Here is a 72,089-nt window from a genome sequence, read left to right as displayed (position 1 = left end):
GTTCGTCATTCTTGAATTGTCATATTAAGAGGAAATAAACTTTTCAACATGTAATTAACCACATATTCCTAATCTGACACGGTTGAGTAGGTACAATGATCGTTTTTTTACTATTCTGACAGGCTGTCCTAGATCCAAGACAATTCTCCCTATATACAGGTTTAATTTTTGGCAGAGGTACCTACAGGGTCCAAGGTATCTCCCCTTACATTAATCTGACACGCTAGTGTATATAACTACATAAGACAAGTCATATTATATAGACAATATAAATTATGAATATTCAAAAAAATATGAAGTAAAATGAAACAATTCCACAAAAGAAAAATATATACATATAGACATTGGTATATAAAGACAACAGATAAAAAGATAAAAAATAGATTTGACACCAAAATAAAAATGACATTAAATTCATTGCGAGTCGTTCAAAGTGGTATTAGAATCGCTTCATATTATTTACCTACAGAAATTTTTGATCAATAATAACTTTCAGTTTGTAAATTAATTTGGCGTGTTTATTTGGGACACTCTATGTCTTCGTCCACACTAAATCAACAACATACTTCATTCATACGATATAAAACCGAACAAAGTGTACGAAACTCGCTGAAGTGAAGACCTAAATGAAATCTCATCCGTTGAAAAAGTTATTTTATCGAGTTGAAGAACTTCACTCGGTTGTATCTCATCTTGAAGTTCATCTCCGGAGTTTTGGATAGATAGTAAGGGGATGGGTAGTTACACCTCGCTGTTGACCTGATTTATGGCAAAGTTGAGGATTCGGACACAAACTCCGCAGTGTTGATGCGGATTTGATATTATCTGACAGCTTGTGGAAACTACGTTCGAAATGTTTGTTTCAAAAAACTTTGTCGTGTTCTTTTCAACAAATAAAGGATTAGAGCGGGTTATGCAGGGAAGGTAATTCCATCAAATTTTATAATGGCTCTTTTAAAAGTTTTCAGAAGATCGATAAAATTTCGAAATTATTCAAAAACCCATGTTTCACAATCTGGCTTGAATTGAACAAAGGTCAATAATTCATTCTGATAATTTACTCTTCCAAGCCAAAGTTCAAAAGCTTAAGCAACTTCAAAAGAATGTGGCATTTTATCCACATTTCTTGTTCCAAAAATTGTAAGAAAATTGCATATCATTGTGCTCCTACATCAAGCAAAAAATCTTTCTTATGACGATGATAAGTCTCAAGGGACAATCAATTCATTTGCATTTTAACATACAAATAATCAACAGTGTGTTAATTCCCCAATTGAATGCATTATTATAAATATAGCCCATAAGAATCAAGGTCAAACATCTCAGATAAACAATAATCCAAACAAAATACTTAATCGCACTGCACATACATAATGGATATCGAATATCTTGTTTGTGTTCTACTTTCGACGTTGATCCTGGTGAAGTGCGAAAATGAAGAAAAACAAAACTTGAGTGTGTGCCTATACAAATCCACCAACAACAAATTGTGCTCGGAGAAGGTTTCCATTAATGACATAAGGAAAAATGTAACAGATGGAAAATATCTGCTCCTCGAGATCTCGAATAACAATCTTGGCGAACTGCAAAAGGGATTTCTGACGGATTTCAGCGGAATTCAAGAGATATGGCTGGTGAAAAGCAACATCTCAATAATACGACCAGGAGCATTCAGGAATTTATCCTACGTTTCGCTGTCCCTGAACGAGAATAAAATCAGAAGAATTGAATATGGCGTATTCACGAATATGAGCGGAGTAATCTCGATCACTCTGGCGCATAATTTGATTGAATACATCCACAAAGAAGCCTTCGCAAACATGACGAATCTGAGGGAGATTAATCTGTCTCATAACCGTTTGAAAAATTGGGAGGCCGACTGGTTCAACGGGTCCTCTCTGCTCCATCTGGATGCCTCTTATAACCTCATTGAGAAACTGCCTAATGCTTCTTTCAAATTCGGGAAGATACACGGTAAGAACGTCCACAAAATCAACATGAGGAACAACCGTTTGAAGGTTCTTCCGAATGAGATTTTTCTCGATTTACCAAAGGTTAGTTATTTGTACTTTTCCTCGAACGAGATTAAGGAAGTTGAAGAGAATATAATGAAGTATACGGATGCCACTTACTTCGACATTAGCAAGAATAAAATCGAATGTTTGCCGGAAAGATTGGAGAATATCTTCAGAGCCCAATGTACCTCAATCAAATACAATCCAATTAGTTGTGTTTGTTTTGGAGGGATATCCAAATACCAACGAGATAAAAATGTATGTATATATCAGAATTTCAATAAGTATTGTGAGTCTGGAGGTGATTGAAATATATAGGTACATGAATATGCAGGGTCATTTTTTTAAACCTCTCCCACCACATTCATGAAATTCTGTTTCAATGTGTTATCCGGTATGGATATGACGAGAAAATCTGAAATATTTTCCAGATTTTGTCATTCAGTATCTATCAACTACGTTTTTTCAATTGGCATGCCTAAAAAAATTATCAAATTTTTTAATTCCCCATCGAATTTGGAAGTGATTTCGATCATGAACTCTACAGAAATTTGAAATGTTAGACAGATATTGCCCATTTTGGGATGATCACAAAGATTATCATAGATATTTTCCCTTCAACGGTAGATGAAATTTTTAAGAACTACATATTATTTTTCGTTGAATTATCATTGAACTCCTGAAAACAAAAAAAAAGCATCAACCTTGAGTATAAAATTGACAATTTTCGAGATATTCAAGCAATAACATGTTTCTAAGGTGAGTAACGCATTCAGTTCTTAAGTAATATTTATCTTTTTGCCAAAATGTCAAATAATTCAATAAATGGGTAAACTCAGGAATTCACATTGTGGAATTTATTTTCATTCAGTTACCGTTTATTAATTAGAATTTCGAAAAGATGGTTGATTTCACTAAAGCAGATTACGTTATTATCATTCTTATTCATAGCGAGTGTAATCGAGTTATTGATAGATCAATTGAACTCTTCATTAAGAGATTTCCTGACCGAACTCGATCAACAAAAGACACCATCAATAGAACAGTAAATACGAAGATGTATGATATCTAGTTAGCCTAGACCAGTTCCATGCATAAAAAAAATATTGCGTTGCCATAGCAACGAAAAATAACTCATTAGAAGTGTCAGTGTGAAGTTTGAGGTCAAAAAAGTAAACTAGAGTTACGTAATAAATTAAAAGAAATTATATGGCCACCGAAATTGTGAAAATAGAAAAATTGGAGTATCAAGCCATCTTTAAGTTCCTGCATTTGACAGGATTAAGCAGATTCACGAAGATATGCTTAATACCCTTGGTGATCAATGTCCTTCGTATGCGACCCTGAAGCATTGGACTGCAAGCTTCAAAAAAGATAAATTTTCCTTTGAAGATGATGACCGATCGGGAAGGCCAGTTTCTGTGGCAGTCCCCGAAAATATCGATGCTGTTCATGATTTTATCAGACCGTCAAATTGGGCTAAAACGGATATCTGAAGCACTGAATATTTCATACGAACGCGTTCATCATATAGTTCACGTCAATTTGGATATGAAAAAAATTGCCGCAAAATGGATCCCCAACTGTTTGAATGTTGACCAAAAGCGTGCAAGGGTAGAAGCATCGCGTTCGATCTGTGCTCGATTTGAAAACGATGTAGACTTCTTAAACCGAATTGTTACTATGGATGAGACTTGCGTATATTTCTACGATCCAGAAACAGAGCAACAATCGATGGAATGGCGGCACTCTGGTTCTCCAAGACCTAAGAAGTTTCGTGTCCAAAAATTTGCTGGAAAAGTTCTTGCTTCAGTTTTTTGGGATTGCCATGTAGTAATCATGATTGATTATTTGGATAAGGGTAGAACAATAACCGGAGATTACTATTCGACTTTACTGACCACTCTATGGAAAAAAATTAAAGGGAAAAGACGCGGAAAGCTATCCAAAGGGGTTTTGTTTTTGCAGGACAACGCACACAAATCTCATGTTGGCATGCAAAAAATTTTTGATTTAGGGGTTGAATTACTAGAACACCCCTCTTAGTCACCAGATTTGGCTACATCCGACTATCATCTCTTTACTCAACTGAAAAAAAGTTCAAAAGGTCGTAAATTTTCTTCCAACGAGGAGATAATAGAAGCTGTGGAGGTCTAGTTTGCAGAGCAAGAAGAAACATTTTTTTGAAAGGTCTAGAGACGTTGCAGGTTTGCTCTGATAAATATATCCAACTAAGCCCGTTTGTAACAGCCGAGAATTCTCTGGAGAATTCTCTAACAAATTTTGGTAAGAATAAGCCAGAGATTATTTTGTATGCAACTGAACAGAGAATTCTACCAAAAGTGCGTATGTAACGGTAAAGAATTCACGGCGCATGAAATCTCGAGTAAATTTTCTAGAGAATTCTCGGCTGTTGCAAACGGGCTTTAGAGGAGAATATGTTGAGTAACAAAATATTTTGACATTGAAATTTTGTTTGATTCTATAGTAGACTAAGAATTTTTAAATATATCCTCGTAACATGAGACATTTTGGTTTTTCTAAAGAAGCGGTCAGGTGACAGAGAAATGTTATGAATGACGAAAATAACAAAATTACCGTTTTTGTAGTATTTTCATTCGAACCCAGAAATCACTCTAAATGACTCTGAAAAGATCTAGGATCACGTTGTTTTAGCGTCAGGAGAATTCTAAAGAAAACATAAACACAAATTTAAAATAGAAAAACATTTTGAAGACACTTATTTCATGAAGTGGATACAGTTTTTTGAAGCAATGCTAATTCGAGTTCAAGAAGCTTTTCAGACTGTCATTTATACAAAATTTACCAAGAAATATTTGAAAATAGACTTTATAGCCATTACCTCAAAAATTTTAAGCATATGGTTGACGGGACTTTTTTCTTGAATTTCATTATTCATATCGATAAAATTAATGGTTTTGAGAACCTGAATCCAAATTCTACATTTATGATGAATACAATGTGAAATCTTTCATCTCAATAAGGGTGGAACAGGTACATACGACATGGATATAATTCTCTTGATCTTGCATCACAAAGCATTTTCGAAGCTCTACTTCATCTTCTTTGTCATCATACGGTATATCTTTCCAAGCATTCCTGTTCATATAGACAAGTTCAAATTTAGCTCTCCTCCCAAGTGCATTAAATATTTCGAGTTTCTAAAATGTCGGTATTTCTGCTGCACCATTCCGGCAGCCGGAAGTTTCCTTTTGCTTTATTATTTCTAAAGTTAGAATTGTAAATTAATTTGGGCTTGCTTATTTCGGCATTAGGATCTCAGCCTTCTGGAAATATATGGGCGGGTGTTTGTGAAACGAGAACTTAGGGATTTATATACCTTGTCTGTTCCAGAGGGAACTGTGATAGCCTAATTAAACATCTGAAGGGGTGAGTAAAATCGAACATGTATTAGCTCTGATTGAGGTCGGGGAAGGAGCGATGGAAATTGATTCAATAAAAGATTATTGATTGACAGTTGGTCGATGATTTGAGTAAGAGCACGTTGGAGTAGTGGAGCCTGAAGTGTTCTTGGAGTAACTGTAATCCAATAAATCTAAAGGGTCTATCATACACAGGGTGTTCCTTAGAGAGAGCTGAAGGTAGAACAGGTCAAAATGAAGCGTTTAATAGACAATCAGGTCGATTCTGTTTGGAAATAGTAATATGGTTATAGAAAAGATATTGCTATCACAGCAAAGTTTGAAAAACTGGTATTCTTATCATTGATTTTGAGCAATATGATCTGTCAATTTCTAGAAGATCTTGTTATTTCAGTTTGCTATATCAGCAATATCATTTAAGTACTTGCTATTTCATAAAAAAAGTTGGAAATGGCAGTGAATCTCTTGTTTTTACATTTCTTCCAAGCGTTAGAAATTTAGAAAATAGGCAAGTTATTCAGGTCGATTCTGTTTGGAAATAGTAATATGGTTATAGAAAACATATTGCTATCACAGCAAAGTTTGAAAAACTGGTATTCTAATCATTGATTTTGAGCAATATGATCTGTCAATTTCTAGAAGATCTTGTTATTTCAGTTTGCTATATCAGCAACATCATTTAAGTACTTGCTATTTCATAACAAAGTTGAAAATGGCAGTGAATCTCTTGTTTTTACATTTCTTCCAAGCGTTAGAAATTTAGAAAATAGGCAAGTTATTCAGGTCGATTCTGTTTGGAAATAGTAATATGGTTATAGAAAACATATTGCTATCACAGCAAAGTTTGAAAAACTGGTATTCTAATCATTGATTTTGAGCAATATGATCTGTCAATTTCTAGAAGATCTTGTTATTTCAGTTTGCTATATCAGCAACATCATTTAAGTACTTGCTATTTCATAACAAAGTTGAAAATGGCAGTGAATCTCTTGTTTTTACATTTCTTCCAAGCGTTAGAAATTCAGAAAATAGGCGAGTAATTATAAACATGCTTCGTTTTAGTAACTTTTTGGAAACCTTCACTTGAACTTTTCATTTATAGCGAAAATATGAGTCTGCATTCTCGATATATTAGGGACACCAGTAATTCATTTGAATTGCCTGATGAAAAGTATCTGGAACTGTTTCGCTTGAATAAGGAAAGAGTTGAATGGATTGATTGAGGAACCGACCAGAAAAAATACAGTTCCTTTTTACCTACAAGTGGGTGAAAATCCATAGAGAATTTCTAGGAGATTGATTATCAAGTCAATTCCATCTGATTTTTTGTTGTTTTTTCATTTCCAGACATGTAGCACAGTTCAACCAAAAACTCACAATCCAAATACCGAATAAAACATTAAACCAAAGAGTATCAATTGATGATACTCTTTGATTAAACACAACTTATTCTTCTTTTCCATAGAACAATTATAGAATTAAATGTTCTTTTCTATGAAATGAGAATCTTACCCTTCAAAACAGTGTTGTCAGCTCAAACATTCGATTATTTTTCAACAATATTGCTATGGCCAAAACTCATAACCAATCTAGCGTAAAACGGTGAAACAGAATATTCGTTCGCTCAGTCATATTGCTATATTTTATAATTATAACAATGTTGTAGATTTAGCAATGTTATAACAAGATGCGAACAGAATCGACCTGAATAGCTTATAATTGGCTATGTAGAATACGTTTGTTTGAAGTCCATTCATTTTTATGATAGCACTGGGTTGGCCATGGAAATTTGAGACATTCCACTCGGTAAAAAGAGAAAATGTAGGGTTAAGACGCTTGTCAAAACATTTTTGGGTTCTAAATCAGCGCTAGGTTGTCCGTTCTACGTAAAAGTCTCAGTAATTACGTATTTTATCACAATGTCGAATCATTTGGAAAATATGAAGTCGGAAATATGAGACGAACATAATTGACGTTTATAACTGATTGAAGGCAAACCTAATCTAGTTATTTGCATGGAAAATACAAGAGATCAGTTTTAAATATATTTATTTTTACTATGAAAGAAAATTGAATTATTGGCGTATAAGATGCAGTAAGTAATGTCAAAACATTTTTGGGTTTTACATCAACTCTATGTTGCCCGTTCTACGAAAGTTTCTGTTCTTACGTATTTTATCACAATGTCGAATCTCTTTGGAAAATATGTGACGAACATAACTGAAGTTTATACAAACTGATTGAAGGCATACCAAATCCAGTTATTTGCATGGAAAATATAAGAGATCAGTATAATATCATAATATGCACTAGCTTGAGGAGAGTTAATGTTCGTTATCTTCTTTGGCTAAAGGTTGAATAAGTTATATCAGTTGTAGAATTCAAAAAATTCAACCCGAAGATGAAATGCGTATGATGCAGTGGTAGGGAATGGGTATCTCTCGAAGGAATTAACGGATAACAAGAATAATAAATTCTTCAACAAAAATCATCTTGCATCAATAGAAATAAAAGAATTAGAGGAAGTTTCAAGGCAAGAGGAACTTCATCTTTAAACAAAAATTAACAGAACAACTGGCTCGTATTTATGGATTGTTATTTTTAAAGCTTCGATATAATAATAGTAATTATACAGGGTTTCCTAATTGAATGTCAATATTTACGGGGGTAATTTTTGTTTCCATTTTAAGAAGAAAACTTTATATGAACATATGTCCTAAACGTCTTATTTCTTGAGATACAGGGTGGTATTATTTAGACAGTCAGTGGCACGCCACTGACTGTATTCAACTATGAGCAAGTTTGATCTCTTGAATTTTTTCAGTCCGACTCACGGGTTACATCTAAAAAAATTAAATCTACGTATGTCTCTTCAGGGTGATATTATCATATGACATTAACGACATTTCATGAGTCCCAACCTTACACCGTTCTAGTTACAAAAACAATTATACAACAATGTATAATGGCCAACCGACTGCTAAAATGAAAGTGAATGGGTTATACTTTAATGCGTTTTCACCTACTCCCCTACTCACTGATCTGCGGAAAATTTTCTCAATCTAGGCATCAAAGATTAGAGAGTTAGGTTAGTCTCTAATCTTTGCTAGGAATGATAATCAAGTCATAAGTATTGTACAACAATCAAATGCGAATTTATTTATTTATTTAAGAAAGAATGTACAAACAGATAGTGAATCCACAACAGTACCAACTGCATTAAAAGTTAAAGAAAAATATAATCATACATAATATATTATCATACTTAAATTCTCAATCTCCTACTTGAAAAAAGAAAAACATCTCTAAAACAGAAAATTTATACAATACATATGGATACAATTGGATAAATTTCTTGACACAAAAATACAAAAAAAAAATAAAAATGTACGAGAAACACCCCAAAAAATTTAAAAATTAAATCGCCTCAGTGAAGGAGTTGCCACTTCAGCCTCCTCTTGAAAACATCTAATGTCATATTGTTGGAATTGGAGATAAAAAACACAACCCTAGTTATTTTGAATAAATTCATGAATTCTGGGTTTTTTCTAGGTATATATCTTAGCATAGTTGTAAAATTCCGAAACAAACAATAAAGACTTTAAGAAAGAGTTTAATGAAGATCACAGCTCTAGAAATTAAGGAATCACGAAAAAATTCTTTAGATAGGTAGCCCGATGCTCCTTTGAAAAGGAGTGAATTTTTTCTGAGAACCAAGCAGCGTTGGCATGATGAAATTATTTCAAGGAATCAGAACCAAAAATATTTTCATCGGGCGTTTTTCTACCCCTAATCTCGAGACAATTTCGCTTTACTCTCTAGGGTACAGTTTCAGGAAATAAATAGAGGGTAAGTGAGGGGAAAAAGGTTCCAGACAGATGTCTGGGACAAAATGGTGATTGCTAGATAGCAATAACCATTTTTCAAACTTATTCTTTAAGGAAACAATTCTATTGGCGTCCGCAATCCATTAAATACCAAAAATAAAAGCAAATTTGGACGATAATTAATATCGCATAAGAAAACATTCTTCGAGATTTCTAATAACAAAAACATCATCGGACCCATAGAAAAAGTTGACGACTAAATTCATAAATCTGTGACTGAATATCCTCGATTGTGATTTTCTTCGATTAAAAAAGGGTATGGCTCATAACTGACTATGCCAATATCGTTGATCTTCATTAAAACGTTACCGTCGGTCGATGAAATAGTTCATCTTCGAATAGATGATAAAAAAAGTGGTAATAAGCAGCTTATGCACAACGATGGTAATCAGATATTAGGGTGTGCTCAATAACAACTTTCGGCGTTCATTGTCCGTAAATAATGTGCTTCCTTCATCAGATTAGAGCTTGATATTTATGAACCCTTTCCTTATAGCTATCGAAGTAGTCCTTGGCTTTTATATCGCTACTTCACTTCAGTTCCTAGTGATCCAAGAAATAAACGATTTTTCCTCAAGGATACATGGTGAAATTTAATATGTCTTCTCATTTAGTTTATCACCCTGAGAATTATGAGATATTTATTATCATAATGTCTTGTAGTTAATTGACAACTAGGACTTTTCCACTTTATTCATTTCTTTGATTGTTTTAGGAAGTCTGCAAGAAAATTTAATTTTCGGGAAATTTCCAGAGCTTCTATAGAGAACAAATTGAAAAAAATCCGTTTTCATATATACAGTGTGCAGGGTGTTTCAGGAGGCCTGATTCTAGGTTCGTATTTCTAAGTGTAACCCTATTTTTTATTTGTTTTTTTATTCTTCTGAGGAGTATAAATATTTTTTATCTGACATTTATATGGCATATAACATATATATACTCCATTCACATTTATTTTAGCAGTCGGTTGGCTATGAAATAATTTTCCCAAGTTTTTGTAACAAGAACGGAGTAAGGTTGGCACTCATGAAATGTCATAACTTCGTTGCCACACCTAATATCAATTTTATTACGAAAATGCTGAAAGTGATTGAAAAGAGAGACAGGGTTTCAGGAAGTGCTATTTGGAATTCAGGTCCGCTCATTCAAATAGTTATACCCTGATATTCTAAAATCCAAAATACGTCAGACGGTAGCGAACATATTCAATGTAAAAGAATTTATATAATGTTTCATCGGAATTTAAACGATTTATATTTCAGCTGAATATTTCCACAATCATAAAGATTGTTAATGAAGAGGATGACAAAGAATTTCTATTGGGATATCCAAAAAAGAGGTGGCATTTGAGAATTTATGGTGAATGAGAAAAGTTACTATCTCCAGGATTTTCGATGAATGTCATCGTAGAATAAGTTCCCGAAAATTGATTTTTCTATTTTTCAATTGATTTGTCCTATACATTGTAAATGTCTTAAGGTGCCAATAAATACCTAATTATTATTATTATATCGAGCCAGTTGTTCTGTTGATTTTTGTTCAAAGGTGAAGTTCCTCTTTCCCTGAAACTTCCTTTTTCCTTTAATTCTTTTACTTTTATTGATGCAAGATGATTTTTGTTGAAGAATTTAACATTCTTGTGAATTATCTGTTAATTCCTTCGAGAGATACCCATTCCCAACCACTGCATCATATGCATTTCATCTTCGGGTTAATATTTTTGAAATCTACAACTGATGTAACGTATTCAAACTTTAGCCGAAGAATATAACGAACATTAACTCTCCTCAAGCTAGTGCATATTATGATATTATACTGATCTCTTGTATTTTCCATGCAAATAACTGGATTTGCGTATGCCTTCAATCAATTTGTATAAACTTCAATTATGTTCGTCACATATTTTCCGAAGAAATTCGACATTGTAATGAAATACGTAATAACGTATAACGGACAACATAGCGCTGATTTAAAACCCAAAAATGTTTTGACAAGCGTCATAATCCCACATTTTCGTACTATACAGGGTGAAATGTGTCAAATTCCCATGGCCAACCGAGTGCTAAAATAAAAGTGGATGGAGTATATACGGGTTTGACGTATAGGAATAAATTGAAATGAGAAATAGGTGGAAGAATTTTCATAGAACATACAAGGCGAATCTTTGACTCATAAAAATATTTTAACAGTAGATTCTTGAGGTCAAAAAAACACCTTTTTTGCAATTTCAAAGGACTGCTGTGATCTTACGTTACGTTCGAATTGTCAGACTCTTGAAAAGTAGCTTTTTTTGGGTTCAATAAACATATCCTCTGAAAATCTGACACGTTCTAAAAAAATTTTTTTTTTTAAATATTTTCAACTCTTCCGTACGGCCAGCCCCACCACGCAAACTCTCAGATTAACATGCATTTTTTATCAGACACACCTAGAGCATATACGGTATCTTAACCTGACACGCTCGAGTATGTACACCTGACGATTTTTTTTACATCTTTGAAAACCTGCAGACGCTTTCCCCACCGTTGAAAGTGCTTTCATTATAGAACCTTTTTTTCTTTCTGCCATATCTAATCTTCAATTAGATTCAGCATCGTGGGCTCCCCAACTATGAATAGCGTAATTTGAAATTAGAATTGACCAGGTCGTGCATTTTTCTACAAAATAGTAAAAACCGCTGTTATGAATTTTGCGTAAACACTCTGTATAGGTGATCTACTACATAGATCTAACAGAAAGAAGGCGCATAATCGGGATGCCTCATTAAACAAAACAAAAATGAAAAAAAATCTAACGGGTACGTTGGCCAGACTCGAACTCTTCCAGAGCCCGACTAATATCCGCGCCTAACTGAAATTTACAGCGGAATTTCCGTCGAATAACCATAAAACAACCACCATCCATCATCCTTACCTCTTGCATGCTGTTATATCGCGCAAAATGCATATTGCAGAAGAGCATTTGCCGACATTATTATTTATCAGCACTTTCTGCCTGAAAGGTTGGCAGATCGATTGGCATCCAGCAGGACCACCGACAACTTCCCGAATTGCGCATCGCCACATTTGAGCCGAAAACGAAATTTATGAAATATCTGGTTTTACGACGTCGACGCTTCACGGTTTCTGGCTGCCTGAGCATTTCCCTCCGAGGTAGGCGGTGGTAGGTGTCATCAGACGAAATAAAAACGAGGATGTCTTGGTATAGACATCGTTCGAAGGGTTAGGATACTCTATATTTTAATGAAACTTTTAGAGTGTTCGATCAAATCGACTACGTTGAGGTAGAAGTCGAAGCAAATGAAATAAAATAAGGAACAAAATAAGAAGGACAAACAAGTGTACAACACTATGAAAACGTTCACACAAGCAATGGCGGCTGAACCTAACTCCCAAAGCCAACAAAGCGCGAGACACATTTGGGGCCCATACCTATGGAGACTGGAGAGTAGAGAGAAGGAGAACATACTTCGAGGCTTTTTGTGCCGAAAAGTGTTCAGAAAAAAACTTGAAATAACATTAAACAATGTAAAGGACCAATTGATTTTAAATGTCAAAAATAAATATATTCAGAGATTTTATACAGACATTATGGTCGTTTTCGTAAATAAACCATCGTGGAATTCGGAATCTGCATTTATTATCTATTTGTTGAAAGATGTCGTGAGCAAATTATAATTTTCAGACGGGAAAAGAATGCGAATGTAAGTACATTTCTTATAGTTGGGGAGCCGACGATGCTAAATCGGGATTTACTCGAGCGAGACCTACTAGATTTTGAAGAATAGATGGTTGTAAGCAAAATAGGTTCTATGATGTATGCACTTTCAGCGGTGGGGAAAGCGTCTGCAGGTTTTCAAAGATGTAAAAAAAAATCATCAGGTGTACATACTCGAGCATGTCAGATTAAGATACTGGATGTGCCCTACGTATAATAAATCCATGTTAATCTGACAGCTTTTGTGGTGGGGCTGGCCGTACGGAAGAGTTGAAAATGGTACGCAGGACGCAAGGTCACAGTGGTACCTTGAAAATGCAAAAGAAATCGCTACTTATACATACTCGATCGTGTCAGATTTTCATACATGTAGGTTTTTTATAATTGTTGGGTTGATTATACCTATTCTTCTTACTGGTTTCACTCTTCAATCGGCATTACACAATTTTGATACAACCTTAAGTCTTCAATATTAAATTCGTCGTAACTTCTTCTAAATGACGGTGGCGTCTCGACTAATGTTATTACTCAACCCTTTTCAACAAATTTTCGAAGAACTGAATACCAACGTCTCAATTTACGTCTAAATTGACAACCCCCTACCCTACCTATTTTCTATCAGTACCTCATTATCCTAACAATAGGAATAACAATAGGAACAACAATAGAACAACAACAACGTATTAAGTGAATCAAGAATAGCTTCCTACATACAGATGATTAATCTTGGTGTTGCAGACGTATTGACCCATTAATCTGACCCTAATCAGGGGTGGTTTTCTTAATCTGACAGTTTGAAGAAGATAAAAAGGCATTTTTTTTTAAATATCTCCCTTCCTGTACCTCTTATCGTTTCTGTATTCATTGTGAAAGTTGTAGATAATAAAATACTACACAACTTTTGCTTGAAGTAATTTTTCATATCCTCAACCGAAGCTAGAGTGGTGTTATAAGAGCCAGGAGCTTAGCCACACATGCGAAAGGCCAAGGTGTATGTGGAAACCCAGTCTAATGAACATTCATCGCCATATATCTCAAAAACGTTCAAACGTAGAAAAAATTGCTTCGGACAAAATTTGTAGAAAATATGCTCTAGAACTTTCCTGATGAATGCGAAGCCCAGGAGAGGAGATAATTCAGAAAAACTGATTTTTGTCACCTTTATGGCCAATTTTTGTTGTTTCGGCTTGCTGAAACTGTCAGATTATATTTTTTCCGTTATTTTTGATTCATTGGGTTCAAAATAAGAAAAAAAAGCCACCGCGCTCGAGAATGTACACATAACGTTTTTATTGCAAGTTTTGCGCCCTCCCACACATCTTCGTCACGTTTTAATTGTCAGATTAAGAAGATGTATACTTTTCAGCATAAAATTAACCACATATGTATATCATAATCTGACAGGATCGAGTATGTACAATGATGGTATTCTTTTACTATTCTGACAGGCAATCGGCTGTCCTAGACAATTCCCTCTATATACAGGTCTAATTTTTGGTAGAAGTATTCTACAGGGTCCAATGTATCTATATATATATATCGGTTTCATAACGTCTTTCGTCGTTGTCCGATGCCTAATTTCCATGACCTTCTGTCATTCCACTGGTTTTCTGTCAGATTTCTTGCGCTCATCGCTTTCGAAACCCCTTCCATCCACGTCTTTCTTGGTCTTCCTCGTTTTCTTCGATTTGGTGGTACCCATTCCAGGATCTGCTTTGGTAGTCTGGTGTTATCCATCCTCTGCACGTGTCCATACCAAACAAGTTGTCTTCGTTCGATGTCTGTCATGAGAGATCCTTCTACTCCCATTCTTGCTCGAACATCTTCATTCCGTATTCGGTCTTTTCTTGATATTCCTAGTGACCTTCTGAACACATCCATTTCGGTAGCCTCCAGTTTCTTCCTATTGTTCTCTGTAATTTTCCACGTTTCTGCGCCATACAATAAGGAACTTTTTATCATCGTATCATAGATGTTATATTTTCGTTTTTTTCCTATTTCGCTGCTCCAGAAGACTCCATTCAAACAAGAGATGAGACCCCTGGCTTGGTTGATACGTTTTTTTATTTCTCGATCGTCCCTGCCTGTAATATCAAACTCCACACCCAAATATGTGTAGCTGGTGCAGGCAGCGATTTCTTCTGTATCGAGTTGGATGTTCGATAATTCACCTCCGATTGGTAAATATTTGGTTTTTTTGGTATTAAGTTCTAAACCCCACTCTTCATACTCTTCCTGCAATTTTCGGGTCATGTATTCCAGGTCTGCCTTGTCATTGGCAATGATCACTTGGTCGTCCGCAAACTGTAATGTGAACAGGCAGGTGTCTCCCAGGTATATTCCCATCCCTCTACATTTTCTTTTCCAAAGAGATAAAGCTTTGGCCACATAAATTTTAAAGAGTGTTGGAGATACGCAGCATCCTTGACGTAACCCTTTGTTGACCGAGAAACTTCGCGACAGTCGATTGCCTATTTTTATTCTGGATTCTGAGCCATTATACAGATTCTGAAGAGCTGTGATTAAGGTTTGATTGATATTCGACTGCTGTAATACTTTCCATAGTTGCTTAACCGGTACCGTGTCATAGGCTTTGTGAAGGTCTATAAACATAAGATGAGTTTCCTGGTTTGTGTTCATTCTTTTCTCTATCAATTGTTTCAAGCAGAAAACGTTATCAGTGCATGTTCTATCAGCTCTGAACCCAGATTGTTCCTCCTCCTCTTGATAGCTGTATTCGGATTCTATAAGATCTCGGAGAATCCTTCCATAGAGGCGACTCATTGTGCTCGTCACTGAAATGCCTCTATAATTACCACAGTTCAGTTTATCTCCCTTCTTATGTATTGAGGAAATATAGGCTATTTTCCATTGTTCTGGTATTGGAGCACCATTTATGAACTTGTTCACACACCAGGTCAGGGCTTCGAAGAGTTTTCTTGTTCCATTTTTTATCAGTTCTGCTGGTATGCCTTCTGGACCTGTCGCCCTGCCATTTTTCAATTTAGTTACAGCCCTTTCGAGTGTGGCAACGTCGATGTTTATTTCCTCTCCTTTGACCGATATTTCTGACGGTGAGATCGTATTATATTGACTTCTATTCTCTGTCAGCAGTTGTTCGTAGTGGTTTATCCATTTTCCCGTCGGTATTATCTGTATACCTGCCTGATTTCTTCCACTGGATTTAACTCTCTTAATGAACTTCCATGTCTCGGAACACTTAGATCCTCCCAGGTATGTATTGATCTCCATACATTTCTTATCCCACATTTGTCTTTTCGCCGCTGAAATGGTCCGCCTTGTTAATCTTTTCATTTCCATATAAGATCCTCTATCTTCTTCGGTTTGTGTATTCAGCCACTTTTGGTACAGCTGTTTTTTTCTCCTTATCAACTCTTCTATTTCGTCATTCCACCAAAGTTTATTATTTTGCAATCTGTTCTTAATACCAAGGAATTCCTCCGCTGCTGTTTGAATACTATTTATTATGTTCCGATACACTTCGCTTACAGACTTCTCAGTCAAGTCCTCCAGTTTCTGATCTAATCTCTGCTGGTATAGTGTTCGTATGCTGTCATGCATCAGGCCTTCAGTGTTATAATTTTTCGAGGTAATTTCTTCAGTCTCATCGGTTATTCGAGTTTTCCTAAGATTTACATGTTTATAAGGAAACAACATCTTGGCTCTAACGATGTAGTGGTCTGACCCACATGTAACACCTCTGTAAGCTCTAACATCCTTCACTTGCACTCTGGTGTTCTGTAATGTTATTACATAGTCAATAATAGATCTTAAATTTCTCGTATGTTGTACCCAAGTGTAAGTGTGAATGTCTTTGTGTTTGAAGAATCCATTCTGTATTTTAAGTTGATGACTGTCGCATATGTCAATTAGTCTTTCACCATTATCGTTGAGTGTTGTCTCCCCATATGGACCAACCACTTTGCTCTGCACTCTCCGTCCTACTCTACTGTTCAGATCTCCAAGCAGAATAACCTCTCTTGATTTTCCTATCTTAGATATTTCGTCGTTTATTCTCTCAAAGAATTCATCTTTAATATTCGAGGGCTCATCATTGGATACTGCATATACGCCTAAGATTGTCACTGGAGTCTGAAACAGGTTCATATTGACCCGGATGATATTTTCACTAACGGACTCAAAATCTGTTATTTTATGTTTGTGTTTTTTGTGAATCAATAGCGAAACGCCTCTTTTGGCTCTTTGATCTTTTGGAACTCCTCCGAATATGTGTACATAATTATCTAAAATTTCTGATCCTATCCCTTTTTTCTTTGTTTCCGTTAAAACAACAATATCCATCCTAAGACTTTCGCATTCTCGGGAGATTTCCACCACCTTATCTTTCATTCCTTGCACATTCCATGTTCCAAAATTCATTGTCCTTTTACGAAGCTGTTTTCGTTTACCAGTAAATCCATCCGAAATTCCGAGGCCGGTATTAGGCTTTTTAGTAATTTAAATTTTTCACAAGTGACAGGGAACTAACCTGACGCCAAAACCCCCAACCTGGAGGACCAGGTAATTTTTATTCAAGGTTGTCTTCCTTTAGATTGACTGTCTTACTGGACTTAAGAGATCAATCTTCCCTTTTCTTAGTTCATCCGCTGTTCAAAAAGCTTTTTGACCACCGTTGACCGTGTCTTCGCCTGTATCCTAGGCAGGAGCCCTAACAGGTTGCTATCATCCGGGCCAGATGAAACCTGGTTTTTTTTTTACGAGGTTGTTACTCCTCCCCCTCACCCTTTTTCAACCTGGCTTGGGACAGGCTTCGGCGGGTTTTATATTTATCTGACAGGCTCGAGTAAATCCCGAATTTTCCTCTTGGGCTCCCCAACTATTACATTGTAACCACTTTTAATTCATCACTTGTAATGTTTTTTTTTATAATAATTCTTTTCCAGCAAATCCCGGAGAGGTACAAAGTTGGTAAAAACCTTCAAATATTTTTTTGAGACTTTTGAGAGTTCAACAAAAAGCAGAAATTATACTACAAGAAATGGAAAATTTCCAGCAGCACCCAGAACAAAAATTGGAAATGTTCAGCACCAAATAATACGAACAACAATTCACCAAACAAACAGGTGTACTCGTATATCCTAATGAGAAAATAATACTTACAGATGACCAGATAGATGATAGCATTGCATGAGGATGTTTATTGTCACCTAAATCCAAAAATAAAGGTGATTGGTGGAACATTTTCAGTTTTTCCAATGAATGTAAATGAGTAAATGTTTGGAGCTGAAGAGAAAAGCCAACCAAATCTTTGATGAGGATCATGTCGGGTATTATTATCCGAAATGTACTGAAAGTAATGTTCACTTGATATTGCATATTTTGCTGTTGAAAATGAAAATTTTTGTTTTATGAATTTATTTCTACACTTTTTTCCCTAGAACTCAAACACTCTTTATTACAAATCCGCCAGCTTCAATGATTTTATTGATGCAAAACAATGAAACGCCCCACTTTTTAGTTCATATTTTCAGAGACTATCAAACAAGCATAATGATGTATCATGTTCCTAAAGCAAGTTTTTCAGTTAAATTTTTTTTTTCGTTTAACCATTGATAAATCTATCGGAATTTCATGAAAATGATGTAGGTAATTCAGATTTAAGTCTGATTGTGCATTTTCATCAAGTAGCCACATATCTCATCCATTTGGATGAAAAAATAGTTCTTGCCTTGTTGGCTAGAACTATTCGTTGAGATTTTTTTTAACCAGTTGTCAAAGATTTCAGTCTAGTTGATGAAGTTATCCAGGAAAACTCCTGTGCCGGGCGGATAAATCATTCACGATAAGTTATCGGATTTTCCGAATTTAAATAAATTCCGTAAGAAATCAGAGTTGGGGCCAGGACCCGAAGGAAAATACGGCCAACATATTGAAAATTCCCTCATGGTGTCGAATATTTTACACGATCCCATTGCGGACAACCAGGGAAAAGGCATAAAGGGATCTGGAGAAAATATGGCACTGTCTGAAAATATTTTCTTCGGCAAATTGATTGTTCCATCCAAGTTCCTGAAAATACCCGTTGCTTGCACCAACAAAAATATTTCCTTTCGCGTTTATTTTAGGTAGTGCAATCATTCAATAAAGAAGAGGGTTTACTCGATTCACAACGAAGTATAAAGGGTGCGAAAAGCTATGATCATATTACCTAGCGTTGCCATTATCGAATTCTGGTGTAGGATGTTTGTATGTATTCACATTGGCATATACAGGCTGTCCTAATGAAAATAAAACGGAGCATATATGGCACAATGTTTGCATCAGTTTTCTTCCAATTAGAACCGGAAATTAAAGATTCCAGATAATTCTGTTTAGTTAGCACATAATCTAACATATTCAAAACAGTAAAACACAAGCTGTATGTATGAAATTGGAAGCTATATACGAGGATATATTGAAAAATTCTTAGCCTACTATATAACCAAACAAAATTTCAATGTCAAAATATTTTATTACTCAACATATTCTCCTCTTAATTGGATACATTTATTACAGCGAATTTGCAACGTCTCTAGACCTTTCATAAAAAATGTATCTTCTTGCTCTGCAAACTAGACCTCCACAGCTTTTATTACCTCCTCGTTGGAAGAAAATTTACGACCTTTTGAAGTTCTTTTCAGTTGAGGAAAGAGATGATAGTCGGATGGAGCCAAATCTGCTGAATAAGGGGAGTGTTCTAAGTAATTCAAACCCTAAATCACGAATTTTTTGCATGGAAACATGAGATTTGTGTGCAGGGGCGTTGTCCTGCAAAAACAAAACACCTTTGGATAGCTTTCCGCGTCTTTTCTCTTCAATTTTTTCCAGTAGAGTGGTCAGTAATATCGAACAGTCATCTCCGGTTATTGTTCTGCACTTATCCAAAAAATCAATCATGATTACTCCATGGCAATCCCAGAAAACTGAAGCAAGAACTTTTCCATCAGATTTTTGGACTGAAATTATTAGGTCTTGGAGAACCAGAGTATCGCCATTCCATCGATTGTTGCTTTGTTTCTGGATAGTAGAAATGCACCCAAGCCCCATCCATAGTAACAATTCAGTTTAGGAAGTCTACATCGTTTTCAAATTGAGCACAGATCGAACGCGATGCTTCTACCATTGCACGCTTATGGTCAATATTCAAACATTTGGGGATCCATTTTGCAGCAATTTCTGTCATGTCCAAATTGACGTGAACTATATGATGAACGCGTTCGTATGAAATATTCAGTGCTTCAGATATCCGTTTAGCCCAATTCAACGGTCGGATAAAATCATGTCATGAACCGCTTCGATATTTTCGGAGACTGACACAGAAACTGGCCTTCCCGATCGGTCATCCTCTTCAATGGAAAATTTACCTCTTTTGAAGCTGGCAGTCCAATTTTTCACGGTCGCGTACGGAGGACATTGATCACCAAGGGTATTAAGTATATCTTCGCGAATCTGCTTACCTGTTAACCCTTTCAAATACATGTTCTTGATGATGGCTCGATACTTCAATTTTTCGATTTTCACAATTGTGGTGGACATCTTCTTTCTTTTAATTTATTGCGTAACTCTGGTTTACTTTTTTGACCTCAAACTTCACACTGACACTTCTAATGAGTGATTGTTCGTTGCTATGTTAACGCAATAGTTTTTTTTATGCATGGAACTGATCTAGGCTAACTAGATATCAATACATCCTCGTATCTCGGGAACCGTTTGAATCACAGAATTGAGTTTTTGTAAACAAATTGTCACTAATAATAGCTACTTTTTTGCACTTTATTCGGTTTCATTAGACATGCCAGTGGCGGAGATAATGAATTTGCCAGTAAATTCTGGCATAAATGGCATTTTATGATCAAAAACAATTTGCTAACGCCTTGTAAGTTATTTTTCATTATTTTTGCGAACATTGTTAACAAGACACCCTGTATCTCGGAAACGATGAGGCGGCGGAAAAAATGGCAGAGAAAAAAAAGTGTTGATACACTTATTTAGGAACATCCTGTATAAATATCTTGAAAACGAGACAAGTTTTTCGATAATATGTGCCTGGCTCGAAAAACTTGATATGTGAAACGTTCATCCCATTTCTCATTCTAATAAGCCCCTTATTATGCTGACCGTGTTATGAAATTCTGCATATTTTCCATTTTGCTTGAATATTCAAACAATTTTTATATCTGATCCTATTGTATGTACAGAGCTGGAGCTCGACTGTATCAACTACCCTCATTCATATTCAGCGAGAAGCAGTTACATTGTTTTTATCTCACCTCTGCTCTTCCTCTACCGGATCTGCTAGCACGAAACTTGGTGGAGGTGAATAGGAATACAAAACACTTAATTTGAGAATGCATAATACAAGGTACAGTTGAAAATAGTATATTATTCAACGAGCATACTATATGATGGATATTATGCACGCATATGACTTTTACCAAAGTCAAATTTGGTAAATTATCCAAGTGAATAATAGCTATAGTATACAAGAAGAATACTGTATTTTATCCAACATTGTGAAAAGATTATTTCTAAAATATCTCAGATAATAAATATTTGTATTCATTTCAATATCTCAGTACTGCTACAACTTTCATTTCATTTCAGTATTGCTATCTATACTGAGTAAGGCTTTGACTTGTACAAAATTTCAACAGTTGATTTTTCAAATCAAAGCAAACACTTTTTTCTTATAGCATTTTTTCCTATTCGACCCTGATGTAAAGATATAGTCATTTTAAGATTTCATAATAAGCTGTGCCACCCCTAAAAAAACAAAATTACCTTCAGAATAACTAGCTATATCCTGTGATACTACGCCTCTGTGGATCTTTTAAACCGAGTTGTATTCAGCCAAAGTACCCAGTTTTTCAAATTTTACAGATATGTTTTAATTTTTGAACATCAAATCACTCGAAAACGGCGCATTATAAGAGAAAATATGAAAAATTCCTTCATTTTACAAAACGTTCAAATATTCATTAGATAGCGTCCAACTTAGTTACAAGAGTTGGGTTCTTTGAATTTTTGGTTTTTTATGGTACTTAATGGTCTAAATGAGAAAACTGGAAGACGTAGTTGATATTTTGTATTCGATAAAGATTAATCAAATAAGTGAAAAACAAGATTTCGAAATTCATTTCATTCAATAAAACCGTTTGTGGGAACTAAAAATAATTTTTTTTTTGTTCTTTCAAGGGCCTGTATCTTCTAAACCGAGCAGAATCAGAAAAAAATATGGAGGAAAAAAGTGATTCTTTTGAATCACTTCTGCTTGAATATTTGTAGGAGTCAAACACTCACTCTGTATAGCGATATTTCTTGTCTGTGATTCCTAGCATGAACATGAAGTTAGATAGACCAGTGAATAATGGCTCATTAATCATAAATGATTAATAAATGTTTGATGGACAATCAGTGAATAATGGATCAAATGATTAATAAAAATAGTGAAAGAATCTTCTATATTTTGCAAACTTTTTGAAAAACATGAGTACCTAACCTACCTATATTCACTAAGGGTGGATAATGACGGTCATAGGAACATATATGTAATTTATTGTTCTATCAGCAACGTTTCGGCTAATATGTAGCCTTTATCATAAATATATGATAAACATCTTACATGTTTATGTAAGACATTTACAGAACAACAAAAAGCTAACCCATCACCAGATGGGATTAACCTTCAGAACAAATCATCAACGAAATCATCAAAAAATACATTGTTAGAAAACAATAGCTCATAAAGAGCTAAAATCATCAGAATAGAGCATCAACAACCAATCGATGTGGCCCGATTGAAAGAATTTGTTCTGAAGGTTAGTCCCATCACGATTGTTAGCTTTTTGTTGTTCTGTAAATGTCTTACATGTTTTATATTGTGATTCTGATTTTGTAACATTGCTTTGTTCTCACAATTTATTTACTATCTCAAACATTTTATATTTTAGCTTGATAAAGGCTATATTAGCCGAAACGTTGCTGATAGAACAATAAATTATATATACGTTCCTATGACCGTTATTCTCCACCCTATATTATGTCTGCAATCTACAATGTGCATTCAAATTTAGGACAGGTTTATTATTTTCAAAAGTGGAGGAGAATGATTTGTGCGAAGTCTAAGTGTATCCTACCGATATCACAAAAATAACAGGTCATTCACTTCTCTCGGAAGGAAGTCAATTTGTATCATTACAACTTGAAACATTGTGATCGTCATATAATGTAAATCGACTACTTACATCGAAACTCCTGGACTGAAAGTTCAAGAGTTTTATAGCTTTCTATTAAAAGAGACAAGTGAGTACAAAGGGCTGATATTTATAAGTTATCGTCATCATCATCTTTCAACGTTTATTAAATTGATTAAAAAATCAAATAATCTTTTTCATTCTATCAATTTAATCATTCCTAATGAGTGTTTCAAGTTTCAACACTAATAGTGCATCAAAGATTCAATAATGTATGGTTTTCTGTAACAAAACATTACCATATTTATTGAGTTATACAGGGCGTTTACTAAGGGTCCGCATACATGCATAAGGTGCCAGAAAATATTAATATTTTGTGAGGAGGTATGGGCTAAAATATGCACCCCTTCTAAGAAGTGGGGTAGTTATGCATATTATTAACATATACAAGCCGATATATGCTCAGACACACAAAAAGTTCCAAAGTACCTGGAAATAAAAGAGAAGCTATTACGAAAATTTTTCAGTTTTGTACTGTTACGGGAAATTTTTATCTATTAGAAACGGTTGGGTTTTTAGCATTCAGACCAGGAAAACCTTTTCCATGAACACCCCAAAGTTATAATGGTTTTAAGGGGTTGTTTTAACGGAAGACACCATTCAATCAGGGAGTTTGTAAATGATATTACTCTCCTGATTAAAATACTGAAAGATTATCGACATACCTATCGAAAATTTTAATGGAATATCTCTCGACTGTTTTATCAAAGAAAACATTTGAGGTATCCATATATTAAAATTGCAATTCTGAATCTTTGGTGAAACCCTGTCAAATAGACATTTGGGAATTGTGAAAGGAACAGTAGGTATCTGTTAAATACTCCCCTTGGTTTTGTTGGCATACACATTAAAAAGATATACCTATTTCTCCTTGGCATAGGTACATATACTCGAACAATTCATTTTGGCTAACTCCATAATATGTCACCAATAGATCTGTCATATGTCATAAGACTAATAATAATTCATAATGACGCAATTCGAATCTTATTGCAACAGCCTATACAAGCAGAGAGGGTCAAACCCCAAAACAGAATGTGATTATAACTGCTTTATGGAATGAGTGAATAATGAAAGCAGACATCCACACGCTACCTCATATTGAATCAGAGGCTCTAGGTGCTATGACTAACTTCGACGTCAACCCCTAGATGATGTATCTACGTGAAGCTATTCGCAGTTGGGTGTAAATTAGACAGAAATATAATTCGGAACGTCACTTTCCACTGAAACGCTTAATTTGTTTCTGATACACTCCCACACTCCCACAATTTCTGTAAGTGATACATCTAAGCCCTGGAATATTAAATGCCTGCCAAAGGGAACTCCATAAAGCGCTTTAGGAATTATTAGTATCGCGCAAATGCAATAACTTTCTGAAATGGAACACTTGGATGGCATTGAGCACTCCACTCAGCATCTTGGATGGCGCAGCAGCAAAAAGGGAATTTTTGACTAAACTGTCGAATACGCTTGTTTAATCGAATAAAATTCCCATTTGTGTGTGTCCCTGGAGTAGAGCACAATAATTTCTAGCCTTGATCGGATGAGGATCATGCCAAGGAGGCAGAAACAAGAAACTGGATCAACGAAAAATATCGCTGTCTGCAAAAATCCGAAAGATCAGCCAGCACAGACGAACATAGCTCTTAAAACGAGGATGTATTGATATCTAGTTAGCCTAGACCAGTTCCATGCATAAAAAAAATATTGCGTTACCATAGCAACGAACAATAACTCATTAGAAGTGTCAGTATGAAGTTTGAAAAGAAAGAAGATGTCCACCGAAATTGTGAAAATCGAAAAATTGGAGTATCGAGCCATCATCATGTAGCTGTATTTAAAAGGGTAAGAGGTAAGCAGATTAACGAAGGTATGCCTAATAGCCTTGGTGATCATTGTCCTTCGTATGGGACCGTGAAAAATGGGACTGCAAGCTTCAAAAGAGGTAAATTTTCCATTGACGATGATGACCGATCGGAAGGCAGTTTCTGTGTCAGTCCCCGAAAATATCGATGCAGTTCATGACATGATTCTGTCAGACCGTCGAATTGGGCTGAAACAGATATCTGAAGCACTGCATATTTCATACGAACGAGTTCCACATATAAAAAAGTTTAAAAGGTCGTAAATTGTATTCCAACGAGGAGGTAATAAAAGCTTTGGAGGTCTGGTTTGCAGATCAAGAAGAAACATTTTTTTTTGAGAGGTCTAGGGACGTTGCTGGTTCGCTTTAATAAATGTATGCAATTACGAGGAGAATATGGTGAGTATTGAAATATTTTGACATTGAAATTTTGAACTTTATTATGAAATGAATTTGAATCATTTTTCGAAGATATCCACTTCCACTTTCTGTTTTTAGATAGATCCCATAATCCAGTGTTATGTAGGAGTGTATGTATGTATAGAGCGGAGTACTCTGTATTCTATAAAAGCTCACTTGTATTTTCTCTTTTCATGATTATTCGGATTTAAAAGCCTGATACTTGCGTGATTTCTCTCAAAAAAATTAATACTTTTAACGTCAAACTACAACGACAGGTCAATGTCACGAGCACAGATCCATATGTTTTCGAAATACTGTTGAAATCTGATACGAAAAACATTTCTTTTTAATTTATTACAGGGAAACAATGAATATAGGGCACAGGACATTGGAATATTGGAGGAGAATATAAACGGAAATCTGTTTGCAAGACATAAAAAATCGTGCGATTCGGTGAACCATTACGTCTGTACCCTCGTAGTCAAATTTCGTAGCTACGAGCTCCTATCCATTTCCTAGATAAGTATTCCTTAACAAAGTGTACCTTTGTACCGTGAAAACGAATTTATATTAAGGGCAGAGTTAGGTACTCCCTAAAGCTAAGGAAAACTTAGATAGGGGCTTGTTTAGGGATCGTTGGTGAAAACGGGCATAAATGTATCCAATTAAGGGGAAAATATGTTGAGTATTAAAATATTTTGACATTGAAATTTTTTTTGGTTCTCTAGTAGGCTAAAAATTTTTCAATAAATACTAGTATGTATATCTGCTGTTGCATGCGTAATTCCTAAATGTCTCTTTTATAACCCAATAATTATTATTACAATGCTTTGCTACAGGAAATATTGGCAGAGATTATCATCAGTTGACAAATGACGTTTAACATATGGGGCCGTCAGAATAGCTGCCAAAACATCGGGCTACTCGAAATGAAACTTCTAATAGGAAAACCCGAAACTACGCTAATATTGCCTCGTTATGTTGACATCCTTGGATTGCGCTCGGCTCTACTCTACTTTTCCATTACCCGTACGAAGAAAAATTCATGTTGCAAGACGAAATAACTGAAACTCGTATAAATCCAACCTATGGCCTCCATTAATCTGAATTTAGCCCGGCAACATGACGGGAAAGTTCCTAATTCAAGCACGTATTTGTCATCGCTATAGCCGTTGGCGACCCCATGGACATTAGGTACTTGATTGGTAGCCCGATGGCGAAACACGACTTGCTAATTAATGTGTCCTTCCACCTGCAATTTCATCAGACGACCATGTTCGATTCGATCCCTCTTGAGGCCTCAGCCGGGCGTTGTTTATGAAAACTTGCGTTGTGGATTCCAAAACACCAGTTGAGTATTGTTACGGAGATGATTCAGAAAAAAAAATTATAGAAACACTAGAGTAAACAGAGGAGCTTTGAGCGCTCTGCCAAATTATCTGCTTGGCTGCCAGAAGAACATTTCCCGTAAGGTATTGCTTTATTGAACGCATGTACAGGGTGGGCAAAATTGGTGATACCTGAATTACAACTTTTTCAACCCAACGAGATAGAGAAAAATGAAGGTACCATTCATGTCGTATCTTTTCGAGAAACTAATAATGCCATCAATTGCATACCTCTATCTTCTTTTGTTTTTGAGTTGTAGGCCAAAATTTAAATTTGGGCGATTTCAACTTTGGTCAATATCTCCGTTTCTGTTTGTGCTAGGATGTCGAATGAAGACATTATAGATACACTTTTTTGATAGCAATCCACTGGCGTACTATGATTTTTCCTACAAGTTTAGTTGCTGAGCCATAACATAAATTTGTGTTTTTTCTTATGAAAACAGAAGTTTAAAATGACTTAGAAAGAATCGCCATTTTTTTACCGTTTCAGAAATATATTATACTTCACCCTCAGTCTCTCTAAGTCATTTTTAACTACTGTTTTCATGAGAAAAAATACATGTTATAGCTCAGCAAATATACTTGTTAGAAAAAATCAAAGTACGCCACTGGATTGCTCTCGAAAAAGTGTCTGTATGATGTTTTCATTTTAACATCCCAGCTTAAACAGAAACGGAGATAATGGCCAAAGGTGAAATTCAAATTTTGACCCATAACTCGAAAACAAAAGAAGTAATGCAGTTGATGGCATTATTAGTTTCTCGAAAAAAGACGACCGTAATGTGCATGTGGCATTTTTCTCTATCTCGTTGGGTTGAAAAAGTTGTAATTCAGGTATCACCAATTTTGCCAAACCTGTACAGGGTTGAATGGCAGCTCTGTAACCGTAAGAGCTAGGGAAAAATGAATGGCACGTTTCCGTTCTTGTTTTACAAAAGATTGTTAATGGTCAAAACCGCATCCCTCTATTTTCTTTTGTTTTCAAGTTATAAGTGAAAACTTGTTTTTCGTCTCTTCATAAATTATTTTAATTTCTTTTACGTGTTCTGAAAAACACAGAGTCATAAAATTATACATAAGATGAAGCACTTAGTAGATATTACTCACTTTTTTTTTTTTAATTCATAACTTTATTATTAGGGGTTGAAAATAACAACCTCTTATGATTTTCCTTCAAAAATTGTTTTCGCGGGTTAGATTGTCGAAAAATAAAATGGTCTTATGTTTTCCCATTTATTCTGGAGAAAAAAGTCTCTTGCAAAATTTCGATACAGTCGATACTTTTCTCGGAATAAATAAAAACTTACAATCAGTATACGAAAGTCTATGAGGAAGAGTTGATGCATGTATTTTAGCGGGAGGTAGTCATTCTATGAAACTCTTAAGCGATGAAATAGAATGAACAGTGATCGGAACTGCTTGTAAGTTTTTATTCATTCCGAGAAAAGTATCGACTGTATCGAAATTTTGCAAGAGGCTTTTTTTCTCCAGAATTGTATGGGAAATAATAGGAGAATTATATTTTTCTACCTTTTCGAAAATCTATTCCACGAAATGAATTTTTGATGAGAAATCATAAGGGGTTGTTATTTTCAACCCCTAATAATAAAGTTATGAGATCTAAAAAGATTTTGTGAGTAACATCTACTTAGTGCTTCATATTATGTATAGTTTTATGACTCAGTATTTTTTAGAACTCGTAAAAAGAAAATAAAAACCGTCAACTGGTCATCGCCTTCCAAAGGCTGTCTTGAAAGAGAGGTCAATTTCTAAAAAATTTATAGAAACTACCCCTGCTTATTTTCATCGAGGAATCATCTCCCTGAGTTCTTCGCATCTGTTCACATACACCCTGTATATGTGATATCCCTACTACTCCTGGGAAATTTATTAGAGAATATTCTATCTACAGATTTAAAAATTTTGAGGAATTACATTGGGCGTTTGCGTCCCAACCGAAATAAAACCGTGGTTTCGTGTTTCCATTTGAATAATCATCAAAAATATAGAAAATTGAGAGCAGTTGTGGGTCGTAATTATTTTTTGGAACATAAATTCAATTCGAAATATTTAGGAATTAGGCTAGACTTCTCTCTGAATTTCAGAGCCCATTTGGAAAATTTGCGTCTGAAGTTGGAAACTAGGAACAATATTCTGCATAAACCAGCTTGTACTTCAAGGGGTGCTGATGCAACTATTATTCTAACGGCAGTTCCAGCTTTTGTTTTTCGGCTGCTGAATATTGCTGCCCCCTTTGAGTAAAAAGTGCTCATGCTTGTGCCTAGCTTATAACTGGAGCTATTAGATCTTCACCTGTTCAATGCTTACCAGTTCTTTCAATTATTGTACTGCCCCATATTAGTAGATGAATTGCAGTTAAAAAATTTTTTAATAGATATCACTCCTTTCCCGACTCATTTCCAATTCTGTCCTATATTCCAGAAGATACAAGGGGGATACAAGGGGGAATAGTCGACATGTGAAAATGGTTTTTTACATCCAGAAGATGGTCGTTAGGGTTCTTTTTGGTTTGAGGTACCGGGAGTCCTGCCGTTGCGTATTCAGAAAGAATAACATCCTCACACTTTCTGGCATCTACATCTATAGATGTCTGCAGTTCCTGTTCCAAAACAAAAACCTTTTCGACAAATTTAGGAAAAGTGATTCATACAAGACCCGAAACCAATTTTTTCTGTACCCTCTACATACGTTGTCCCTGACAGAAAGAAATTGTACATATATGTGCCTAAAACTATATCTATAACAAACTACCATCCAAAATACGTCAAATTGATAACTTCAAATGTTTTCGAAAAGAGGTCTACAACCTATTGTTACGACTAGAGCCATACACTGTTAGTGAATTCCTGGAGAGTAACATTGAATGTTGATCTTCTCTGTTTTTGTTCATTTTTTTACTGTATGACGTTTCTCATCTTCATTGTTTTGTTAACAATTATTATTGGTGAATAAAGATATTCTATTCTATTCTATAATAACCTCATGGTCCAACCCTTTCCTTAATTTAGATATAAAGCACAAGGACATTTGTCAACCTGGCACATGACCTATTTTCAATAAAAAATTAGGGATTCCTCGAAAATAGTTCCTTGTTTTGATTTTCCGAAGAAAATATAGTGTACTATGAATAGGTCACGGACGTGGCAATTGTACCTATGCTTTTCCGATGGAATTCATTTGAGTGCCCTAGTTGTGAATGCAGGGAACCAGAAGAAACCATAAATCATTGTCCCATTTATAAATTTCAAGATGGTTTTACAGGCTATAGTTATTGTTTGTTATAAAAAATTGTGCTCTTCATCAAAAGAATAAATATATACTACAAAATCGAAGATGTTCTCATATCGAACTCCATAATTACCATTCAACATCGTTCCTTTGTATTTTTCTCCTTTTATATTTTCTCAATAGAAGTCCGTTTATCCGATTCGGCATCTGCAGCGACCCTCAGCGTGATATAATTCGAAACCACTAATCCCCCAATTCATCAAACTCCGCGAAGGGTTTACGTTAGTATGAGGATGAAAACAACCGTTAAGAACCGAATTCCCAGATTGAATTTCGAAAGGAATCCAAAATGAGAATTATTCTTCTACCATTCCTCGAGATACGGCATCGATGAAAATCTTCCTTTTTTTCACAAATTTATTCCCCTGAGTTCTGACGAACTTGCCATATACTGTTACAACTCAAATTAGGAAAATGAGAGATTGTAATCAAAAGAGATCCATAACTGACGCTCTGGTAGGTATATATGCATATGCGAACCTACCTGCGTAATGAAGAGGGCTTTGATGACGAACCTTTTCAATGTGCCAAGCTTGAAGGAGCTTTCCATCGAGTCCCTTTCTGCCATCGTACAGTTTCCAGAATGTCGATTTACTGTTCTTCATAACGCGAAGAGATTTGATTTCAGTGTCGATAACGCTGAATGGGAAAAATGAAGTGTCTCTATTGTTCGTCTAAACTACTAACCTAGTTCTTTCTCGTCGGTCTGCAATTACGAACATTTTAAACGAATAGATTTCAGTTTCAGGTTTAATACTTCGTAATATGAGGGTTTCGATGGAAAAATTTTCTGCGTCATGAAAACCGTATTGTTATATTGTAGTTGTCAAATTTCGAAGAAGAAAAGCCTATTTCCTCTAAAATGTTCATGAAGGAAAAGCGGAAAATAAGAAATTCAGCAAATGGTTCCCCCACAGTTGATCCATATTTTTGCAAATAATAAGGTTGGGGTTGATTGATACAGAATCAGATTTCAATAAATTCTGAAGAAAATTCTGAAGTCATCATCTGATTAATCATCGTCAGTCTATATGGAAGCAAATTGATGTCTTCATTTAAAATCATTTCACATATGTCAAGATAAAACACGAACCGAGGTTCGTGGAGCTTTAGTCATCACATTTTCAACACTGTTGGAAAGAAGTGTAGGCTTTCTCCGCCAGATGTCACATCTGTTTTCTGAAAACTCAGATGTGCTTTATCGCGTGGAATATACGTTGCATTATTTTCCTTCGTCATCATCGACTGAGTTATGCGGTACTGATAACGTCAAATAAGTCAGGAACTAGTCCACTTGCTACTTTTTCGATCGATGACGTTTCCTGCAGTTTACTTATCAGTTTGAATTTCCGTCAGTTCATTTTCGTTGTTATTGCTGATAAACTCTCTTCCTTCTCTTCGGAATCGATCATTTCTTTTTTTAACAGTATCTGGTTCACGGAAAACGCTCAAACATGGCGAAACAGTGAGAGTACCTACTGTTTCCAAAGAGAAAGATTGGTAATATTCAGCAATAGAAGGATACTCGATCCTGAAGTCTCTGAAACATCTTTATAATAGGTTAACAATCCAGAACGCTAATTTGGCAGTTCACCCAGGAAATGGTTCAGGAGAAGATAAGAATTAAGTTGGATACAAAACTATCAAAATTCCATAACCTATTTGACAAAGATTTGTGGATCTATGCAATAGAGATGGTATTTATATTCATCTTATAACACCTAACGATGGTCTTGAAACCATCGAGTTATTGTTGCATTGTGAAACAAGTGCGTGGATGAAGCCCAATCCTCTCTGGTTGCCATAAAACCTTTCATCAGTGAATGTTTTAGATTCACATCTGAAAATTTCAGGTGCTTCCCATTGTAGAGAGCAAGGGAAGAAGGAAGAACATTATAACAAAAATAACCCACCTATTGAGGTATTGTAAATAATAATCGAGGTTGATTCAGATTCATAACATCTACTGATATAAAAATCAACACATGTTACGATCTCAATCTAACCACCATCATTCAGGCCATAAACAGAGAGTCCAGTAGGAGAAGTAGAGGATCACCATGGTTTCGGTCTTTCTTAAAGTGAACCTCAAAGGGGCGCATATTTGTATCACCACGGACAGACAGGCCACACTGAGGTCCCTGGAATCACACTGCCAGAGATCTCTGCTGACATGGGAGTACCGTAATACCATAAAGCAACTGGCCAGAGACAACAAAGTGACTCTACAATGGGTACTGATAATCAGGGCATTGTGTGTTGAAGGAAATGAAAAAGCCGATGAACTTGCACAAAAAGCATCAAGGTTAACACCTGCTGAACCTGAGCCTTTCTGTGGGCTTGGAAAATACCAATATAACGGTCGAACAATGGGATTTGAACAACAGAAAAACTCTCTGGAGAAACACTCCTGGACTTACTCGGTCAAAGAAATTCGTGATGATTTCACCTACCTAAACCAGACAACTGCTAAAGCTAGTCCAGGAGTACAAATATCATTTGTACCGTATGCGAAAGTCAGCAGATGAGATTTTTAGACACTGTGAATCAGAAGATGAAACAGCTGAACACATGGTTTGCAAGTTTCTAGAGCTGGCTGGCCTATGAGAACCATTCATATGGGGAAACCGGTCTTGGAGACTCACGCCAAGGCCCTTAAGGATTTTGTCATCAACACCATTGACGGCCTCCTTGGGTTCCTATGAATGAGTAGGGTAGAGAACAAAGATCTACATGGTCTAAGTTCACGAAATGCTAATCGAGCCACAACGACCTAGGTTCAAATAATAATGGTTTCGGTTTTATTTGAGCTCGGTTCACAACTCCTACCTCGACGAAAATATCACGAATTGATAGACCATTAATTTATTCGATGTCAATAGACAGTACCTGAAAGGAGGCGAGATCCATATCAATTATGTTTCTTGACTCCCAGAGTGAAGATGACAGCGTTCATCCATGTGTTTCAAGTAAAGACCAAAACCATGGTCAGTGATGGTGGTTGACAAGTTCGATTAAGATTGTAACAATTGTTGATTTGTATATCTATCAATGTATCTTATGAATCTGAATTCTTTTCGATTGTTTTTGCCCACCTTGATCTGAAAGTATTTCTATTTGATAATAAATCGTGAATAATATCGAAGGACAACAGGTAAGTTAAATTAAGTATTTAATGCTTTCCATAACGAATATCGACCAACCAATAACACGTCTAGATTGCCCAAATTCTTATATAATCGACTTTCAAAGCCCTCTGAGTGGTTTGTTCGTTCCAAGTGGGTCTCCACTGTCCGTTACCATTCCAGAAGTCTCTCGCAGCTTGTGGTGACGTATTCTTCCACGGTTTTCCTCCAGGATTTTGAACGTTATCTGGGAAATAACCGTTAGTTGCACCAATGGCCACATTGACGATCAAGTAAAACTCCTGGTCGAAGGGCGCCATCTTGCCCCCGCCTGACCAAGGATTGTCCCCGGACAAATGACCAAATTCGTAGAAACCACCTTGGGGTGGACTGATCCTCCCGATCTCTTGACCATCGACGGTAAACGCCATGTAATCCGGTGTCCACTCTACGCCGTAGTTGTGGTAGTCCCCGTCGTAACCAGCGCCATTTCTTTTTTCCCAATGGGTCCTTTGGAATTGGTTTTCACCAGCGCTCTTTCCCCAGTGAAGTGTGCTGAACACCAACTGTGTGCCGATGTTACCGCCGTCAACGAGTAGGTTTTTGTTGCCCCTGCTTTCCAAGATGTCTATTTCACCGGATCTTGGCCAGTTTCCGTATTTCGAACTCTGTGGCATCATCCAGATGGCTGAAATGTGCGGAAAATAATTTTAGAGTTCAAATATACCCATAAAAAAAGGTTCAGGAAAAAAGGAGAATTTGAGAGAGGGTGGAGAAATTCTGGAAAATTTATTAGTAATGAACAAAAGAGTAGGGGTTTTCACCCATAAACTCAAATTTGGATGAGAATTTAGTGCCAAAACTAGCTTGCTTGCCTCACTATTGGAATAACGAAAAGTTAAATCCATCAGATTTGATGGAGGCCTATTTAACCTGAAGCGCCTCGGAGCAAAAACCCGTTCAAAGTTTATCACGGAACTTCAATATGCAGACGACTGCGCACTTATCGCTAGCAGCCCAGAGGATCTACAGATAATGCTGGACACTTATAAACATATATACGAAACTTAAGGCCTTATACTCAATATCGACAAAACCAAAATCCTGGTAAGTCCGCCAGAAAGCCTCCAAACACATATCAGCCTGGAGAATGAAACTCTAGAACAGGTCGAGCAGTTCAAATACTTGGGAAGCTTCATTAATACTAGGGCTAACCTGGACACGGAAATACACAACGTATCAATTCGGCATCACGGGCATTCTGGAAGCTAAAGGACAGAGTTTTTCAAAATCACGACCTCAATCTGAAGACCAAGACAGCTGTTTACAAAGCAGTCGTCCTCCCAACGCTTCTTTACGGAAGCGAAAGCTGGATGCCCTACAGGCAACATATTAAACAGTTTGAACAAACGCAACAACGTCATCTTAGACGAATAATGCACATCAGATAGTTCCACAAAGTTTTAAATGTAGAAGTCTTGCAACGCACCAGTTGTACAACAATTGAGACTCAAGTAACGAGAGCCCTACTCAGATGAAGCGGCCACATTCTGAGACTCCCCAAAATAGCTCAATATGGCGAATTGACAGGGGGAGCCCGGAAACCAGGAGGCCAGTATAAGCGGTTTAAGGATACACTACATCAATCCCTAAAATTAATTAATGCCAATCATAACTGGGAACAATTAGCGTTAGACAGGTCACAGTGGTCACAATTTTAATGGAGACTCGAGAAGAAACAAAGATATTAATGTGTAATATCTTTGAGAAGAATACAGCGGCGGCCAGATCTGGTTGGTGACTATCCATGCCCGGAGTGAGGAAGGATCTGTAGGTCACGGTTGGGTCTTTTCAGTCACAGGAGGGCACACAGTCGCATTTAGCCCTAAGAAATTATAAGTCTGTCCCTTTTTTGTGTCTTTTTGTAGATTTATTCCCGGTAACGGGATACAGCAATGAATGAATGAACGAAAAGTAAGGTTAGGTCATCTTCAAAAAGACAGGCACACTTGATAATCAGGGAGCCCGCTCAGCTTCAGTTGGAATCCTTATTAGATCACTAGACAGAAAATTGTCCTCTAATACTCAGGTAGTCGAGACTTCTTAATGGGAGTCCGCAAAGCCTAAGGTCAAAAAACTGGATGGCCCTGAAGAGTATGGTGACTGAGCACCTTTTCAATAAACATCTAAATAAAATGGGACCCACTGAATGTTTCTCGAATCGTTGTTGCAAGAGCACTGATTAAACTGTTTAACATATTCTGTTCACCTGTAGTAATCTTATACCGAGTTGAGGACAACACCACTAGTCTTGTGGTATAAGGGATTCCACTCTGTAGACTCGTGGCATTTCTATTGGCGAGTTCTTCTTACTGCATGCCGATGAACAATGAAATCTCAGTTCAATCCAGAAGAGGCATCGCACTTAGAAATAGAGGAGAAAGTTGGGTCAGAAAAATGTAAGATGTATCTTTTTTGAAGACATGTCTATGACTGAGGTTTATCGGAACTCTGAAGACTGGATGGAAAACCATAGCCTGGGAGCACCTGAGGCAGCTCGAGGAAGATAGAGGCCCAATAGACCCAATACTTGTGCATTTGGACCCGTATTATTAAATTTCAATTTGGATAATTTGCTTAAAATACCTTCCCATTATAACTGATTGGAACTTCCTCGTAGCGGAATCTTAAGAAGAGAAAAAGCTTTTCTTGGATGCATCAGATTTCAAGTCAACAGTTCTTAAGGGTATTGATATTATCAAGACATCAAGGTTTTGCGCAATTTTTATTTATATTGTGAACTCTTTTTTCTTGCTCGAGCATCTCTTGCTCGTGATTTATTTATGTCTTCACCTCTATTAAAATGAAGCAGAAACTTAAATTTTCATATAGAAGTGATATTTTCCAAAAATTTTCAATATTTTTTATTGCTTCCGAGAAATAGACAAGGAAAAGTTTTGATTATGTGGATGGGAATGTATCAAAGGTAGAATTGTAAAATAAGCGGTTGAATTGAGATTTTCATATTAGGCAATATGATTTGTTCGCATTCATCTTCCCCATTCGGTTATATTTTTCCATATTTACCTGGCCAAATCCAATCACCAGCTGGTATCTGCGCTCTTGCTTCAAGTTTTCCATATTTAAATGAAAATTTTCCAGCGGTTGTCATTCTAGCGCTCTGTACTGGGTTGAAAAAACCACTGAAAAATCGAATTTTATTGAGAAACATCGAAATACACCCAGTTCTTGATTTGTATCAGTCTTCACACCTGCACCGAGATATTTAGGACCTCTTTAACAAATAGGAAACTAGCTACAGCTTTTCAATTTATTCATCCTCGGCTTCACATAGCTCAGGAAGAATACTGGACTACCAAATTTCAAACTCCATGCGTAGTAGGATTCGGGGGATAATTTGGAATCACCATATTATGAAAGAAACAGAACTCACTTATGTAAAGGACCATCACCGATAACTTTCGGTAGTATGAAGAGTTTTCCATCTTTCGCATAGCTTACAGACCTATCATTGACGTACTGCTCGAATTCTCCATTCTGAAACAGCAACCAAATGCATATTTTGAACTGTATGAATATCATAATACAGAAAACATGAAAACATTTCTTTAATATTATGTGCTGAATTTTCCTCCAATAGAAATCTTGAAAATAGTATATTATACTCTATCCACGATCGCCGAAAAATTATTTCTGGAACAACCTCATTTTCGATATTATGTGTTAAGTTTCATGAATGTCCTGACTCTCAGAAAACGCATGGATTATGTCACTTTAATCATCGATCGTGAAGAAACATGATATTGCCGATTCCAATTAAATACAGGGTTTGGCATAGGTCTGGAATGAAGCCAATATTTCATCAACTAATTAATCAAAATAAAAAGGTGGAAACTTGTAGGTAAATTTCCAATTTCCCTTATTTTCTGGCAAAAAAATAGTTTTTTTCTTCAACCCCTTAGTCTCAACTACATCCAGCAGCCAACTTCTGTTTTTCATAATGAAAAAGAAAAAAAAACACAAAATTCTCTTGGAAAAAAAAATACAATAAATAGTATCTCAACTCATAACTCATGTAAAATAATAATAACAAGACGCTGAGATACATTTATTGAGTTCCGATTGAGGTTATTTTAAGGCAATAAAATTTAATATTTTTCTCCAACCCCTTAGCAGACACAAACCCCGCAGCTCTCGGAAAAATTAATATTACTATAGTCTTTATTTTTATTTTAGTCTTGTCATCTTGTGATTATCAGGAACTCGAAAGAATGCTTATAAAAAGAACAAAATATATACCTACTCTGAATAAAATTAAGACTATGGTAAGATTCGTTTTTCTTGCAGCTACCAAACGGTAGGGTTGCGGCTAAATGGTTGAAGAAAAATATTCAATTTCATTTCCAAAAAATAACGACAATGGAAAATCAATTGAAGTGTTTCAGCGCTTCAATTTTAAGTTATTGGTTGAGAAACTATTCAATTTATTCTTTTTCAAGAGTCCTTTGAATTTCTTCTCATGAAATCAAAATTAACAAAACAAAGATTATAGTTGTATTCCATTTTCAGTGAGCTTTCTAACGAGCCCACACTTGGTATATGTTTCCGTTTGAAAAATTAAAGTTGGATGATGGGGATGATGTAATGGCTGATGATTATTCCAATTTCCAAACCTCAATTTAGTCTCACTTAAACCACCAAACTTTCTTAATTGTGTATGAGGTATCATAAGACGCTAGATGAATATTGCTTTTTATCGATACCAATTAATGATGAAAGCTCAAATCATATCAATTTTTTTTTCAATAGTTTTAGCTCCAAATAATGAAAAGATAATGACAGACCCCTGCTCCATCCACTTGGTTCTCGTGGTTCCAAAGACCTTCGTTCAAATTGTCGAACCATTCAGCAAAAATCAGATCGCCAGAACAAAGTTTGCCCTGCTTCAATTTCGGATAAGATCCTCCTACTTGTGTGGGAGTGTCTTTGCACTGAGCATCAACTCGATCGGAGGAGCAGATCCATAGGATTGATAGAAAGACTGCAGTTCTCATTCTGCAAATTCAAGAAATAGAATAATAAAAAAAAGTATTCATTTCCCAAACAAGATAAGTCCACAATTATTCATAAAACAAAGCTCAAAGGCGCATCCAAAACAAATATCTGTAGGTACCGCATTATTGAAATCTCACCATGCGAAAAAATAATACATATATTGGAACTTCTTACAATTTATTGGTAGTTGTAACAAAGCTTGTTCCAGGGTTGTGAACCCGGGTTGAACCGACCATTGGTTTAACCCTCAAAGAAAAAAAATTATTCTCATGATCATGTTTCCAATTTCCTTCGTTGTGAAGATAGAGGGAGGCAAATTTAAAAAGAATTTTTTATCAAATGGCTAAATTTGATAGAAAAGGATTGTTCAAGCAGAACAAGAAATCACATCAGCACAGTGCAGCTATAGAATCTGCTCTCTCTGGGTTTTTCCCAATATCAATCAGATAGTTTTTTCCTATTTCATGAAAAAATAAAGCGAGATACGAGAAAATTGAGGAGACAAATGAATTATATCATCAATTCCCTCATCGAAGGAAAAGAATGAACATTAAAAAACAGTACACCATTAAAAAATCTGATCACCTTGTGAGACGCCACTGTAATTGATAATTTCATTTATAGGATATTGAAAGAAGTCCCTGATTGTCTCAAATAAGCATTACAAGTTCAATCCAAAAAAGACAAAAAATTTTTGGATAATCCATAAAATTCCTTTCATCTAGAAACATTGACAATCTGCATGCATCTCGAAATTTAAGCAAGTGATGGATTCTTTTCATTTGACTATTTAGCCATGATTACCCTGTATTGAAGTAAATCAAAGATATTCATTTCGAGTGTAAAATCTTTATACCACTGAAAAAATGATGAAAATAACTTTATAATCGTAATTACACCTATTGTATCTCGGTTTTCTTGATGCTTACCTGATCACATTCAATTGATGATTAGATAGTTACTGTAGGACAAACTCAAGTGGACGTGTTTATAAACTTGGACCACGATAAGGTCCTCAGAATCAAATAAAAAAAAATTAATGGTTCCTTCGTTCTGTGAATTGCACCACTTCGATATTTATGCAAAACCGGAAAACTTCAACAAACTGATAACAAATGCATTAGATACATTGTTTGTCCAAGAATAGAAATGTTTGCATTTCAAATACCTTGAAATATAGTTCTGGGAAATTCCAATCGATTTTTTTATGCATATCGAATTTCAAGCTTCTAGTTGTAAGGGTAGAAATCTTCAGCCTATGTGGAAATAAGGAAATACACCCTTCAACTTATTTTGACTTCCAACGGTTCTTATATACTTTTCGATCATTTCTATTTCAGAATGCAGTTTACACTAAATCTCTGCTATTATTTTCGACAGAAGACGAATTTCACGAGAAAACGAAATTCCATAAAACAGTCGTAGGTCCATAACCACGCAAATTATCGAAAAAATTACGAAAACTTAGCTAGGTAAAGATCTAACAATCCACACAACATAAAGAAGAATTTCGTGAATCTCTCACTGTTTTTGAAATCTTAATCGAAAAACTTACACCCTGTACAACAAGGGGAGCATGAAAAAAATACCCTGCGCCAGTTACATAAAGATTAAGGATGGTGCTTCACATCACTGTCGAAAAATCCAGTATCGGTGAATAAATGTCAAAGCAAAGACTAAATAGAAAGAAGTGATTTTCTGAATTGCTATATTTCCATAGCAATGTATTATAGGCAAAAAGTGGCCTGACTCAGCATAAAAACTCTGTGGGGCCCACTACTATTCCCAAATTTTTCAGATTTTGGGCTTTCTTACATTAACACACTGCAGATGAGATTGAAAAAAAATACTCTGTGCCAGTGTCGAAGACTAGTCAAACTTGGGCAATTTTTCTAATTCTACAATTATTCTACTTTCCTAGTCTGAACTTTCTGGGGTTACCCATCAATTTCATCAAAAGTAGCTAGTCCATTATAATATCCAGTTGCACACTCACCCTAATAAACCTAAAAAGTTTTAGGAGGGAGCCATACCACCTTTATGCATGTTTACCCACCATTATATTCGATTAACCTCAGAAAAATTCGCCACAAATACTTTCAAAGCCTCTATTTATCATCAGATATTTCACAATAAAAATTATTTTATTCATTTGAAGATTAGATGGCCCAAATCCTTATGTAATCCACCTTGAGGGCCCTCTGTGTAGGTCTCGACCACTCATTCCAAGTGGATCTCCACTGCCAGTTACCATTCCAAAAGTCCCTCGAAGCCTGCGGTGACCAATTCTTCCAAGGTTTGCCACCAGGGTTACTGCATTGATCCGGAAAATAACCGTTAGTCGCTCCCACAGCTACGTTAACGATAAGGTAGAAATGCTGATCGAAGGGCGCCATTTTCGTTCCAGACGCCCAAGGATTATGTCCAGACAGTCCACCCAGCTGGTAGAAACCTCCTGACGGTGGAGTTATTCTGCCAAGCTCTTGGTTGTCCACTCTGAAAGCGATGTAGTCAGGTGTCCATTCGACGACGTAGTTGTGAAAGTCTGAGTCGAATCCATCGCCTCTCCTTTTCTCGAAGTGCGTTTTTTGAAACAGGTTTTCTCTGGGGCTCTTTCCCCAATGCAAGGTACTGAAGACGAGTTGGGTGCCTATGTTGCCACCCCACGCATGTAAATTTTTGTTTCCTCTGCTCTCCATTATGTCTATTTCACCTGATGTTGGCCAACCACCGTAGCGGAAATCTTGGGGCATCATCCAGATGGCTGGAAAACAATTATGTTTTTCAATTATAAACGACACACAAAATGAAAACAGTCCTTATTCTTCTAAACTGATCTGAATAATAAGAAGTAAATGCGTTGCATTTCATCAATTCAATTATACAGGGTGTTCCTAAATTGAACGTACAAACGAAAAGGAGAGATTCCTTAAGTGAGTTTAAGAAAAAATAGTCCCATAAACATAGGGTCGCAAACGTTTCGTTTTCGATATACAGGGTGTTGAAGTTTGAATTTTTTTCAAGTTTTTTTCTCATAGTATCTACACTTCACAAGATATTCAAATGAAATTTGGTATAGATATTACATTTTAGAGTTCTCACCACGTGACATGGCAATTTCGATAGAAGATCTACAGGATGATATTTTTTCTGGAACACTGCCACCTGTTCTTCTGCAGAACTTTTTTTTGGTGAGCAACTGTTAATTTGAAAAAATGTAAAAAGAAGCTTTGTTCTTATACTAAACTTTTCGGTCTCTTGTAGTTTTGTCGTATCTACCAATGATTTCGAGAAAAAAAATTTTGAACGATTCTCTCGAAATCCTCGTGAAAATCCAAATTTTTTTTTCCCGAAATCGTTGGTAGATACGACAAAACTACAAGAGACCGAAAAGTTTAGTATAAGAACAAAGCTTCTTTTTACATTTTTTCAAATTAACAGTTGCTCACCAAAAAAAAGTTCTGCAGAAGAACAGGTGGCAGTGTTCCAGAAAAAATATCACCCTGTAAATCTTCTATCGAAATTGCCATGTCACGTGGTGAGAAATCTAAAATGTAATATCTATGCCAAATATCAGTTGAATATCTTGTGAAGTGTAGATACTATGAGAAAAAAACTTGAAAAAAATTCAAACTTCAACACTCAGTATCTCGAAAACGAAACGTTTGCGACCCCGTGTTTATGGGACTTATTTTTCTTAAACTCACTTAAGGAATCTCCCCTTTTCGTTTGTACGTTCAATTTAGGAACACCCTGTATATTTTTTTAATAATGACGAATACTCAGATGCACATAGCTCATATTTTATCAGGCAAATTTTGTCCATTGACAAGGGAGTTCAGTGTATTGATCGCAGCCTGACTATCAGAATTTATCGTGATGTTGCAAATCTAAGAGTTTCTTTCTAGGTTAAATTCCACACATCCTTAGAATGCAAATATTTCTTCCTCAAAGGCCCTAGAACAGCGGCCTAGTAATAGTGACATATAGTCATATGGTGCAGTCCCAAATACCATTGACAGTGACCCATTGTTTATCCGCTTGTAGTATGCGAGACTCAAGCCCTGAGATTCGCCAATGCCACAAGTCGACAGAGAGGAGTCTCACTCACCATAGGAATGGTGGGTGTTGTGTTTTCTAGGTGTGCCATAATCAACTGGACTGAAACCTCTTGGCAAAACCATCGGATGTCATGCCAATCATCTTCGATTTCGAGAGGCCCTTTGAAACAGTCATAGCTGACTGTCCTAGTTCAATAAGTTTCGTAAATCGTTTGGACAAAAAGTCATCCACGTGGTTTACTGATGGATCAAAATCAGAAAGGGGCACCGGCATTGGCGTACATGGACCTCAACTGAGGATCTCTAAAGCCCTGGGAAGTGAACCCTCTATTTTACAAACCGAGACACTGGCTAAACAGCCAGCTCAGGAGTGTCTTAAAATATCTATATCACCACGGTCAGCCATGCCACGCTGAGGTTGCTGGAATCACACTGCCAGAGATCTCTGCTGACATGGGAGTGCTGTAATAACATATAGCAACAGGCCAGAGGCAACAAAGTGACTCTACTATGGATACCAGGACATTGTGGTGTTGAAGGAAATGGGAAAGCCGATGAACTTGCAAAAAGGGCATCAAGGTTAACACCTGCTGGACCTGAGCCTTTCTGTGGGCTTGGAAAATACCAATATAAGCGGTCCAACAATAGGAGTTGAACAACAGAATAACCCTCTGGAGAAACACTCCTGGACTTACTCAGTCAGAGAAATTCGTTATAATTTCACCGGCTTACACCAGAAATTTGCTAAAGCTGTCACGAGCTGACCTTCAGGTGATGGTGGAGCACTGTCAGCAGATGAGATTCGTAGACTCTGTGGATCAGAAGCAGAAACAGCTGAACACATGGTATGCAAGTGCACAAAGCTGGCGCACCTAAGAACAACTCATATGGGAAAACCTATCCTGAATACTCACGAGGTAACGGCTAGGGCCCCTAAGGATGTTGTCGGTTTTATCAACACCATTGACGACCTCCTTAGGTTCTTATGAATGAGTAAGGTAGAGAACAAAAGATCTAAATGGTCGCAGTTCCCGATAGGCTAATCGAGCCACAACGACTCCGGTTCAAATAATAATAACAGGTGTGTCATCCTTAGCTCTTCAAGGTTGCTGTAGATGAACAGAATATGTTCAACAGATTCATCAGTGCTCCTGCACCAGAGGCACAGGTCCACCCGGTCAGTCCCATTCTATTTATTTAAGTGTTAGTTAGTCTTAATTAGATGGCCAGTCATTGCTCCAGTCACCAGACCCAGCTGTTCGCTCTCAAGAGACAGGAGTTATTTTACCTCAGCCATAGAGGACGGTCTCCTAATGAAAAGCCTCGAGTGTCTCAGACCACTTCCGTTGCTCCTCAATTCAGAGGAAAATTTCCAGTCTTGCCATCTATTAAAGAAGTTCAGAATACTATTCCTGCGCTGGTCCTCGAAATGGTTTTCGAACCATCTGTATACCATGTAATGGTATTTCTTTGTGGATTTGGGAGTGGGTTTCCTTACCAAATTTTGCTTTCTACTCAGCATCATAGTGTTTTCCTTATTTCTTGGTCACTCTGAATAAGATTCACTGATAGGATGTATTTGGTCTCTGATTCCTGATTCTCTCATTACACGTAACTTTCTTCGAAATTCTCAAAATGGCGTCATATGACAATCTATTTATCATAAGATGAAAAGGTTTAAGATGTATAATGATCTCCAGTACCCTAGTTGAGGACTTTCTCATAGCTCCATTGATGCAAACACAGGCTAGACTTTGTAGTCTACCGAGGGTTTTCCTCTTACTGTTTTTTGAATTGGTATGGCGTGCCAAACTATTGACCCATAAGTGATTATGTTGACGGTAATACGGAGTAAGTAGTGACAAGAACAGATAATAGTTTTTTCCGGTACCTATCGTTCTTGTTCGCGCTTTTCTACAAATTAATAATTCTCAGTCCGAAGAATTTTTTTTCTTGTACTTACTTAAAAAAGTGACTTACCTGGCCACAGCCAATCGCCAGCAGGAATTTGAGCCCTAGCTTCGAGTTTTCCATACTTGAAAGTAAATTTTCCAGCCGTTGTCATCCTTGCACTTTTAACCGGATTGAAATATCCACTGAAAAAGTCGAAATTTAATATCAGTATGATCCTATTACAAACTGAGAAAACTGTTCGAACTCACTTATTAAGGGGAACATCACCCACTATTTTGGGTTTAATGAATAGCTTTCCACCTTCTGTGTAACTGATGGACCTGTCGTTCACGTACTGTTGAAATTCTCCGTTCTGAAACAGAAAACGAGCAGTTCGATAGGAAATATTCGATAATAAGAATAATTCCTACTCCGCATCCATCAACTTGATGCTCGTGATTCCAGAGATTCTGGTTGAGATTGTCGAACCATTCTGCGAAGATGAGGTCGCCTGAACAGAAACTCCTTCTACCACCTGCATTTGAACCTCCCACCTCTGTCACACTAGGTCTGCAACCGGCCTCAATTAGGGGAGGAAGCCCTAGGTAGACCGCTGCTACCACCCAGAGAATATTCATGCTCCTACTGGAAGTTAGTCGAATAAATAAACTAAGTTACATAGAAAACAGAGGACCCAGTAATAATTACAACAATTTTTCGTTTAGATACATGTTGGGAAAGTAATCGATGAAAAGTAATCGTAGAAAAAGGGGGAAAATAAATAATATGTTGAACCCCCACATATATTTTTCACTCTGGAACATGTCGAGGCATATTCTTAATAAGATGGTAAATGAATTAAAAAATTCCGGCTATGCTGAAAATTCCACCCCAAACTCAAAGTTATTTTATGATAACGGCCAAAGCAGCTTGAAATAAATGTTGATTGAGTTTCAAATGGAAGGAATTGAAGTATTTAAGACTCAATGGAAGTACAAACAATCATTACTCGCCTTTTTATATAAAAAACTAGGAGGTATATGCGTACTCACCAATATGGACAAAACAATTGATATTTAAGTAAAAATTTCAGTTCATTAGTTATTATCTTGAAATGAACTTGTGAAATGAGTTTCCTAATAGCCCTTCCACCTCATACAAGTAATTCATTTTCATCATATCCTACTAACCACAACATTTGGAAAGAGTTGAAAAGAAGATTAAAAATTGAGGGACTTTGTGGTTTTATTCACTGCAAGGAATTTTTATCATTCTCTTATATCTGCTCACTGAATCTTACAAATTCTGTAACGAAAATTACACGGTCTGACCATGCAAAATAAGTCTTAATTTCTTCAAATCAATACTCTCCATTCATAATTGATTTTTCTTATCCTACTAGATCCTTTTTTGTTTTAGCTGAGGATTTTTCAGTAGGGAAAGCAGCTCGAATGAAATATCCTTTCCAAAGTCTTGATGTTTTCTTGTTTCTTATGCATTCATGAAAAAACGATTATCCAAATAGCAGGTTTTCTATAATTTATATCGACGAATATTGTGGCAACTCATGAAATTTCAATATTTTAACTGATTTGCTGGAAGAGGCTAGGTTTAAACGTGAAGCTGATCATGAATATTTGAAATATCATCTCTTGTGATGGGTGACATTAAGTTTTTGTATGGATTTATAGATCATCAGGACCATATATACGGAACAAGAAGAAATATTCTGATCACATACAGTATGACTCTTTGACTCCTGCAAATATTTTAACAGTAGATTTTTGAGGTAAAAAAACACTTTTTTCCCAAACAATTTTTTTCCGATTCGGCCCTTATAAAAAGATATAGCCATTTTAAGTTTCATAATGAGTTGTGCCAACCCTGGAAAAACAAAATTACCTTCAGAATAACTAACTAAATCACTACACACCTTTGGATCTTCAAGTTTCATTCAGGCAAAGTAACCAATTTCTCAAATTTCACAGATACTTCTTGATTTTTAAACATCAAATTACTCTAAAACGGCACATTATACGATAAAAAATGAAAAATCTTCTATTTTACATAACGTTCAAATATTCATTAGATAGCGTTCAATTTGGTTTCAAGGGTTGGCTTTTTTGAATTTCTGGTATTTTTATGGTACGTAATGGTCATAATGAGAAAACTGAAAGAAGTGGGTGATATCTTGTGTTCGAAAAAGATTCATCAAATAAATGAAAAATTATATTCCGAAATTCATTCATTCGATAAAACCGTTTGGGAGATGGAACTGAAAATAACATTTTTTTATGGTTTTTCAATTCAACAGCCTGTATTTTTTAAACCGAGCCGATATGGAGAAATGGTACATGAAAAAGTGTTTGTTTCTACCTAAAGAATCTACCTGATTTAGGATTTAGTTCAGAATTCCATCAGACTAAAGAATCTACTGTTAAAAATGTTAAAATATTTGTACTAGTCACAGAAATTGAATTTAAGTGAGACGTTTCCGAACCGTGTATAAAGAATAAAATGACAAAAGACAAAAAGTTCTAGTTTGGAATATTTAAACGCTACACTGAACTGATGAGTGGACAATGATCCCGAAACCGGTTGCATTTAGATGTTTCAACTTCTCTGTTCATGACTAGCTAGCATGGAATGACAATTCTATGGAATTGTTGTCTCCAGTTTCGAATAGACTGATTTGTGTTCGTTATAATGATTTCTTCAGGTAGTAGAAAAAAGAATCTAAAAAAAATATTTATTCATATTGATCCTTGGGAAGGATGGTTTTTTTAAATTGAGATTTCACATACGAAAGAAATTTTTTATTGATTATGGATTATGCCAATAACCCAAAGAAAGTTTTACAATTTCACGAAAAACATATTGATTTTCTAGATATAAAAATAAATTTGATCAAATACATTTTCTCAATACAAATACTTTTAAGTCAAATTAAAGAGCCCATACTTTCACATAATCGACCTGCATGGCACTTTGCCTAGTTCCCTCGTTCCAGGTAGGTCTCCACTGAGATCTACCATTCCAAAAATCTCTGGCAGCCTGCTTGGAAGTACTCTTCCATGGTTTTCCTCCGGGGTTGATGCATTTATCCGGGAAATAATTACTGGTACCACCCACTGCCACGTTGAGCAATATATAGAAATCCCTGTCAAAGGGCGCCATTTTAGTGCCAAATCTAAAAGGATTATTTCCTGTGAGATGACCCAGTTCGTAAAAGCCACCTGCTGGCGGTGTAACCCTGCCTATTTCCTTGCCGTCGACACTGAAAGCTATGTAGTCTGGCGTCCAGGTCAGTTTGTACAAATGGAAATCATTGTCGAATCCCGGCTTGTTGTGGGCGAGAGATGATAGGTCTGTGAGGTCGTAGTTTTGGCCGAAATGCACTGTAGCAGCCACTTCTTCGGGGCCGATGTTCTTGGTCCAGGCGATTAGGTTTTTGTTGCCTCTACTCTCCATCAGGTCTATTTCACCGGAGTGAGGATAGCCCCCGTAGTTATTGTTCTGGGCGAGCAGCCAGATGGCTGAATAAAAAAGAAATCAAAAATATTAAAATAAAGCAAGGATAAATCATTTGTTATGGAGCAACATCGGTGAAATTGGGGAAGTACTGACGTACAGAATAAGTGCGCGCTTGTTCAAATTCATAATCAAGCGATGAAGCGATCCCCCAAGTATTTGGCTCCAAAATAACATTTTGATATTCAGGATTTTTCCTTCTGCACAAGTCTTTGTATCGTCACTTAACAACTACCTCCTCAGTAGATACCCCATTATATTAATCTGATACGCTATACTGTAAATCCAATTTTTTACACCTACTATATCAAGAACACATTTTTATACAGGGTGTATCGTATAAAATGGGAAACATTTTAATCACAGATAGAGGCCACCTGGAGGATCACAAAACCCCCATATATATTATAGTATCTAGGATTACTAAATTCCAATTAATAGGGTGTTTTTCAAATCTGAATGGAAATTTATGCGACTAACCCTAGGTTTCATAAAGCTTGATCGAGGAATCAACGCTTGATTAACGAATAGACGTCGATTTGTTTTTAATCGATAACTCAGTCATAATCATTAAGAATTTCATTCTCGCATCAAATTATCATGTTCATACGTCTTTTAAATTATTCTCAATTGCTGCTTCTTCGATATATGAGGGGTTCAGAGCTGAAGTGAACCAAGTCCATTCAGCCTAGTTTTGGGATGAATGGCTTAGAAGTTGTTTATCAACTATTAATTTAAAAGTGACTTCTTTATTTATTGTTATTCTTATGTAAGCATATGCTTACATTCTAACCTTTTTAAATCTGAAGAAGTCACTTTTGAATTAACTAATTGGTGATAAACAACTTCTAAGCGGCCGAGTGGTGTAAATATTCGTCGCTTTCCAATTTCCTCGAAAAAACAGAGAAACAGAACATCACAAAACCACAATCTAGAACCATTGTCAACTTGAATGTGGGGTCTTTATCAAATAAACTAGACGGATTCACATACTTCGTGAATGACAGAAAAGCAGATATAATATGCATCACAGAGCATTGGCTTTCTTACGAGTTAATTCAGCGCATAAAAGTTGAGAATTACTACGTATCGGGGTCTTTTTGCCGAGCTTCATCTCGACATGGTGGGACCGTGATCGTGGTGAAAAATAGCATCCAGTCTGTAAGGTTGCCTGATATAGAAGACCTCTCGATTGAGAATAATATAGAGATGACAGGAGTGAGGATTCCGTCGATGAAACTCGTTGTGGTTGCAGTGTACAGACCACCTTCAGGTGATTTCAAATTATTTGATTCTAGGATTACAGAGGTTCTGGAAATTTGTCTTAATAAATACGCAGACGACAGAATGATCGTTGCAGGTGACTACAATGTGAACATACGAGATCATAGTGCTAGGAGAACCCAGCTCATTGAATCTTTCAGGATGTTCAACCTGAATTACGTTTTTACGGAACCTTCCCATGTAACCCGAACGTCCAAAAGTTGTATTGACAACATGTTCACGAATATTCCAAGCAGTGGACTGAATCAGGAAACTTGCGACTCTCTCTTGTCCAACCATCGAGCACAAATCATGTCGTTTTCAGTATTGGAGGACAAAAATGAGAAGGATTCTTTCAAGTTGGTACGACAGATGAATGCAAAGCATTCTCGCAGTTTTTGGCAGCGAGTTCGGACTACCAACTGGGAATCTGTGTACTGCGATGATGCTCAGACTCAGTTCAATCAATTCCATGATACGCTAATGGAAATCTTCGACTCATCTTTCCCTTTGAAGAAAATGAAAATGAGAAGTTGCAATAAATACAACTACTCGAAGAAAATAAAAGAACTAAAAAACAAAGTAGAAGCAGCAAAAACAATCGCTGATGTGTTGAGAGATGAGGACAGTGCCCTGTTGTATAGAAGTTTGAAAAGGCTACTCAGAGAAAGTATAACTGAAACTGTGAGGCAGAAAAATATTAGGAAATTCAAAACGCAGATAATAGACAGCAATTCCTATGGAAGTTGATAAAAGAAGAAACGGGAAAGAAAGAAACATCTCAAGGATCGAGATTTGACGTGGAGGGTAAACAACTTAATGAGTATTTTGCTACAGTAGGACATAAGATTCAAAAAAATCTGAACCCATCACTTGAACTCTCAAGTAAATTTTTGAATAACTTCAAAGTTGAGCCTTCATCTTCAATGTTTTTGCATCCTGTTACTGAGGATGAAGTTTTATCGGTGTCCAATAGATTGAAAAATAAAAAAAGTAAGGATGTCTACGGCATGTCATTTTCAGTACTCAAGGGGATCGTTCCACTGATGAAGGGGCCGTTATGTAAAATAATTAACGATTGCTTTGAGCAGGGAGTATTTCCGGATAAATTGAAGGTAGCCGCAGTTACGCCACTTTTGAAGAAGGGAGATCCGAACCGCTGTGAAAACTACAGGCCGATTTCTGTTCTTCCGACAGTCTCCAAAATATTTGAGTCCCTTCTGAGAGAGCGCTTGACCAAGTACCTCGAAAAAAATTGCCAATTCCATCCTTCTCAGCATGGCTTCAGAAAAGGACATTCAACTGTAACAGCAATGGTTGATGCTCTAGATACAATCCTCGATGCATATAACAAAGGGGAGGATGTGGAGTTGTCCTGTGTTGATCTTAGTAAGGCTTTCGATAGCGTCCCTCACGATATTCTGCTTAATAAACTACAATACTATGGGGTGAGAGGCAAGGCCTACGAAATATTCTGTTCATATCTGGATAAACGTTTCCAAAGAGTCAGATGGAATAACTCATTGTCAGGAGATCAAGAAGTCCTCTCGGGTGTACCACAAGGTTCCATACTGGGACCCATCCTTTTCATCCTATACACAAATGATCTCCATTGTAACATCAGAGCTGACAGGATAATTAGCTATGCTGATGACACTGCATTTTTGAATATAGGTAGAGGTACGACGGCTCATCAAACGGAGGGATCCCTAGCTGACGCAAGCGCGTGGTTTTCTGCGAATGGAGTTAAGATCAACTCAGACAAAACCCAAAACCTTGTTTTCACCAGCAGGGGACAATCCGATCAATGCCTCACATACTTGGGTGTAACGATTCATTCCTCCCTCAGCTGGAATATATATATTGATGAACTATTTGGAAGTTTGTCGACTGCCATATACCTTATAAAAAGGATGAGACGAATTGGAAATACGGAAACAGCTAAGCTGGCTTATTATTCCGCCTTTCATAGCCGAATGCTCTATGGCATCATTATATGGGGACAAAGTAGTGGCATTGAAAGAGTACTCCTCAAACAGAAGAGAGCAATAAGAGCGATCTATGGCATGAGACAAACAGAGAGCTGCAGGCCTATCTTTGCAAGGGAGAGAATACTCACAGTCACCTCATCCTTCATACTTTCTTGTGTGAAGTACGTACACCAAGAGAAGGAGAAGTTTGAAACTAATTCCAGCTTCCATAACTATAACACTCGTTACAAAGAAAACTTTGCACTTCCATGTCTTCGCTTGAAGAAGCTACAACAGGGTACAAATCTTACATGTCTCAAATTGTACAATAAACTTCCTCAAAATGTGAGGAATTTGAGTAAGAACAAATTCAGTGGGAAAGTTAAGGCACTTTTATTGGAGAAGACGATATACACGCTGGATGAATTTTTAAATTGTTAGTCGGTATTTGTCATGTGATTGTGATATATTATTATGTATTATTAGCATATTTTAGTTTGACAAGCCGTGTATGTTTTGACGGTAACTTTTAATAGTGTATACCTTGATTGTGATATTATAAATAAATTATTATTAATAATTATTATAAGTCATTCATCTCAAAACTAGGCTGAATGGACTTGGTTCACTTCAGCTCTGAACCCCTCATATTCAGAAATGAAAAGGTTTCAGTGATTCCGTTTTGGTAATCTAGTAACTGACAAATCGTTGATCGGACAATCAAAGTTCTATGACACCCGCTGCAAGTATATCCCCTGCACGGAATCACTGATTCATCTGATATTTGGAATGAACATAGCTCCCACTAGGTTTAAGCAAACTGCAGTCAAAAATCATTCGATTTGCAGGATCGTATCCCAAAAATTTGAATTGTTCTAAGAAGTTCGCGAAATCAACTCCTATAATGATTTTCCGGATTCCTTCTGCGTAAACTGTAGGATTAATTTATTCAATTAACCTAAATTTGTTCGAGTTGATATTTAATTCTACTCATAACGAAGTAAAGTTGGAATATTAATGAATTTCATCAATTGAATATAAATTATTGATTATGTTAACGTTAAGTTCAATTTTTATTTTTTCGGAATATATCAGTCTTCTGAACCGTAACTCGTTGATTAGTCTTTGAAATTAATTAATACATAGACATTCAAACAAGAAATGCGTAAAATAAAACAAAATCTAGGCGTTTCTCAATCTCAATGTAATCTCGAAACAGAAGCCTTACGGCCAGTTTCATAATCAAACTTAATATCTCTTTAATTTAAACCTTCCTTTAATCCAACAAAATGACACTAAAGAAAACCTTAGTAAGCTTAAAGTGACTTTAAATTTGATTATGACGTTACATTTGAATACATTTCTCAGCTCTGCCTTTAAAGGTATTATTTATTGCTTTCTGTATCAACCTAGGCTCATTCCTAATTTCATCACACAAAGGTTGGATTTTTACACATTTTTCCTATACCATTTTTTCCGATTCGGCCCTGATTATAATGAGCTATGCCACCCCTGGAGAAATAAAATTCCCTTCAGAATAAAAAGCTAAATTCCTAACACTACACATCTGTGGATCTTTTAAACAGACGTGCATTCCAGCCAAAGTACCCAATTTTTCAAATTTCACATACACTAATTTTAAAATTTGAACATCAAATTACTCGAAAACGGCGCATTATACGAAAAAAAATGAGAAATACTTTTATTTTACAAAACGTTCAAATATTCATTGAGTAGCATCCAACTTAGGTTCAAGAGTTGAGTTCTTTGAAGTTTTGTTATTCTTATGGTACCTAATCGTAATGATCATAATTAGAAAACTGGAAGACGTGGGTGATATCTGATGATCGAAAAAGATTCATGAAATAAATGAAAAACTATATTCCGAAATTCATTTCATTCAAAACCGTTTGTGAAAACAAAACAAAAAAATAACATTTTTTAATGATTTTCCAAAAGCCTGTATGTTTCAAACCGAGCCGATTCGGAAAAAATGGTAAAGGAAAAAATTGTTTCTTTTGATCTAAAGAATCTACTGTTAAATTATTTGTACGAGTCAAACACTCACCCTGAATGCCTACAGGGAATTTCGCGAACTTCGTATACCTAATTCGAATTTGTGGTCCTGTTAATCGAATTATATTTGACAGCAGTATTGTTGCAACTGCGGAAATCTAACTCGCTTTAAAATAAGTAATATACAAATCGTTCAGGAGATATACCCCAGGTTTCATAAAGCTTGATCGTAGAATCAACGCTTTGATTGGCGATTAGATGTCAATTTTTTTTCAATCGCTAATTAAGTAATGATCAATCAGAATATCATTCTCGCATCAAATTATGATGTTTATACGTCCATTCGATTATTTCCAATTGCTACTTCTTCAATATATCCAGAAATAAAATGTTTTCAGTGATTTCGTTTTAGAAATCGACTTACTGCCAAATCGTTGATCGCACAATCAAAGATTTATGAAACTCGCTGATAGAGGTTTTTATCACCATTCAAATATTTTAAAAAACATCCTATAAATCAAAATCTAGTGCTACTAGATACTACTACTTTCCGGGACCCCCTGTACGGGTACACAAAAAGCAAGTACAGCAATTCCCTGATATTTTCCAAGCTTGTGCGCCATGAGAGAAGGTAGAGAAGCTGAAAATTTGTACACAGCACCGGCCATCCACCGTCCATCGATTTTTCAGCGACTATCCAAAAGTTTCCAAGCTAAGCAGTCATGCAAATTTTATTTATGTTCACATCAGGGATCTCGGCAATTAAAATGGGGACATATATTCACCTGGCCACAGCCAATCTCCAGCTGGCAATTTGGCCCTCGTTTCCAGTATTCCATATGTGAAGGCGAAGCGTCCAGCTGTGGTCATACGGGCACTTTGAACAGGATTAAAATACCCACTGCAAGAGAAATATATGATATCAAAGGAATTATTTCCAGATCAGGGTCTGCGACCGACCTAATTTCAGAATACTGTACCTATTTCGATGCACTGTGTACTGTGACTGTGAGGACAAATAAATAAACCTTATTCGTCATCCAAAGGATGTTTAAATAGAGGAAAAATCCACTTGAAACAATTCATTAGGAGTATGCAATTCCAATCTAAGTTTTTTTCATAAAAATGTTAGATTGCAATAATAAAAATAATTCTACCTTCCACAGTCTTCATTTCAAATTATTAATTGCTTAGGAGTTTTTCGAAATCAAATCTATCATCATGCCCAGAAGACAAAGCTATAATAAGCCTGCAATAATAAATTATAAATTTTAAATGGTGTAGAAGGCATTTTATGTTACTTTCAAAGACTTGATAATCGGGTATTGAAAAATCTGCAAAACTTATCGTCATTTTAAATCAAAACTGTAGGTAGATAGGATTATAGTTTTCATTGAATATGAATCGCTCACATACTCCAATTTTTCAATTCGTTGAAAGATTAAGTTTTAAACAAATTTGAATCCAATTGCAAAGTTCAAATTGTCTGTGCATGCCTTACACTTTCAAAGAGAAACGAAATATTAATTCATCTACAGGAAGTAAAAATTTATATTCTTCGAGACTATACTTCAAAGGCTCTTTCACATATGAAAGCCTTCTTGACTACGAACTTACAAAAAATCACGAAAAATTTTTCCTTGCATGTCAAAATATATTTACTTTTTCAGGGGAACATCACCAACAACTTTTGGCTGTATTACCAGTTTTCCATTCTCAATGAAGCTCACTGATCTATCATTCACATACTCCTGGAATTCACCATTCTAAAAAATAATTATCGTATAAGTAATATATCTACTACATCCAATAAAAATAAAACTCAAATGTCCTTCTAAATTCAATGCAGTTTCTATTCAATATCATTCACCAATTTGCTAAGACTCATACGATCAACCAATTGCAATATTGTTTATAATCTACTATCCATTGATTTCAATAATTATTATCACATAGGTAACAAAATGAAACTCACTCCATTTCCGTCAACAGTCAACTCATGGTTCCACAGGTTCTGATTCAGTGAGTCGAAGTTTTCAGATAGAATCAGATCTCCTGAACATATTCTACGTCCATTTGAGTATGATCCGCTTACTCTCGTTTTAGAAGGTGTGCATTGACCAAGAATTGGAATGACCACCTCAACCAGAAGTCCGATTATACATAAAAAAATTTTCATTGTCTGAAAATAAAATTATAAATGGAGAAAAAATTGAAATCATGTTTTTATATGAATAACATCTAGTGACCACGTATTTCTTATCAAACTTTCATAAAATTTAGTGTGAAGAAATAAAGAATGTTTGAAATTATTATCTTCGTTTTGTGGTAATATTTCCTGCCTAATCACAAATTTCGCTCTTCATGAATGAAATTAAACTTAGTTCACGTTTGTGTCCCAGTCTGACAGCTCACCTAAACTTAAATTGTCAATGAAGACTCATTCAAGCACTTCTGTCTCTACGATTTTCAAATTTTGAAGACGGTCACCACACTAAACTCTGAGAACAAACTATCACAAATTTTGAACACCTAGAGTTATATACAAAAAAATTAACATGGTATTATCATGAATAAGTATTACACAACAAATTTTCCAATCGTACAACTTATATCTTTGGGATATTCCAAAAATTTTAGAGGCAGTATGTTGGACATTTCGAAATGCAAATATAGATACATTCTTGACAAATAACTGATACGCACATTACGTGTAAAAATGGGAACATTCTGATTGTTACCTAGCCTTTTTTCAAGATTCAGTTAGAACAATATGGGAAAACAGCTCGAAAGTTATGAGAACTCAGAAAAACAAATTAGATAAGCTTTGTCTCCTTATCAGAAAGTATGAACCGAGTTATTATTGTCTCTAATCAAAGTTTCATATGAATTACGAATTAGTTTATGAGTTCATTATTATGTTTTCCTACTCTCTGAAGTACATTTTGTACATATCAGATTTTATCTACACCTACTGCTTATGTTATGGCTATATTCAGGAATTATAAGTATATGAAGTGTACAGAATGATTGTTAGTGGAGGACCCAAGCATATCTACTGAATGCATTCAAACAGCATCTTGAACCTTATACGGTAACTTGAGGCATATACACATTCACAATAAATGAAAGAAAAATTTTCAATGATACCCTTCATTAACTGTGATATCTATTTTTTCCTTATATCTTGTTGGGGAGCCCACGAAGCTAAATCGGGATTTACTCGAGCGTCGTGAAGACCTAGTGGATTTTGAAGATAAGATGGTATGCACTTTCAGCGGTGGGAAAAAAGTCTGCAGCTTTTCAAAGATGTTACAAAAAATCGTTAGGTGTAGTTACTCGAGCATGTCAGATTAAGATACTATACAGGATGAGTCTTAAACTTGTACAAATATTTTAGAGGTAGATTCTGGAGGCCAGAAGAAAAACTTTTTCCTATTTTTTCCGATCTGGCTCTGATAAAGAGAAATTGCAATTTTAAGTTTTCATAATGAGCTGTGCCACCCCTGGAAAAACAAAATTACCCTCAGAATAACTAGCTAAATCTGTGACTCTACACATCTGTGTACACAGGGTTGTATTCAGCCAAAGTACCCAATTTTTCAAATTTCACATACTTTTTAATTTTTGAACATCAAATTACTCGAAAACAGCGCATTATACGAGAAAATATAAGGAATACTTCAATTTTACAAAACGTTCAAATATTCATTAGATAGCATCCAACCTCGCATCCAACTTAGTTTCAAGAGTTGGGTTCTTTGAATTTTTGGCATTTTCACGGTACGTAATGGTCATAATGTGAAAACTGGAAGAAGTGGGTGATATCTTTTGTTCGTAAAAGATTCATCAAATAAATGAGAAACCATATTCCAAAATTCATTTCATTCGATGAAACCGTTTATGAGATATAACTAAAAATATCATTTTTTCATGGTTTTTCAATAGCCCGTATCTTTTTCACCGAGCCGATTCGGAAAAAATGGTGAAGAAAAAAAGTGTTTCTTCAAACACGAAGAATCTACTGTTGAATATTTGTACTAGTGAATGGCTCGACCTCTATAATACAACTTTTATTATGAATGCGAAAATAACTTGAAGCCCAGGAGAGGAGATAATTCAAAAAAACTTATTTTTGTGACTCAGATTGTATTTTTTCGATCTTCTTGAATCATTAGCTTCAAAATGAGTAGAAAAGCCACCGAACTCGAGAATGTACACGTGACTTTTTTTTGTGCTCTCCCATACATTTTCGTCACACACAAATTGTCAGAATATACACTGAGAAAAATCTTGAGGTTACAATGTGAAATTACCCCCATATTAGCTGGACAGGTTACAGTTACACAGTTGGATTATTTTTTTCACAACTAATATCTGGATGTTTCTACAAGGGTGTTGCGAAATTACATGAAAAACGTAAAACTATCATGTATATTTACAGTGAATATGAAATTTACAGAAAATATGTGTTAATTCTCTGTGATATCACAAAGGTTGTAATATTCACCTGAAAAATTACAACTGCAATGCAATATTACAATAAATTTGCGAATTTCAACATGAAACGGTAATTTCACAACATTATTGTGATCTAAATTTTTTTTGAATCACAATAATTTTGTGAATTATCACATGAAAATGTGATTTCACAACGTTATTTCACAAAGTCATTGTGATTTGAGATTTTTTCTTGTGAATTTGCGAAGAAAAAATGTTGTGTTGTAGAATTACAATGCAGAACCCTTTTAATTTTAAAATTCCTTCACAATGTGCTTATACAATGTGTTATTAAGGCGGTTGTACAACATGATATCGCGGCACAATTTCCTTCAAGGATAGAACACTTTTTATTTACATGTCTACAGTAAGAGAAAAATCTTACGCGAAATTGTTGAAATTTATTATATTATGGTCAAAATATTTCTCTCGAATATGAAAACAGAATAAAAAAAATAGATCAATCGGTTTCCATTAGAGCGTTCCAAAGATGCCGCTTGAAATTTAATAAACAACTGATCTCACGAAGGCCAAAATTGTGCTGTTCATTTTCCGATCCACGAAGAGTCTCATATGAAGCTGACTTTTCAGAAGCTCATCTAGTGGCAGCTCCAGGAGCTTTCGGGTGAGATCGGTGAAGGAAAGACGAATGTTTTTGTTGTTATAACTATTCTGTGCATGTCTAGGAGTGTGTGTACAGGATTTTTTTTAATGCTTCATTTTGGACTGCTGCCTTATATTGATCTGTGTCCACACACCCCAATGCCTGTACCTCTTTCTAATTTTGATCCATCAGTACAACATAGAGTCCATACAGATGACTTTTTGTCTAATTTATTTATTGCATTGAGACAGTCCACAATGACGTTTTTTGTAGAAATTTTTTTCTCGACTTGTTCTTTATATGAATACATTTCTGAAGATATTTTATTCTATTCTTTGTATAATTCATATAGGAGATTATAGGTTCCTGCATTCCTCCTCAACCATAATCGAAAAACAAATTCTGTCACTTGGTCAGAAAATATTTTGAGTAGATACCTACTGCTGAAAAAACTCGTAAGTCTGGGTATTTTTGTAAAATATCTATTTTAAAAATGTGTTAAACACATTCATAGCTGGAACGTAATATTACAATATGATTGCAAATATCAAGTCATTTTCCACCTATGCGGTACGTGACGTCGCTCGGCTGGATCCGAACTCACAGCTTCAATGGAATTTCATAATGCAATTGTAAAATCACAACTTTTATCTGCTTCTAGATTCATTCTGTGGCCAATCAAAACCTTTCCTGCAACTGGCACCTGCTCGTTGCCCAATCCCATATCCTATCGTAGATACTCACTTACCCCATAACCCAATTCATTCTGGAATGATCCACTGTGTCTTCAAGAACTCTGAAGTGCGAAGAGTTATACATGGTTCAGTTTTTTGTTTAATATGATTTAGTTCTTTCAAGTTCCAAGTATTTCTGCCTTCCAAGTTCCTTGAAGGTTTCAAGTGTGTGACAAAAGAAATATATACTGGTAAGTAGATAGTTCACATTTTTTGAAAGCGATGTTTATTTTTTCGATTCGTGGTTTTCCTTTGGCAGATACTAATGGAAAAAGTTGAACACCGCATGCATACAATTTATTATTCATTTATTCTGTATCGAAATATTGCCTATTGGATTCCTACTTATTTAATTTTTTTTTCAGGAATAAACCACCGATACGAATTCTTTATGGAAAAACGATATGTGTTTACAACCTATGTATTCAGGGAGGCCCTCAATTTAATCTATGGAGATGTTCCGAAGGATGCATTTCAACATTCATCCGGATTCTGGAAGTAAGTCAAGCACGACAAAAGCAAGTTTTATAGACAACAAATTCATAAATTTATCTATTCCAGAAGATTGTGTCTTTTTTGTTGGAAAAAGACTAGGTATACTTTGTTTTTGAATTTTAATTTTATACTCTTATGATATGAACCGCTAAATAAGCGCATACTTATATCAATATTTTCAGAAGCTGATATTTCACAGTTGAATGCTTCACAATTATGTTGATTTTTTTTTATATTTTGAAAAAAATGTTTAATCATTTTAGATGATATTTGTGGTTGTTGTTTTTGTTTGATGTAATGTTTCATATTATTTTTTATATTGAAGATTATATTAATTTCATGTTGTGGTTGTTTTTTAACTGATATAATGTTTCATATCTGTTGTTTTCCATATTGATGACTATATTTTATGTTGTAGTTGTTTTTTTTAATTAATTTAATGTTTTTTTTCCATATTGATGTACCTATATTTTAGGCAGTGATTGTGCCAAATTTAGTTCTGTACAACTACTTTGATCAATAACAAAATAAAGACAATTATCCAGTAATTTTCATGGTTATTTCACGAAGTAATTTTAAAAGGGTGTGGGGTATTTCTACAATGAATTCTGGAATTTTAACAAATACTTGAAATTTACAATTAAATTCTGTGAATCTGCTCTGTTTATTCACAACATTATAGTATTTTACGGTCTAATTGATGCTAAATTTCACGACGTATTTTCGCGAGAACAAGAGGTGATTCCACAATGAATCCTGTAATTTTCCAAAATTTTTTAATTTTACAATTTATTTCTGTAAAAATCCTTTGCGAATTCACGGAATAAATGTAATTTTACTGTTGATACCATAAAATTCCATTGTGATTTCACAATGAGTATTCACAGGTTTAGTTTCTTGAAAAATCATTAGAAAAAATTTCATGTGAAATCACAACCAACTTGTGATTTATATTTTCTGTGATTTTACAAGGTTTTCGTTTCAAAATATTCCTTGTGAAATTCCAGTGATTATCGTTGGTCACAAATAACCCAAGATTTTCACTGTAATTTCACTATTTCGTTTTCTCAGTGTACTTTTCAACATGCAATTAACCACATAAATCTTAATATCACACGCTCGAGTTTGTACAATCATCGTTTTTTTTTACTACATATTTTGACAGGCTGTTCTAGACTATTTCCACTATACAGGCTGATTCAGAACTCGAGGCGGAAAATTAAGGAACAAATACAGGCTGCTATTCTTGATAAAAAAAGTAAAATAAAATTTTTGGATATTGCCTTGTTTCCGGGATATAAATATTCAAAATTTCTGCATGTCGTAAATTTTTAACTCTAATAGCTGATAAAAATACAGAAAAAATTTAATCAAATGTTAAAAAATGCCACCATTAGCATCGATACATGCTTGGCAACGCAGAATAAGGGAATTGTACACTAATTGCATGTTTTGTCTATTCTGAGTGGATTCGATTAATAATTCGTTCCATTAGATAATTGTTCTTTATCATTAATTTCCACTGCGTAAACTAAAAATAATCCAAAGGATTCAAATCAGGTGATCTCGCTGGCTATAGCACCTTCGATAAGCGTCAGAAAACACCCGGCGAGATGGTTGTCGTCTATCAGGAAATCTCATGTTGTACTCCCGACAAGCTTTTAATGAGTTGCCATCACAAAAACTGTACACAAAAATAATATCTGCATGTTTTTCGTTAGAAAACTGCATGTTTAACAGAAGGACTAAACCAGCAAAGCAATTTTCAAATTGGCAAACAATGAGTGTTCTGTCACCAGGTGACATTCATCTCATTTATTTCTAGGCTTACTGTAATTTATGAAACTTAATTGGTTCTCTACAGAAATATTAATGTCCAAAAACTCGTTAACGAAGCCTCATCGGCCAAAAAGTTTTTTCACGTTTAATCAAGAATATCAGTCTCTATATGTCCATTAAATTTGTGGCCTCGAGTTTTGAATCACCCTGTATATACAGGTCTAATAATAAAAAAATAAAAAAAAAAAAACCTGATACAGATACAGGTCTAATGTTTGGCAGAGGTACGCTACAGCGTCCAAGGTATCTTCCCTTATATTAATCTGACACGCTCGAGCTCAGTTTTGTCATTCGTAAAAATATTCATTGTCATTGCCACTTATTGACAGGAATTATGAAAATTTATCATTGGTCATTAGGTAATTTCCAAGAAATCTCAGAGAATTTCAGTTGTCTTTTTATATTATTAGGTACATGTAGATACGCAAATAATTCACAATTTTTGATCCTTCTAATAGGTATATTAACTCAGAATAGAAATGATCTTCCCATTCGAAGTATGTGTATTATTATCATGAAGCAAATTAGAAGTCTAAAAATTTATTGATTTTTTCTTGTACTCATACCTACATATTTCTTGATGTTCCTAAGAAACATGGGTAGGTACCGAAAATTCGGAAATAGTGATCTCATTTCAACGTCACTCAGTGTATCACGTCGATAATCAAGAAATGTTCTTGAGTAATTTCGCTCAAATCGCACTACACCGCAGTTCATTTTATCAAACCAGTTCCTCGAGATTGAAGCTATCTATTTGAACATCCTATTCCCGTAAATGGCATCATATTATAGTTAAACTCCGACCATTCTGCAATTCATCCAAGGTAGGAAATCTAAGAACTTAGAGTGATTGATTTTATGCTTAACGTTTTATAGATTAGTTACCCATTGCCGATTGAATCTTAGGGTCGTCAATCATTTTTTTCGTACCAGTATAATTTTCTCATGAATCCGAGAAAAAGATTAATGTTATTGATGTCTAGGATTTGTAGATTTGATCGGAATTATTATAGCAATTATAATTTCCTTTTGTAAAACAACTTTGATGAGATGATGTACACATGGATATTCAAGAATTTCAAATTTTGGAAACAGATTTTTCAAAGAAATTTATCTCAGTCTGCGGGGATTATTCACTGTGACTTAAAATTAATTTTATTTTGATATTCAAACCTCAAATCGCATTGTTGGGAGCAGAAAACGAAAGACAACCCTGCAAATTCAACACTGTTGTATTTTAGCATTGAGTATTAATTCTCACTGGTTTTAGTGATTTGAAACAAAGTTTACATCATTTGCAAAAAAATTTTTCTTTTAATTGTAGTAGATACTCTAATCTGTACTTGATACAATTTTGCGCCCCCTAAATATTATTGCAAACATTGCATGTCTCCAATTTTTCAACTGCATTTGTTAATTTTATCGCTGTTGCGAAACGTTCATCCTTATACATTCACAAATATGGTGAGGTCAATATGTATTATTTCAGAAAAGCTAATGTGTCATTATTTTTGTGTTTCAAGAACTCAAATAATAATTTGTTTCATTGATTCATTTTCGGCCCTTACAATTACAATGTCTGGAATATGGATAACTAGGGGGCAATGGAAGTGTGTTGAAGATTTGTTACCCACATATGGTGTTACAGTGCCAAAGAGTGTGAATTTCCCGAAAATTAAATGTTTTGTTCCATCGATATTTCGGAAAAATAAATCAAGAATTAATCAGAAAGCATAAAGAAGCCGGAAATAATTTTCGAAGTGTCGAAATTTTCCGATTTAGTTGAATAACTCAAAAACTATTCGATAAATTTTATTTTTTTTTAACAGCAAGCTGGTTGGTGGCATCAAACATTGATGATCTGATTCGTATACCAGCACAAGTTGCTCAGACCACAGATCCGAACCTAGATAATATTATTTGTATGTTTCTTCGAGAAATTGTCTTGAAGCTAATTATTCAAGATTAACGGAAAATTTATAATCTGACAGTTTCAGTAAGCCGAAACAATAAAAATTGTAACTAAAGGTCACAAAAATCAGTTTTTTTGAATCATCTCCTCTCCTGGGCTGCAGATCGTTTTCTCATTCATTAAAGAAGTTGTAGAGCATAACATTTTCTACAAATTTTGTTCGAAGCAATTTTTCTACGTTTGAACGTTTTCGAGATACATGGCGATGAATGTACATTAGGCTGAGTTTCTACATTGACCATGGCCTTTCGCATGTGTGGCTAAGCTCTTCGCCCTTATCGCCCTCTAACTCGAAAACGTAAAATTGCTTCAGACATGAATTGTTTTATTATCTACAACTATCATAATGAATACAGAAAGGGTTAGAGGTACAGGAAAGGAGATATTTAAAAAAAAGCCTTGTTATCATCTTCAAACTGGCAGATTAAGAAAACTCCCCTCGATTATTGTCAGATTAATGGGTCAACACGTATGCAACACCGAGATTAACCATCTATGTGAAAATCTGATACGAATTTTTTTTTTACCATTTACAACTCTTCCGTACGGCCAGCCCCACTACACAAACTGTCAGATAAGCATGAATTCATTATCAGAGACACGTAGGGCATATACAGTATCTTGATCTGACATGCTCGAGAATGTACATCTAACGTTTTTTTTACATCCTTGAAAACCTGCAGACGCTTTCCCCACCGCTGAAAGTGCATACATCATAAAACCTTTCTTTCTTTCTACCATCTAATCTTCAAAATCCACTAGGTTTCCACGCCGCTTGAGTAAATCCCGATCAGCTATCGTATGAAGCTTAGTGAGAACAAATAAATTAAATAAATTCCTGAACGCCCAAATTTTCGAGAAAAAAAATTGTTTCAATAACCCCTCTGCTACTTTCGTGGATATCTTTTGAAATTTACTACCCTGTATAAAAAGTTACTTATTTCAAAACAACTACCGATAGGATTCATTTGCTCTTCATTTCAGGGTATATTTTTTGGAAAATGAATCATCTGCTAACAATTTTGAGCCTCGTGTTCGATATAATCAACAGAGGAAATCTGGAGTCACCACCATGTGTTGAAAGCCTAACCACAGCCAGCGGCACATCCGCCCCGAAAGGAAAAATATGCTCTGGTGACCTGATATTTCAAGATCATTTCGAAAATTTCGATCTTGACATCTGGCAACACGAACAGACCCTTGGAGGTGGAGGGGTGAGTGCTTTTGTCTCCGGTTATACCAACAGTTACATAGAAAACAGGACACTCATTATCAAATTCATTATCTAAAAATAATATCTAGGAATATATACATACACTGCTCCACAAAAGTTAAGAAACTTCAGAAATTCCGTGATCGTTTAAAAAATTGCTGATTCTTGTCCACCAAATCTTCATTTATACTCTTTTATATTGGGATATCTGACACTGTTTACCAGAAAATCAAATTTTAAATTTTTCCATTTTCAACTTTCGAAGTAGATGGTATCTAGCAGAAAAATCATAGTAGATTTAAACGTGATACAGACTCCAAAAGAGCAACCTTTCTAGTGATAAATCTCGACATTTCATCCACCCTGGCGCAACCGTTCGGTCTTGAGGTTTAACGTTTAACTGAACCCAACTTTTTGGGAATTTTTCGAGTCGCGTATCTTCCAGGAAAATTATCGTAGATCTAAATGTGAAACATATTCTGAAGGAGCAACTCTTCTAGTGATAACTCTGAGAATTTCATTCGATCATTAGGAACTTTTAACTGAACCCAACTTTTTGGGAAAATTAAATGAGGTACAAGCTGTCTAGGATGAGAAACTTCAAGATGAAATCCACTGTTTTAGTAGTAGTATAGTCATCGACCTTAGGTCCTTCGGCCTATTGGAGATCCAACACATTATTAATTTTATCCTTTTTTTCTCAAATTTTGATCAAACTTACATAACCCTAAAACACATGCATACAAAAAATTGTTATAATAAAATCATTAACACTGGGTGTTTATTTTCTATGTCACTTAGTATGCCTTCCGTATTCATAGAGAGACTATAATATTAGGTTTAAAAAAATTGGGTATCACTAACATAATTAATATATTTTTCTGTAGAATTGGGAATTCCAGTGGTACACTAACAATAGGACGATTAGTTATATGGATGAAAATGACATATTGATGATAAAACCAAGACTTTTAGCAGATGACGTGGGTGAAAAATTTTTATATTCCGGTACCCTAGATATCAACGGGGGTTCTCCAGCTGATGAGTAAATATATTTTAGAGAAAAATGTGTTTTTTTAATGTCAATATAAGAAAATTATTGTTCAGTATGATTTAATTAGGGTGAAGAAGATATTGATAAAAATTTCATTTCTCAGATGTACGAATCCTGCTTGGTATGGTTGTTCCAGAACAGGCAGCCAAGCCACAGTACTTAACCCTATAAAAAGTGCTAGGATTAGAACCCTTAATTCGTTTCGCTTCAAATATGGCAAACTTGAGGCTAAAATCAAGCTTCCAGCAGGCGATTGGCTTTGGCCAGGTAAGTTGGGTGCAATGTGAGAAGCAAAAACTTCATCAACTTCATGTTAGTTACAGAATTGCTATATACGAGGATATATTGAAAAATTCTTAACCCACTATAGAACCAAACAAAATTTCAATGTCAAAATATTTTATTACTCAACATATTCTCCTCTTGATTGGATACATTTATTACAGCGAACCTGCAACGTCCCTAGACCTTTCAAAAAAACTGTTTCTTCTTGCTCTGCAAACCAGACCTCCACAGCTTTTAGAACCTTATGACCTTTTTATCAGTTGAGGAAAGAGATGATAGTCGGATGGAGCCAAATCTGGTCAATATAAGGGGGTGTTCTAGTAATTGAAACCCTAAATCACGAATTTTTTGCACGGCAACATGAGATTTGTATGCAGGGGCGTTGTCTTGCGAAAACAAAACACCTTTGGATAGCTTTCCGCGTCTTTTCCCTATAATTTTATACGTAGAGTCATCAGTAATGTTGAATAGTATTCTCCTGTTATATTGTTCTACCCTCATCCAAAAATCACTCATGATTGCTCCGTGGCAATCCTAAAAAACTGAAGCAAGAACTTTTCCAGCAGATTTTTGGACACGAAACTTCTTAGGTCTTGGAGAACCAGAGTGTCGCCATTCCATCGATTGTTGCTTTGTTTCTGGATCGTAGAAATGTATCCAAGTCTCGCCCATAGTAACAATTCGGTTTAAGAAGTCTAAATCGTTTTCAAATCGAGCACAGATCGAACGCGATGCTTCTACCCTTGCACGCTTTTGGTCAACATTCAAACATTTGGGCATCCATTTTGCAGCAATTTTTCTCATGTCCAAATTGACGTGAACTGTATGATGAACGCGTTCGTATGAAATATTCAGTGCTTCAGATATCCGTTTTAGCCCAATTCGACGGTGTGATAAAATCATGTCATGAACTGCATCGATATTTTCGGGGACTGACACAGAAACTGGCCTTCCCGATCGGTCATCATCTTCAATGGAAAATTTACCTCTTTTGAAGCTTGCGGTCCAATTTTTCACGGTCGCATACGAAGGACATTGATAACCAAGGGTATTAAGCATATCTTCGTGAATCTGCTTACTTCTTAACCCTTTTAAATACAGGTACTTGATGATTGCTCGATACTCCAATTTTTCGATTTTCACAATTTCGGTGGACAACTTCATTTTTTTAATTTATTGCATAACTCTGGTTTACGTTTTTGACCTCAAACTTCACACTGACACTTCTAATGAGTTATTGTTCGTTGGTGTGGTAACGCAATATTTTTTTTATGCATGAAACTGGTCTAGGATAACTAGATATATCAATACATCCTCGTACATCGAAACTATCAGAGTTGACTCGATGTTAGGTACAAAATCTAGGCTAACTAGATACCAATACACCGTCGTATATACTCTGATAATGCCGTTGTCACTTTTTTCAAATTCTATCTAGTTTTTAGACTCCCTGATTTTATGAAATGGGCGTTCAAAATTTGAAAAAATTCATCGTCAAATAGACTATGGATTTTCGAGTTTGACGTTTGGTTTCTTCTAGCTCTGTGGTTATTACCACGAAGCAACCAGTATGGCGGCTGGCCATCATCTGGCGAAATCGACATAGTGGAAAGCAGAGGCAACAGGGACCTAACCGACTCTACAGGCAAACATATAGGCACCAAACTCGCCTCCAGCACCCTCCATTGGGGCCCAACCTACTCCATGAATAAATACTCCAAGACGCACTACGAGCAGACAAGTTACGAAGGTTTCGACCAGGAGTGGCACCTGTATCAGATGGAATGGACCCCGACCAACATCACATTCAAGATCGACAACGAACCCATCGGGACCATATCCCCCCCAGAGGGGGGTTTCTGGGAGCTGGGCGACTTCAACGAAACGAACATGTTGAATCCATGGAGGAGTGGAAATAGGATAGCTCCTTTCGATCGAGAATTTTACATCGTTATCAATCTAGCGGTAGGGGGGACGAATTTCTTTCCCGATGATGCTAAGAATGGGGGAGGGAAGAAACCGTGGAGTAATAAGTCCCCCAGGGCAAGCGGTGAATTTTGGGAGGGTAGACAGACCTGGTTGCCAACGTGGAAAATGGACACTGATGATCAGGCCTTCAAGATTGATTATGTCAAAGTTTGGGCACTTTGAGAAAATCTTCCTTTCGAATTAGAAAATAATCTGGAAACTCATTACATTTCGCGTTTATCTTCATTCTGACACACTTATCACATTAATCTAGATGATAGATTTCAAACGTAGCAGGCTCGCTTCCTATGTAAATAAATCAATATAAATTTTTCACTATAATTGTTTTGTCATTTCATTCTTTTCAGGACGAAAGATATAATGAAACAGAGAAATAATTCCCATATATATTTAATATCAGTTTCATCAATAAAATAAAACAAATTATAAACACTTTTCAGATTGATGCCTGCAGCAAGAAACCATTATTTGTTTGTCAATTTCACTTAGGCCCGGTACTTTCACCTTCGAATAAATTTTATTCAACGAATAATGACGTACCCAAAGATTATAGAGTAGAAAGATAGGAAACGCCCTCATATCGCTAGTACTAAAAACCGACTACATTTTGGCCAGTGAAAACACGCGTGACAATGAGATGGCGCTAAAAACGCACTGTCAATACAGGAATACTTTTTGATAACAGTTTTCTGTTTTTTGATTGAGGGGCGCGAAATTCGAATTCTATTTCTCGTATTGCATTCCAATATTGACTTTGTTTCTATCAGAAAACAAACATCCTGAGCGACAAAACAAAAGTATGGTTTTGCTTTGTGATCAGGATGTTAGTTTTCATCTAAACATTGTTTGGAATCAATTGATATCAACGAAAAACGCTGTTGGTTGTGCTATATGTTTATTTGCAATTCATAAAAAATTTACAGAAATTGAAATAGTGGGCAATAAATGAAGCTTTTCCTAGGACACTAAAGTATATGGTGATCTGCTATACGTCGAAGGTGTTGTTTCTGTACAATAGGTTGTTCTGAATTAATGAACTTAGTTGAATTTGTAAAATATACAAATATTGCAGACATATGCAAGACCTGTATGTCAGTATAGTTTCTTGGTGCTTTTTTTATGATTTCCTATGATATGGTCTCTTCATGACACAATATACAAATTGATTAATGAATGAACAGAACACTCACAGCAGGTTTCATAAAACTTTGACTTTCTAAACAACAATTTGACAGTCACTTGGTTCCCAAATGGAAATCAATAAAACCTCTGCATTTCTGAATATATTGAAAGTGTAGCAATTGAGAATCATTGACCTATAAAGATCATCATATTCACTTAATACGCCGTTTATGCAAGGGATGCTTTCTGCATACAACAATTTACGTCGATGAACAGTTCTCAATTGACCTGCAGTAAAATGTTCATTGCACATGGTGTAGTAGTGTTTGCTGAAGTAATTGTCTTCAAGCCCTGAGAATTTTATCCACTTCGGAGCACTGAAAATAAGAATCAATGAATGACCGATTCACATGTTACGACTTTTAATACTTACGCTTCCATTTTCCTTAGTTGAGTGAAAAACTTAATCACGTAAAATACATTTTATTATTTTATCCACCGTTCTTCACCATTCAATAATTTTCGAACAATATTTTGAAGTTTTCACCAAGAAATAAGGCAAAAAACTCCAAAAATCGGCAACTAGAAGGAGCCAGATAAACAAAAAGCGTTTGAGAGTCAAAACATTCAAAACCTCTTTGATCAAAATTGACGTCTGAAATCTTAAAAAATGTCATATATTTCTGCAAATGGCACTCAAATTAATATTTTAACCAGTCCTAGCGTTTTAATAACACGCGTGACACACAGATGTCGCTCAAATCGCTTTAGTCGCCTCGTTTCCCATCTTTCTACTCTATAATCTTTGGACGTACCGACATTCGATCTATGACAAATAAACTCTTCTAATTAAGTTTCAATGACAGATTTATTCGATGAATAACACTATCTGAAAGTGAAAAGACTGCATTTTTACTAATCTTACGAATAAGACTTAATAAATGCGAATAAATTTATTTATTCGCACGTGAAAGTACCGGGCCTTAAAGAAACGCCAGACTCAGAAATAAGGTACTCACACCTGCCAGCATTTGTTAAACCTCATTTTTGAAAACCTAACCTAGACACAACTTCGGAATTTTTTCGCTGATATCCGTTCGACGCTTGCTTCAAATATTCGACTAACTCATAGTTATAGAGATCAAATTAAATTCACTTCATCATCAAATCAGAATCACGAATCACAAACAGTTAAATAAAAACATTTTCATTTCATAACCGTTACAAATTCGGTTTTGTTATTATTTTGTAAAAAGCATCAACTTATATATACAGAGTGTGAAACGGAAACCATCCTATTTCTAGAAAATCAGAGTATCTAATTAAACTGCTCCACAAGAGTTATAGGGATATCATATTCAATCGTTTTTAAAAGTATTTAATCTTCGAGAAAATCTCTGTAAAATCATTTAAAACTCAATAACAACTTGAATCGATCCAATAAAAATCAGTATGAGACATTTCCTCAATCTGGTCGCCTTTTTTCTGAAGTTTGGTTCTTTGCATAAGCTTCATGAATATTCTTTTTTTGAAATGAAGTCAGTTTATCAACGGCTTCGATTTGAAACGAGTTTTCTGAATATGCCAAGACGTAAATTAACAAACGCTGATTCTAATAGGGCTAGGGTGGCCCAACTCAGGTTGTTGTAGCGGAAAGGCTCCAAGTCAGCCAAAGTGTGATATCTCGGAATCTCTTCCGAGATAAGTTCCGTGTTGGAAAGACCAAGGCTTGATGGGCGACGAAAAACAACGCCTGCTCAGGATCGTTTCATCACCGTTTCGGCGAGAAGAAACCTTACATCTACGTGTAGAATGCTACGGAATACTCTTCAAAATGCAGATGGGGTCCAAGTTTCCATCGAAAACATCAGACGACGTTTGAGAGAGGTGAATCTAGGTTCTAGACGTCCATTAAGAGGAGTTCCATTAACACGTGACCATAAGCGTCAAAGACTGGAATGGGTAAGGCAACATATCAATTGGAACGATCAATGGCGTAGTTTCCTTTCACTGATGAATCCAGATGTAGACTTTTTTCAGATTCTCGAAGAATAAGGGTATGGACAATCCCACGAATACCCCGTAATCGTCGCTATGCCCAAGAAGTCCATCCATTCCGAGGGGGTAGTGTTATGGTATGGGCCGGGATATGTTTCAACGGGCGCACAGATCTACACATTCGTCCTGGGAATATGACCGCCTTACACTATAGGGAGCATGTCATTGACAATGTTGTGCCAAATTTTCACGCTGCTATTGGTGGAACTTTTCAATTTTTAGACGATAACGTTAGACAGCACTGTGCAGCCATAGTTGAGAATGCGCGCGAGGAGCTTGGTATTCCACATTTACCAATACCTCCGCACTCACCAGATTTGAATTGCATAGAACATGCATGGGATATGCTCCAAATAAGATTAGATAATCATCAACCTACCCCAGAATCCTTAAATGATCTGAGAGAGCTTCTGCCCCGTTTATGGAACCAAATTCCTCAAGAAATGTTCGACAACCTCGTGTGTAATATGCAAAGAAGATGTCAAGCTGTTATTGATGACCGTGGAGGCCATACATTGTATTGATAGTCTTAAAATGCTTGAATTCTCTGGGAATAAAATTTCGTTATTTTACTTGATTTTTCTTAACCACACTATATACGCTGCAGAAAATTGATTTGCAACTTGAAATCATATTTATATGGATTGTTATTTTACACGATTTTCCCCACCCTGTATACGCTACAGACCTACAGGCTAAAATTAATTTGCAACTTGAAATCATATTAATATGAATTTTCATCACAAAAATCTTATTTTAACGATATTTTTTTGCAATTCAAGTCAATATCCCTAACTCATGTGGAGCAGTTTATATGCTTGTCATTATCGATTTTAAACAAAATCCCACATTTTTTACTTTGAGTATATGTGTAGCAAATTAAGTATACTTACAGTTGAAAAAAAAATAGGCAATAAATATTCTCACTGTGCTCCTCGTGAGCATTATATCTCAAATATTCGTAAAAAAGATCTGAAATGTATTAATACAGGGTGAGTCTTTGACTCGTACAAATATTTTAAC

At 35.7% G+C, this 72,089-nt stretch overlaps 4 protein-coding genes across 4 annotated transcripts; 1 reads left to right on the top strand and 3 right to left on the bottom strand.

Annotated features, from left to right (window-relative positions):
- Window positions 1-33,421: 33,421 nt before the first annotated feature.
- LOC123322708 (beta-1,3-glucan-binding protein-like) lies at window positions 33,422-39,549 on the bottom strand. Its single transcript, XM_044910697.1, has 5 exons — window positions 39,397-39,549; window positions 38,257-38,467; window positions 36,846-36,949; window positions 36,479-36,594; window positions 33,422-34,079 (listed from the first exon to the last, which is right to left on the bottom strand). The coding sequence occupies exons 2-5, from the start codon at window positions 38,464-38,466 to the stop codon at window positions 33,481-33,483; spliced, it is 1,029 nt and encodes a 342-aa protein (XP_044766632.1). The 5' UTR covers window position 38,467; window positions 39,397-39,549; the 3' UTR covers window positions 33,422-33,480.
- Window positions 39,550-40,561: 1,012 nt separating this feature from the next.
- On the bottom strand, window positions 40,562-45,528 carry LOC123322707 (beta-1,3-glucan-binding protein-like). Its single transcript, XM_044910696.1, has 5 exons — window positions 45,474-45,528; window positions 44,853-45,066; window positions 44,691-44,794; window positions 44,509-44,624; window positions 40,562-41,231 (listed from the first exon to the last, which is right to left on the bottom strand). Exons 2-5 carry the CDS (start codon window positions 45,057-45,059, stop codon window positions 40,627-40,629), a joined length of 1,032 nt encoding a protein of 343 aa, XP_044766631.1. The 5' UTR covers window positions 45,060-45,066; window positions 45,474-45,528; the 3' UTR covers window positions 40,562-40,626.
- Window positions 45,529-47,222: 1,694 nt separating this feature from the next.
- On the bottom strand, window positions 47,223-55,407 carry LOC123322709 (beta-1,3-glucan-binding protein-like). The gene is made up of 4 exons (XM_044910698.1): window positions 55,177-55,407; window positions 54,864-54,967; window positions 53,987-54,102; window positions 47,223-47,957 (listed from the first exon to the last, which is right to left on the bottom strand). Exons 1-4 carry the CDS (start codon window positions 55,378-55,380, stop codon window positions 47,368-47,370), a joined length of 1,014 nt encoding a protein of 337 aa, XP_044766633.1. The 5' UTR covers window positions 55,381-55,407; the 3' UTR covers window positions 47,223-47,367.
- Window positions 55,408-62,048: 6,641 nt separating this feature from the next.
- Window positions 62,049-68,207, top strand: LOC123322705 (beta-1,3-glucan-binding protein-like). Its single transcript, XM_044910692.1, has 5 exons — window positions 62,049-62,197; window positions 64,330-64,559; window positions 65,446-65,603; window positions 65,716-65,879; window positions 67,438-68,207. The coding sequence occupies exons 2-5, from the start codon at window positions 64,347-64,349 to the stop codon at window positions 68,046-68,048; spliced, it is 1,146 nt and encodes a 381-aa protein (XP_044766627.1). The 5' UTR covers window positions 62,049-62,197; window positions 64,330-64,346; the 3' UTR covers window positions 68,049-68,207.
- The last annotated feature ends 3,882 nt before the right edge of the window (window positions 68,208-72,089 follow it).

This window comes from Coccinella septempunctata, chromosome 1, assembly GCF_907165205.1.
Source record: "Coccinella septempunctata chromosome 1, icCocSept1.1, whole genome shotgun sequence".
NCBI lineage: Eukaryota > Metazoa > Arthropoda > Insecta > Coleoptera > Coccinellidae > Coccinella > Coccinella septempunctata.
This window is presented reverse-complemented; position numbering and strand designations above follow the sequence as displayed.

Bases quoted from the DNA above. Each gene is read 5' to 3' on its own strand.
- LOC123322705 (XM_044910692.1), top strand. From the start codon at position 64,347: ATGAATCATCTGCTAACAATTTTGAGCCTCGTGTTCGATATAATCAAC. The intron at 64,560-65,445 runs GTGAGTGCTTTT...ATTTTTCTGTAG, and splicing joins AGACCCTTGGAGGTGGAGGG to AATTGGGAATTCCAGTGGTA. The intron at 65,604-65,715 runs GTAAATATATTT...TTCATTTCTCAG, and splicing joins GGGGGTTCTCCAGCTGATGA to ATGTACGAATCCTGCTTGGT.
- LOC123322707 (XM_044910696.1), bottom strand. From the start codon at position 45,059: ATGAATATTCTCTGGGTGGTAGCAGCGGTCTACCTAGGGCTTCCTCCC. The intron at 44,795-44,852 runs GTAGGAATTATT...TTTCTGTTTCAG, and splicing joins ATCAAGTTGATGGATGCGGA to AACGGAGAATTTCAACAGTA. The intron at 44,625-44,690 runs GTGAGTTCGAAC...CGACTTTTTCAG, and splicing joins GGTGATGTTCCCCTTAATAA to TGGATATTTCAATCCGGTTA.
- LOC123322709 (XM_044910698.1), bottom strand. From the start codon at position 55,380: ATGAAAATTTTTTTATGTATAATCGGACTTCTGGTTGAGGTGGTCATT. The intron at 54,103-54,863 runs GTAAATATATTT...TTTCTCTTGCAG, and splicing joins GGTGATGTTCCCCTGAAAAA to TGGGTATTTTAATCCTGTTC. The intron at 47,958-53,986 runs GTGAATATATGT...TTTTTTATTCAG, and splicing joins TGGAGATTGGCTGTGGCCAG to CCATCTGGCTGCTCGCCCAG.
- LOC123322708 (XM_044910697.1), bottom strand. From the start codon at position 38,466: ATGAGAACTGCAGTCTTTCTATCAATCCTATGGATCTGCTCCTCCGAT. The intron at 36,950-38,256 runs GTCTGTCATTAT...TTGCTGTTTCAG, and splicing joins ACCAAGTGGATGGAGCAGGG to AATGGAGAATTCGAGCAGTA. The intron at 36,595-36,845 runs GTGAGTTCTGTT...TCGATTTTTCAG, and splicing joins GGTGATGGTCCTTTACATAA to TGGTTTTTTCAACCCAGTAC.